The sequence below is a fragment of the Armigeres subalbatus genome, unplaced genomic scaffold (genome assembly GCF_024139115.2).
Source record: "Armigeres subalbatus isolate Guangzhou_Male unplaced genomic scaffold, GZ_Asu_2 Contig1836, whole genome shotgun sequence".
NCBI lineage: Eukaryota > Metazoa > Arthropoda > Insecta > Diptera > Culicidae > Armigeres > Armigeres subalbatus.
The window spans coordinates 239,054-311,142 of NW_026942657.1; the positions used below are offsets into that span (position 1 = coordinate 239,054).

Below are 72,089 nucleotides of genomic sequence, written 5' to 3' on the forward strand. Positions count from 1 at the left end.
TCGATGTACGGACTGTTACTACACGCGTCACTCCGTCTTCGCCAGGATGCAGTTCGACTATGCGAACCAACGGCCAACGCACGGGGGGTAAAAGATTATCTTGAAGAATCATCACTTGGCCCACCTTTAAATCCACTCGTCGTGGGTTCATCATGGATTGCCGTTGTAACTCCTTCAAATATTCCGTCCGCCAATGATACCAAAATAGCTGCATCTTCTGCTGGATCACTTGGTATCGGTTTTTGAGTCGATTCCTAGGAACATCCATTATCCGGGTAGTGAAGTGCTTGAAGCGAGGAGCCGATCAAGAAATGGCTTGGGGTGATAGCCTGCACGTCGTTTGGGTCCTCTGATAGAGGTGCTAACGGCCTCGAATTCATAGCACCAACATCGTCACTAGATCCTCTTGCAGCAACGATGTGCTACCCAACTGACGAAGTAGATGCTTTTTTGCGACCTTCACCCCGGCTTCCCAAAGGCCGCCGAAGTTAGGAGCACGCGGGGGGATCATATGCCAGTGTATACCCTCAGTAGCGAGAGCGGACGCGATACGAGCAGTTTCAGTGGTATTGGAAAGCATTTGGTAAAGAGCATGTAATTCGTTTTTTGCTCCTACAAAATTTGTGGCATTATCCGAGTATATATGGTCAGGTTTGCCTCGTCTAGCCACGAATCTTTGTAGTGCAGAGAGGAATGAAGCTGTGGATAAATCTCCAACCAACTCTAAGTGTACTGCTTTCGTGCTGAAGCATACAAACAGTGCAATATACGCTTTGGTAGGAGCAGATTTGCGATAGGCGGGTTTGACAAATACAGGACCACAATAGTCAATTCCAGTAGAAGCAAAGGGTCGACTTGGAGTGATTCGAGGCGCAGGCAATTGGCCTACGGGTTGTTGTAATGAGCGAGGGTTTGCACGAGTACAACGATAGCAGGTCCTTATAACACTTCGCACAGCCCTTCTCCCATTTATAGGCCAGTATTCGTTGCGAACTACTCCCAGAGTAAGCGATATTCCTCCATGCATCAGTTTATAGTGGTACGAGAGCAGCATTAGTCGAGTGAATCGGTGGAAACCAGGCAATAGGATTTGATGCTTGGTAGTGTATGATTCTGTTGACAGCTTTAGCCGGCCACCAACTCGTATTACACCCGATGGATCCACAAATGGATTGAGCAACTTGAGGCATGAATTTCTTGGTACCTGTTTTCCTCTTGTGAGAAGGCGAATTTCAGTGTGAAAACATTCATTTTGAACTATTTTACCAATCGTTCTTTAGCTCTTTCAAGCTCATTTGGAGAGAGGTTTATGGTAGCTTGTTTTGGTCCCTTCCGTGTATGGCAAATAAATCGCAAACAATATGCCGTTGTGCGCAGTAAACGGCTATACGAAGCAGCTCGCGCGAACAGAAGATTCAATGGTGGTGGGTTTTGGGTTAACAACGTAGTGGTTTTGCGCTCTTCTTCCACTTCAACGGGTGTTGCTCTCAGAGTGACGAACTTTGGCCAGTTTTCCAACCAGACTGGTCCATGTATCCATTTCTCACTGCTTAGGAATTGTGGAACGCTCATTCCACGGGAAACTAGATCGGCTGGGTTAGCTGCTCCAGGTACATGCAACCACGGGGCATTGTTCGACAGGTTTTGAATGTCTGCTACACGATTCGAAACGAAGGTTTTCCAAGTCTGTGGCGGCGAACGTATCCAGTGTATCACCACCGTTGAATCAGTCCAGTAGAAGAAAGGAACAGTTTTGATATCCAATGCAGCTACAACTCTCGACGACAACAGGGCACCTAATTGGGCTGCGCATAATTCCAGTCTAGGGATGCTACGTTTCTTCAAGGGGGCTACCCTTGATTTGGATACAAGCAGCATTGTCTTCACGTTTCCATCAGCTTTAGCAGTTCGTACGTAGATGCAGGTCCCATACGCCGTCTCCGATGCATCCGTGAAGCAATGCAATTGCACTTCCCCCACATCAAAGGCAAAACGGCTAATCCGGAAATTGGATAAAAGTGTTAGGTTTTCCACAAATCGTTCCCATATGGTTTGGATTTCTACTGGTACTTCTTCGTTCCAATCGATCGAGATCGTCCAGAGTTGTTGCATCATAATTTTGGCACTCACTATAATAGGTGCAATTAATCCCAAGGGGTCATACAGTTGGGAAATGACGGACAGAATTCTACTTTTAGTAATAGGTCTTTCTATTGGGAATGGGCGAATTATGAAGCGAAATTGGTCTGATGTGGGCTCCCAAGAAATTCCCAGAGCTTTAATAGGCTCCTCCGGATCGAATGATTCACTAGATGCGTTGACCAAATTTTCAGGTGGGATTCCTTCCAGTACCTCCGGGATATTCGAACACCACTTTCTCAAGGGGAATCTTCCGCGGCTCAGCAATTCATCCATCTGTTTTCGTAATTCGATTGCCGATGAGATTGTCTCTTCGCTCCGAATAAAGTCGTCCATATAAAAATCTCGTTTTAAAGCCGACGCAGCAAGGGGGAACGAATCGCCTTCATCATCGGCTAGTTGTTGTAGCGTTCGTGTCGCGAGGAAGGAGGATGAGGCTAATCCATAGGTCACTGTTGTCAGCTCATATTTAGCAATCGGGTCACTCTTGTTGAAACGCCACAACACGCGCTGTAGAGCAAATTCATCGGGATGGATTCCAATTTGCCGGTACATTTTTTCTATATCGGCAAGCAAAACAACTTTGTGCCTCCGAAGACGGATGATGATGTTTAACAACTCATCCTGGATGACAGGACCGACGAGTAAGGCATCATTCAGTGAAAACCCAGAACTGGTTTTCGCAGATGCGTCGAAAACGCTCCGAACTTTGGTTGTGGAGCTAGATTCCTTTAAGACCGCATGATGAGGTATATAACAAACCGTAGACGGTTCGATGTCGTCCGCCGGTTCCTTTTTCATATGACCCAAATCGATGAATTCCGAGATAAAGGCGTGATAATTCATCTTCAGCGATGAACTATTATCCAATTTTCGTTCTAAAGCCTCGAAACGCCTTTCAGCATTGTTAAATGAGTCACCGATTAAAGTTAAGAAGCCTTCCTTTTTTAAGTACCTTACTATATAACGTCCAGAGAAGTCTCTCGAAAATGTGTTTTTGTAATATTGCTCACAATATTGGTCGATTGGTGATGGTAGAATATCGTCCATCTCTTCAATCTTCCAAAATTTCTCTATGTTTTGATTAAGAGATTCTAGAGTTGTCATACAACATACCGGGGGTTGGGATATCGGGTCGTAGGAACCTTTACCGGAGACAAACCAACCAAATCGGCTCTCTACGAGTATCGGCGCTTGGGGTCCTAATTGAATCCGGCCACCCTGCAGTACTGCATAAAAATGCTCAGCGCCAATGATGAGATCCACCCGGCGAGATACATTAAATTCGGGATCGGCTAGGTTGATGTGCGTAGGGATATTCCAATTGCTCATAGGGATCGTCGCTGCTGGTAGATCGGATGTCAATCGTTTGAGTACCAAACAATTGAGCGGAATGGCAAAATCATCGGCTCTCGATCTGACTTCGGTAGTAACCGAACAAACTGCTCGAATTTGGGATTCACCAACACCGAAGATTGGTTGTTCAATACGGTGCCGAATCAATCTCAGCTGCTGACAAAGACGGTCGCTCATCAAATTACATTGCGAGCCACTATCTAATAGAGCTCGTACCGAATGTTGCTTTCCATAACCATCCAAGACGTTGACGACAACAGTAGAAAGAAACACGTTCACGCCCCGGGGTTCCACAACCGAATTGGATAATACTGTGTTCGTACCGCTAGATGGACTTTTTGCTGGATCGTTGTTCGCTGCATTAGGCTTCAAAGGGTTGGAGACTGTTCGATTGGATTGACTATTGCAGCTAGGATTACCAGTGTTCGTTGCAGCCCCTTCGAATCCGGGATGCAGTAATGTATGGTGACGCCTTTGACAATGACGACAGGAAAAACTGGATGAACAACTCCGAACGAAGTGATTGCTCCTGAAACAATTGCTACAAATTCGTTTGGCATTGACCAGACTGAGACGATCCTTCAACTGCATTTTCTCGAACACGGGGCATTTTACCAGAGGATGATAATCACTACAAGCAAGACAGCTGGGTTGAGAGTGCTCCACTGTAGTGTAGGAATTTATTTTGGAAGACGAAACAGGTTGCGATTTCTGCTGCCTGATGGGGGGACAGTGCTTTCCTGGGTATGAAATGTTGGGATGCTCCGCCGAAATGTGAAGGGAATCTAATGTGCGTATTTTCCGTGTCAAGAATTGGATGAGGTTCGTGTAGGTTGGTTCCTGATCTCCTGAAACGAATTCTTCCCATTCCTTAAGTGTCGAATCGTCGATCCGCGCACACAAAAGGTGAACAAGAAGACTGCACCACTGCCCCGTCGGTTCACCTAGTTGGTTCAAGATTTTTACATGCCGCTCGAAGTCTTCAACAACATTTCGGAGAGCCGCCGGCGATTTTCCAGATGCCTTCGTATGGACTGTTAAGCTCTGCAAATGCTTCTTTTTTAGCAGATAGGGATTAGAATAACGATCGAGAAGGGCTCCCCAAGCAACGGCATAATTATTCGCGGTGATCTTCAGGGATTCAATCAACTTTAAGGCATCGCCTCGTAGAGCCGATCGTAGGTACTGGAACTTCTGAATGCAAGGAATTTCTGGTGACGAATGAATCAACGAGGAGAAGGAGTCATGGAAGGTCAACCATTCATTCAAATCGCCGTCAAATCTTGGAAGTTCGATCGTGGGGAGCTTTACCCCTGGTTACATGAGCAATAGCTGGGGCTGCTTGCTGATTCGAAACGAGAACTGGGTTGGGAGGGGGAGTATCCTTCGACATGAGACCGCCTTTTACTCGGAAATACTGCTCTTCTACCTTCGCTCTTACCTTCGCATTTGCTGCGACAAATTCTGGTGAATCGTCGTAAGTATCGTATTCGTCCTGTATTAACTCGAAAGCTTCCATCAATTTATCAACTCTGCTCATACGTATCATTAACTCTTGCGCGTCTCGCTCTGCATCGTAATCATTCAGGAAATCTTCTATCCGCTGAATCGAGTCCATTACGTTCTTCCGTTTCTGCTCCTTCAATTTCATTTTTTTCTCCGACATGATGATAACTCAGTTGCAATGGCGTCACGTGGATCTAGAATGTACGGAAGACCAAGGAAGCACCTTTCTGGAGGATGGAAATACTTGGACTGACACTCACCTGTGCCCGTCCAAAGACAGGCCTTGCTTTAATTTATAATTCAGGAAACCGCTAGCTCGTCTGATGATGGTTTCAGGGTGTAGGAATATCCAAAGGTGAACAGGATACTGGATCGCATCGGTGTGTTTCGATGAGAAAGGGCGTGGGTATTGGTGATCGTCTTCGTCTACTCTACAGACCGGTGGGATGGGATGCTATATCCGAGCAATGATGAATGGGATGGGTATGTAGTACAAAGAGCAGCAGCAACCGCGTGCTTGATCACCAACAGTAGCGACACGTAGGAAATTCTAAATTGATCGTAGAAAACCAGGGAGTACCGCTCAAAGTTATATAAATTGATGGACAGATACTCACATGGAGCCTGTCTTCAACAGGCCTTGTACTTTTTGAGCAGGTACTGCCTTTCGGGAACTCCGTTGGATGGGAAAAGTGAGGTTATCTTCTTATGAGCTCTGTATTGATTCCAAGGATTTACAACACCCGTGATCCTGGTCACGGCACCAAAATGTTTCGTCTAGAATTTATTGGGATGGGTGTTGTCCAGACACAAATAATCAACGCACTCCGATTAGAAATTAACACTTTATTAACCCGAATAAACTATTTCAAAGTGACTTTATTCAGACTTCACTACATGTGCTTTTAATACTACCCTATAGATAAGAGAGCTAATATGGAAAGGTGACCGATCTATTGAACGTATTCAACAAAAGAGGAAGGTGCATAGAGGATGATGTAACTTCAGCAGTGATTAAACGACTACAAAATAGGGCTCACAATAGCCCGTTGCACTTTGTGGAATTAGGTTCCACATATTCAAATTTGAATTCACATTGGTGATTTAAAGTGATTAGATCTAACAGCAATGATTAATGTGTTTCCTTCTGAATGGTGGATGTGATTGCTTCTTTAAAAGTAGGCATTTGCCCGGAATAAGGCAATGGTGGGTGTGATCCCTTCTTTAAAAATATGCGTTGCCCGGAATATGGCATCGATGAATGTTTTTTCTTCTTTAGAAATAGACGTTGGCCTATCCGTGGGTTTGAAATCCCTTCTTCAAAATTAGTCAATGTTTCCAAAACCCTTCTTTCAATCAAATGATAAAGTATGAATAAGTAAACACAATTACCCTGTTGACCAATTGGTTTTATCATTTTCCGATTGTAAAAGAAAACTGCAAACCAAACTGGCAATTCCGGGTACATAAAGCTAGTACGAGCATAAATATGTTTGTCTACTGTAATCTCGAATGGTGTCATTTCCTCTTCTTCCATTAAACTTTCCTCTGTACTTATTTCTGTATGAAAACGATCTATCTCTACTGTTGCTGCGGCTTCTGTCTCTATATTTAGGTTTTGGCGGAGTCGGAAGCTTAGAACGTCGTCCTAAACGCACAACTACGCCCAATCTCTTATCGTCGTCCTTTTTAATATAATTTGCTCCTTCTGCAACCCACTCCTGATTTACTATAATTTTTTCCGCTTTGGTCGCAGTAAGATCATGAGGATGATTTTGCAATTACCTATCATTGATTTCAATTACTAGAACATCTCCAATTGCTCGATCCTTAAACGCGCCGAAATCACAATCCTCCGCTAAATGTTTCACATCTAAAACAAAATCGATAGACTTTTCGTATTGTCCTTGCTTGCGGGTCCAAAATTTATAACTGTGTATGACTTCGGATTCCTTCCTATCATAGCGCTTTTTTAACTCCTCAACCATATCTTTATATGCCAAATCTTTGAAATTTTGCCCTGGAAACAGAAGTTTTAATTGCGAGTACACTTCTGTCCCACAAACAGCCAGAAACGAAGCCTTGTACCTATCCTCCGTGTAATTATTATGCACAAACAACCATTCTAACTGTTCTACGTATGGGCGAAATGAATGGTACCAGGGATAAATGGATCGCAAGTCGTTGTTAAAGACATCCTTGTAAATGAACAAAATAAAATAGAAAACAAATAAAAATAAGTTTACACAAAACAAAATACAAAAAAAAATCGAATGAAAATAAAAAAAACCCACTCTTAAACAAAAAAAAGTGAAATCTAGACAAAAAAACAAAATCACATACCTGCACAAGCTTTAAAACTTAATGCAAATCCAGTTGGCAAGCTCGCGAAATCTTTCGACAGCGACGAACAGCAGCACAACCAAACCTGAAATCCTTCTCCAAAGTTTGATCTCGATCCTCTGTTACAATCGGTAATGCTGTACAAAGCTTATGAAACAAACGATGCACACTATCACCTCCAGCGCTGATAAAACCTTCCAGGTAATTCACTCACTACGATCATCCGTAGAAACGCTCTTTTTGAAATTCTCCGGCGTTGCCGAAAGTTAAAAGCTTGGTGATAATTGCTCACGTTTCAATTAAAGACAAAGTTCTTTTTGGCGTACTCACTGTAGTATAACAATGTGGCTGTCGATAATCTTGGTGAATAAAACGTAAGTACACAAAAGATGGCACGAACAAAAGGTGCATTCAATATGCCACCGGTAATAACGTGCTTCTACAGTTGCTTAGAAAACTTCACTGTTACTTAGTTCCACCTATAAAACGACCTGTCACCTTAAAATGTCTTACAAACTACTTTTAAAAATATAAAATTATGCTACACGGGTAACTGTCGAAATCGTTGCTTCCTTGAAAACGGAAATGCCAAGTTATCTGCACTCAATGTTCTAACAAATCTTAAAAAAAATGCGCTTTAGATAAATTTGACCCTCGTCGCCACTTATTATAACTGGGTTTTAACTGGTGATGGGGGTTTTCTCAAGACCACAAGACTGATATACGTCTGATTTAGATTCTAGTCACAGGACAACTGAAATGTATTTCACCTCTTCATGTACAACTCTACTCGGTACCTATATATCCTATCTACAATTCAGCTCTCTTCGCTCAGACTCTCTTCTTGATCGGGTTTGTCTCCAGTCGGATGACTAATAGCCATTACACGGACCTCTGAAGGACCTTACATCTATCTTCTTCTTCTTCTTCTTCTTATTAGTATTACATCCCCACACTGGGACAGAGCCGCCTCGCAGCTTAGTGTTCATTAAGCACTTCCACAGGTACTATCTGCGAGGTTTCTAAGCCAGGTTACCATTTTTGCATTCGTATATCATGAGGCTAGCACGATGATACTTTTATGCCCAGGGAAGTCGAGACAATTTCCAAACCGAAAATTCTCCAGACCGGCACCAAGAATCGAATCCAGCCACCCTCAGCATGGTCTTGCTTATATCTATAATATCCGAGAAATATCGTCCTTCGATCAGCACTTGGTCTATCTGTGAGCAAGTGTCTCCACTCTGATGTTGCCAGGTGTGTTTGCGGATATTCTTACGTGCGAAGTAGGTACTGCTTATTGCCATCCCTCTAGCATCAGCAAAGGTTACAAGTCGCCGACCATTATCGTTGGTAGCGGAATGAAGGCTTTCCATACCAATGACAGGGCGAAACAAACTTTCTCTTCCGATCTGCGCATTTGCATCCCCGATGACAATCTTCACATCGTGTTTTGGGCACTCTCCGTAGGCCTTATCAAGACTCTCATAGAACTCATCATTCACGTCATCAGGCTTATCTTTCGTTGGGGCATAGATGCTGATCAGGCTATAGTTGAAGAATTTGCCCTTCATTCTCAACACGCAAATGCAGTCGCTTGTCGGCTTCCACCGGATAACACGCTTCATCTGCTTCCCGATCACAGTGAAGCCAACTCCTCGTTCTGCTCTGTCACCGCCGCTATAGTAGATGTGGTACTTGAATGAAGTGTTCGCTATGGGATGCACCGCCCGGAATTCATGTTCTCCAGTTCTGGGCCACCGTATTTCCTGGACTGCTGCCACATTCACGCCGACCTTCTGCAGCTCACGAGCCAGGAGCCCAACAAGTTCTCACGTTCCAAGATCCGACTTTCCAATCGTTGTCCTTTATTCGTTGCTGGGTAAGTCGCCGTTGAATCAATTCGTTTGCTCTACTTTTTCCTTTCTGTAGAATCTTCGGTTGGAGTGCATGAGCGTGAATCAAGTGTTTAGGTGAGCATACAAGTCAGACTCACAAGGTATGATAGAGATAGAGGTGCTACAGAGCATGTAGGGTGTGTTAGAGGGTGCGATAGAGTGAGCACCCAAGTAAGACTCGCATGGGACGGGTGCCTGTGTGAGCGAGAATGAACGAGTACGTTAAGTACTGCCATCCCCCAGAAGTAATACTGGGAGGTAGTTCCTGGGGGAAACGATGGCGGAGCCCAAGGGAGTTTAGTCGGTATTACCGGTACGGTCGAGTCCGACACGTGTGCTGGGTTAGTGTGTAAATGCATTCTCCCTTGTAAAAAAAAACAAAGAAAAAAAAAGAATCTTCGGTAGGCTACTTTACTAGGGTTGCGCTACCTAAATCGCGTTGAAGGGGCTGCCTTCTCGATGCTGACACGATGCAACTTGGTGTGCACAGTTTAGTTTAGAGTCCATCGCTGGCACTCGGCGATGATCCGCCACCCCTAACATGGGGAGCAGACGCTGTTGTGAGCCGCTTCTAACATGGAGAACAGACGCTCGATCAGATTTGCACCTCCGGAGAGGAGCAAATTCCCCCTTCCATGTCAGCATACGACCATAGTTCCCGCCGGGGTTTGGTTACCCGATCTTCCCTAAGGTTGCTTTGCATCACGGCCAGCGTCACGAAGAGGTAAGGATAGGAGTTGCTGGATAGAGGCTAAGGACCGCGAAATGGGATCTATTTTATTCCTTCAGGTACGTGAAGTAACATTGCACTATGGGGAATTCTCATACAAATGGGCGGTCAAAAATATTTTTTTTAATGAAAACTGTTTCTATGCAACATATATTATGTGAAGGAATATTTAACATCCTTTTTCAACCCTTTAAGGGCCATTGTTAACCCTTAAAAAATATAACCCATGATTTTTTTATTTTTATTTTTTTTGGGTAATATTTTTTGGTTCAATCAAAGTTAATTGCTTATTTTCGGGGATTAAACCACCCGACATGGACGTTAATTTACAATGTTATGAAAACTCATATGTGGATATGTACGTTATGTGGAAAATATTGATTTGGAAAATTTATTGGAGGTAACCACTTTCCCTTCGATGGGACTCGAACCCGGACTGTAGGGTCGTGGGTTACCTCCAATACATTTTCCAAATCAATATCTTCCACAAAACGTACATATCCACATATGAGTTTTCATAACATTTTTTTTGTTTTTTTTTTCAACACAGCACGTATAAAATAGCAAACAATCATATTTCTAGTGATAATGTTGTTCATTTTCTAATCATTACGAGGTATAGAGAATAAAAACCACAATTTTCAAGAAAACTTTGATTGCAGCGTTCTCGTAAAAGCGCAAATATGCGCAAGCAAATCACTCACTAAAAGGTGGTACTAGAGTTATATTTCAATCCCCCATTTACAGGACATTTGGGGACATTAGGTTTGCGGGACCATTTTATAGCGAAGCATTATATATTATGTAGTATATATTATGATAATTAAAGTTTTTCTTCTACAACTTTTTGATATTTATCTTTGCGTGAAAAACAAGCCAAATTATCGAAAACCTAATGTTTTAAGCTTTGAAATGGTATATAAAACTTTATATTTGGAGAAAAATTGACTTCTTAGGCGGTGAACCATTCCACCGATTCGTTTAACTTTTAGTTAAAATTTGACAGTTCGATGGTTATTTTCCCATCGTGGTTAAAATTTTACTCCGAAGCCGACCCATTTGAGTTTTGACAGATTGGAAGTTATTTGGAGCGAAATGGATTTGGCGCCAATTTTCTCGCGAACAAAGTTTAACTATCGAACTGTCAAATCTAACCATGCTCCGGAGGAGGGTTATTTTTAACCACGGCGAAATAACCATCGAACTGTCAAATTTTAACTAAAAGTTAAACGAATCGGTGGAATGGTTCACAGCCTTAACATACAAATCAAAGTAAGTCATGATTTTTTTATTTTTATCAGCTTTTTTCACTTCACCAGCCCATATATTTTGACTGAATAAACACAGCGCTTCAATATTTTCCGATTCTCTTATCAAGGTTATATACTTTCATATAATATAAAAATTAGACAAACTGGAGATAGTAAATTTTTCGATTAATGGCCACCCTTTTCCCCATAGTGCAATGGTACGCTTTACCCAGCATTTGCCGTGCCTCACATCTCACTGAACATATATTAATCTCATCGCAAAACAGAGAAATACAGCATCAATCTTGTCGCTTCTTTTCGTGAACATGCGTGCGCACTGCTGAAAAAATCACAAAAGTAAAAAACAAAACAAATACCTTTTTCATTGCTTTGTTTTTGATGGGACGGAAATGGGAGCTATGAGATGAAATGCCGAACCGTTCCCCTATATGATAGAATTTGAGAAAATGATGAAAGAATACAGAAAACAGGTAAATAATAGTAGATTAAAATGAGTCGTAGATAACAATTGAAGCAGACAGCGAGAAAATATCAGGTAATGTTGTTGTAATCGAAGTGTAAAAGCAAAGGATTTTTTTAATTGGATTTTTTGTGCGCCACACTCCTGTGGCGATTCCATCTTGGGATCCTTCTCTGTGGGGCCCCGGTTAGGTTAGGGTGGTGTGGATTCGATCGGTCCCCTGATTACCCTTGTTGAACCTATCGTCTCGTGATTGTTTCTAAAAAAACCCTGAATAATCCACCTAGCGATGTTGGTGCCTTTCTCGTGCAAAAAAAAAACTAAAAAATATGAGTGCGTGTTTTGCGCATACAAAATAGTGGTCCCATAGTCCAATCTGGCCAATTTTCAATAGCAAACAATGGGACAGGGTTCTTAGTCGAATGAAATTTGTTGAAAGTTTTTCGGCCAATGCTAAGTTTCAAAAAGTGTGTCTACAAAATTTTGTACACATACACACATACACACACACATACATACACACAAACAGACATCGCCTCAATTCGTCGAGCTGAGTCGATTGGTATATAACACTATGGGTCTCCGAAAACTATGGGTTCACAAAAAAGGGTGAAGCACCATCTGGATCCGAGAGAGCGCGCCCAACAGTCCTCAAACCGCGCGCCTCAGAAAAACGTGTCTGGACAACAAAACCCACCCATGAGGAAAACAGCTGGTATCAGCTACAGTGATATGGCCAAAAGCGTGAAGGTCGGGATAATGCCCAAAGACTTTCCCACCGTTTAACTCACTACAGCCCAGCTAGACCTTCTACAAGAAGCACTCCTGCTCAGAGTAGTTCAACAGCGAAACGAGCCAATAAAACCCAAATTCAACAACCTCATCTACAAGTCCGGTTACATGGTTCTAATCTGTAAGGATCAAGAGACTGCTGAGTGGTTAAAGAGAATATCCCCATCCATGAAACCCTGGGAAGGTGCAGAGCTGATGGCAATGGACGAAGTGGCGATTCCACGTCCAGAGATGATCCGAGCATTCTTCCCACAAAGCTCCAGCTATGATGACGACCGAATAAAGGCTCTCATAGAAAGCCAAAATGACATCACAACAACTAATTGGCGTATTGTGAAACGATCCATTCTGAAAGATATTCATGTTGAATGGATCTTCACAGTAGAGGGTGCGTCGATGGAAAAGTTGAAGAAGTCCAAATACACCCTCAACTACCGATTTGGTGAAATCCAACTAAGGAAGATTACAGATCAACCGACTGCCGCTACCGCCAATCCGACTGGAAGGCCGACCCAAGAGCAATCTGAGAAGGCCTCCTGTTCGGGCGAGGTTCGGCTAACTGGAAGGCCGACCCAAGAGAAATCTGAGGAAGCCTCCGGTTCGGGCGAGGTTAGTAAATCTCACCCCAAAAGCACCATAAAAGCTAGTCTGTCCGCCTCTAAAGGAAAAGCTCGAAGCTTACATGCGACCCCCTGCTCTAGTGGTACCAAACCAAAGGTATCTAAACAGGGCAAAGGGGGTGCAAAAAGCGACAGTTTGACCACAGAGGCGAAACTGGCGGGCCAGGTTGCTACAGGGAAGAGAGAAAACCCAAACTGTAACATCAAACGACATCCTGATGATCCGCAACAACCAAAGTAGGACAGTCGTCGTCCGGAAAAACGCGGGAACTGCGGAAATGGCGACTAAAGTTCTGCAAGTGAACCTCCACCATGCTGAGAGCGCCACGGGTGTGCTCTGTCGGAGGTTCACCAAAGAGAATTCTAACCGTGGCCCTCATTCAAGAGCCATGGGTCAATAAATCCAGAATACAAGGTATTCCACAACACTCATGTAAGTTGGTATATGATGACAGCCAGCTTTCTCCTAGAGCGGCTATTTTATTACATAACAACTGTAAATATTTTCCAATTTCAGAATTCATAAAAAGGGACATCGTAGCGGTCAGGATGGAGGTACCTTCCGCCAGAGGGAGTAGAGAGATCTTGGTGGTCTCGGCATACTTCCCAGGTGACGTGGACGAAATCCCTCCTCCAGAAATAGCTGCGCTCGTAGCCTCCAGCCACCGACACAACATCCCCTTCGTCATAGGGTGCGACGCAAATGCACATCACACCGTATGGGGAAGTACCAATATAAACACCAGAGGTGAGTACCTGTTACAGTTTCTCTCTTCCAAGAACATTGACATTTGTAATGTTGGTGACAAGCCCACGTTTGAAAACTCCATTCGTCAGGAAGTTTTGGACTTGACTCTATGTAGTCGGTCTATCTCTGATGAAATAAAAAACTGGCATGTTTCTGAAGAAAAATCAATGTCAGACCATAAACACATCATCTTCGAATGGGAAGGGGGTCTAACGATGGAAAAAAACGTTTAAAGATCCTAAGAAAACTGATTGGGAATCCTACTCAGCTATCCTACGATCCGAAGAGTACATCATAGAAAGTCACATCAAGTCCATAACACAATTGGAAGATGCGTCCAAATCCATTAAAAACAAAATCCTTAACGCCTACCAAGAGAGCTGTCCAATTAAATCAACTAGTTCGAGTAGAGACGTTCCATGGTGGAATAAAACTCTTGAGAAGCTTAGGAAAACTGCGCGTAGGGAGTTCAACCGTGCTAAGCGAACCGGCGATTGGAGCCTATACAGAAAGGCCCTGACGAACTTCAACAAAGAAATAAGGTCAGCCAAACGGAAATCGTGGATTCTAATGTGTGAAAGCATAGAGAATACACCCGTAGTGGCCAGACTCCAAAAAACTCTTTCAAAAGACCACTCCAATGGTGTGGGTAGCCTCCGAAATACGGATGGTTCGCTCACTGTAGAGCCTAGCGATACACTGAGCGAATTGTTAAAGATCCACTTCCCTGATTCAATCCCTGAGTCGAGCATCGGCGACCAAGGCACTGGAATTGCTGTCTCAGATCCACAAGAGATCCAATCATGGGTTTCTGGATCTAAAAAAGACGCAATAAAGGTTGCAAAGGAAGCTTTCACTGGGGCCAGGGTTGAGAGCGCTGTGAGATCTTTCGAGCCATTTAAGTCTCCTGGCATGGATGGAATATTCCCAGCGTTGATCCAAAAAGAGGAGAAAACACTGGTTCCACCCTTGGTTGAGATTTTTAAGGCGAGTCTGATTTTGGGGCACATACCTAACGATTGGCGTCAAATCCGGGCTGTCTTCATTCCGAAGGCAGGCAAGAGAGATAAAACCAACCCCAAAGCATTCAGGCCGATAAGTTTATCCTCTGTAATGCTCAAAATTATGGAAAAGGTACTATGCGAGTACATAAATCACAAATTTATGAAAGCTATGTCTTTGTCAAAAAACCAATTCGCTTATCAAAGTGGAAAATCTACGATCTCGGCACTACATACGGTAGTTCAAAAAATCGCACTTAATGCAAAAGAAATTGCTCTTGTAGCACTTCTTGATATTGATAACGCTTCTTATTCGTCTATAGGGTCAGCAATGTTGAGGAGAAAATTCGACCCATGCATTGTTACCTGGGTACATGCTATGCTAGCTAATCGGAAAATCTCCTCTGAGCTTAGCGGTTCATACATCACTGTTAAAGCAACAAGGGGGTGTCCGCAAGGCGGAGTGCTTTCTCCTTTGTTGTGGTCACTGGTGATGGATGAGCTTCTAGACAGCTTAGAGAGAAGAGGCTTCGAAGTGGTTGGATATGCTGATGACGTTGTCATTATTGTACGAGGCAAATTCGAAAGTGTTATCGTGGAAAGAATGCAATCCGCCCTAAATCACACTTTTTCCTGGTGTCAAAAGAATCAACTAGGCATAAATCCTACAAAGACTTCCATTATCCCTTTCACCAAACGGAGAAAGGTACAACTGAAACCCCTTTTCTTGAATCAAACACAATTAGTTTATTCAAGTGAAGTAAAATATCTAGGTACCATACTCGACGCAAAGCTTAATTGGAACTCTCTTCTCCAATCAGTTGTGCAGAAAGGTCTCAATACACTTTGGGTTTGTTCAAAAACCCTTGGTAAAAGATGGGGCCTAAAATCAAGTATGATCATGTGGATATATAAAACCATTGTCCGTCCCAGGACAACTTACGCTTCCCTTGTCTGGTGGCCTAAAACTAATGAGGCTGCTGCAAGGGCTAAGCTCAACAAAATCCAACGCACCGCGTGCATAGCCATCACTGGTGCAGTTCGTAGTACACCCACTTTGGCTCTAGACGCAATGCTTCACCTGCCCCGGTTAGATCAATTCATAAAGCTGGAAGCGGAAAAAAGTGCTCTAAGGTTAAAGAGAACAAAACACTGCTGTCGGGAGACCTTACGGGTCACCTCAGCATATTAAATGAATTTGCCATAAATCCCGCAATAGGAATTTGTAGTGACTGGATGGAAACGGTAGTCAATTATGACTTACCTTACGATGTGTTCATTCCTTCCCGCCAGGAGTGGGAAAGAGGTGGACCCAGCGTTCCAACAGGCTCTATAAATTTCTTCACAGATGGTTCGAAAATGAATAATCTGACAGGATCCGGAATCTATGGCCCTACAACAAAAATTTCTGTCCACTTAGGACAGTGGCCCACAGTATTTCAGGCGGAACTATATGCAATATCAGAATGCGTGTTATTATGCCTGAGAAGAAAGTATAGATTTGCAAAAATATGTATTTTCTCTGACAGCCAAGCGGCACTTAAGTCGCTTAATAACTACACTTGTAACTCAAAGCTAGTGTGGGAATGCATTCTGGCTTTGAAAAACTTATCCATACGCAATCGAGTCTACCTATATTGGATCCCAGGACATACGGGTCTAGAGGGAAACGAGATTGCTGATGAGCTAGCCAGGAATGGATCTAATGAAAGGTTCATTGGCCCTGAGCCCTTCTGCGGGATCTCAGACTGCTCTGTAAAAATGGAACTGAACAAATATATGGTCAGTCACTCGTAACGATTAACCCCAAGAAAACCCAACAACTATTAGGTCTCAACAAAAGGGATCTCAACATCTACACCGGTCTAATAACTGGACACTGCCCCTGCAGATACCATCTACAAAAGATCGGAGCAATCCAAACCTCAAATTGCCGCTTCTGTGACGAGGAGAGAGAAACATCAGAACACATCCTCTGCTATTGCAGTGCACTCACCCAACGTAGGTTCAAAGTTCTCAGCAAGCCCTTTTTAGGGCCTGCTGACATATGGATCTTATCCCCCAAGGACGTGGTTGGCTTCATAAAGCTAGTCTCGCCAGAATGGGGGAGTCACATACTGTAACTCAGGATCTCTATTCATCAATAATAGATGGTCTTGAGTTCAGTCGATACCAAGGTATCTCAGTGACAAACATGTTACTGAGATAACTTGCGTATTTCACAGCAAAAGGGTATATCACAATAGTCCTAAAATCCGACCCGACAAACGAGAAAAAAAAATGGGTCTCCGAGCCTTCTATAAAAAGTTTGGTTTCAGAGCGATCATATAGCCTTTACGTATACTTAGTATACGAGAAAGGCAAAAATGTAAGTAGGGTAAAACGTCCTATCGTTGTGGTACGTCCTAATGTTGCGGTAGTATTTAAATAGTCCATTCTGGATTAAAAACAATTGTGGATCCGCTAAAACTCTTCAAATCGACCACTAGAACACTTTTTGTTTGACCAAATTTTGTTCAAAATGGAGAAAAATCAACATTTTTCATTAAAAAGTTGCTTCCTTTGGGCCGATTATTGCGGTATTGCTAAGGTCCTATTGTTGTGGTATCGCTCTCCATAAGAAATACAAGCAATAGGGACACGACAGGTATTTTCGTCTGTTCGTCATAGTCTCGAAAACCAATAAAAGAGACGCTTTAAATACAGTCATACCTCGATATAACGTAACTCAATTTTTATTTTCGTTACGTTATATCGAGATTACGTTATATCGAAGCAATTTTTTTCCCCACAAATTTTTTTAAATCTTTTTTTTATAAAAGAATCTTAACCTAAAATCAATGTTATTCATCCACCAGGGTGTTCCAACCTTTCTTACAATTTTTTTTTTTAATTTTTGATGTTTTTTTATTTTCTGTTTTTTATTTGATTATCTATATTTTTATTTTTTCATGCTCTTTTTTTCATTTCTGTTTTCATATTAACTTTTTATCTTAGAATATTACTTTAATCAGTATTCGTTTAATAATTTATAAATAAAAATAAACCTAAATTTAATATTATTCTAGATTACCATTCTTTATTCATGAAAAAAGAACTGCTACCTTCTCATCAATGCTTCTCAGCGTGTCTCTTAAGACTGACATTGATACGTCATTCTCATTCTCGACTTTATGGAGCATTGTAAAGAATATTGTAAGATTTGCGAATCAAGTCAGCTGGAACTACCTCCCACGCTTTGGCGAACAAAAGATCTTCTATGTTGATGGGCCATGGTAAGTTGGTCAGAGGAGGTGCCCGCGGACTCGAAAATAGACGAAGCTTCTCTGATTAATCTCTATAAACGTGCTACCAACCATGTAGAGGGGGGGAGCACCCAGAAATTGACGTGGTAAGTAAATTACGGACATAATCATGTCGTTTATGGAAGGCCTCCAGACCTTCAGCAAGAAAACTGAATTTCATCGGTAGGACAATCGTCCCTGGTGGAAAATTGCCGGCCATAGGATGCAGAAGGGCGAGATGATTTTCGGGATCCTGTCAGAAGAGCTCTGTGTACAAAAACTTGACTGTAGAGGGGCTGGTTGATAGGATTTATGTCGGAGCCCTATGCCCAGTTGAAGTCATTCAATGTAACGGTTTGGATAAAATGACTGAAGCCAGTGAGCTGGTCGATACACTGAAAGATCAGTGGAGAGTTGAGATCCAGACCATAGCTATTCGTTTGCGAAAGAGCAATGCGGGAACGCAGGTGATGAGCCTGTATGTGTGCCCGCCAGGTACGTCTGGCAGCAGCCAAGAAGTTGCTCAATAAGACCAAGTTGAAGGTAGGATTGATGGTATGTTGTGTGGTATGTGATCATACACCAACCACTTGTGGTCTGCTACAAGTGCTTCGGCTATGCTCATAAGTCATTTCAGAACTGAACTTCGGCAGAGAATTTCGTTTAGTACTGATTCTAAGCAAAATATTTACGGTATCTCAGCAACAGCAGCCCATACTCCGGAAGAACTGACAATGATAAGGACGCATTCTACGCCAGCTGGAACGAGAGTACGACATCTGCCCAAGCCACGACGTCAAAATAATTATAGGAGATTTGAACGCTCAGGTTGACCAAGAGGATAAGTTTAGACCGACTTTTGGAAAGTTCAGTACCCTCCAGCTGACGAACAAAAACGGCCAACACAGCCTTTCATATCGGTACACCTGGAGATCACCACTGCAGACAGAATCACAAATCGATCGTTCTGATTGATGGACGGCACGACATTATCGACGTCAGGACATATCGTGGCGCTAACATCGACTCTGATCACTATCTAGTGATGGTTAAACTGCGCCCAAAACTATCCGTCATCAACAATGTTCGGTACCGACGTCCGCCGCGGTACGACCTAGAGCGAATGAAACAACCTGATGTCGCCACTGCATACGCGCAGTATCTCGAGGCAGCGTTGCTAGAAGAGGGTAGGGCTCCTCTTGAGGACTGCTGGAATACAGTTAAAGCAGCCATTAACGACGCAGCGGAGAACATCGTCGGGTATGTGAAACGTAGTCGCTGGAACGATTGATTCGACGAAGAGTGCTGACAGATTCTGGAGGAGAAGGACGTAGCGCGGGCGTTCGCACTGCAGCAGGGACCCGGCAGAACGTGAGACGCTATAGACGGAAGCGGAGACAGCAGACCCGCGTTTTTCAGGAGAAGAAACGCCGCCAAGTGCGAGGAGATGGAACAGCTGTGCCGTTCTAAAAAAAATACGCAAGTTCTATCAGAAGCTCAACGTATTCCACAATGGTTTTGTGCCGCGAGCTGAGATGTGCAAGAATAAGGATGGGAGCATCTTGACGGATGGACGTGTGGTGATGAGAGTACAGGCACTGAAAGTCAAGGCAGCGGTGGAGATGCCTACGTCAGTTCCACGGACGATGGAAGCCAGCCAGCCTTGAGGGAAGTTAGGGATACCATCCAACACCTAAAGGCCAATAAAGCAGCTGCGACGGGTGGTGGGGAGTTATCACGCCAGCTTCGTTGACGGCCTAACGACAACGGATCAAATCTTTACTGTACGGCAAACCCTCCAGAAACGCCGTGAATACAAGATCCCAACGCATCATCTGTTTATCGTTTTCAAGGCGACATACGACAGTATAGCCCGTGTAGAGTTAAGGAATATTATGGACGAGAACAGCTTCCCTGGGAAGCTTACCAGACTAATCAAAACAATGGTTGATGGTGGGCAAAAGATTTCGGCGGAAACTCCAGTTCGTTCGAATCGCACCGGAAACTAAGACAAGGTGATGGACTTTCGTGCCTGTGGTTCAAAATTACATTAGAAGGTGAAATGCGGAGAGCCGGATGTAACAGCCGGGGTACGATTTTCAACAGATTCAGTCAATTTATTTGTTTCGCGGATGACATGGACACTATCGGCCGAAAAATTGCAAAGGTGGTAAAGGCAGGTGTACACGCCTGAAACGTGAAGTAACAAAAGTTGGTCTCGGGGTAAATGCATCGAAGACTAGCTACATGCCAGTGGGAGAAACCGAGCGCGACTGGTTCCGCTTGGGAAGCAATGTTACGATAGACGGGGATGCTTTCGAGGTAGTCGATGTATTCATCTACCTTGGATCCTTGCTAACGGCTGAAAAAAATGTTGGAAGTGAAATACAAAGGCGCATCATCTGTGGAAATCGGGCCCACTACGGGCTCCAGAAGAAACTGCGGTCAAAAAAGATTCACACCCGCACCAAATATATCATGTTCAAAACGCTCATAAGACCGGTAGTTCTCTAGGGACATGAAACTTGGACCATGCTCGAGGAGGAATTGCAAGCACTCGGAGTATTTAAGAGACGGCTGCTTAGGACCATCTCTGGCGTTGTGCAAGAAGACGGTGTGTGGCGGCGAAGGAGGAACCACGAGCATGCCCAGCTCTACGACGAACCCAGTATTCAGAAGGTAGCTAAAGCCGGAAGAGTGCGATGGGCAGGACATGTTGCAAGAATGCCGGATAGCAACCCTGCAAAGATGGTGTTCACCCCAGATCCAACTTTGTACAAGAAGTCGTGGAGCGTAGCAAGCGATGTGGGCTGACCAGGTACAGAACGACTTGGCGAGCGTGGGGTGCATTCGAGCTTAGAGAAATACGGCCTCGAACCGTGTATTGCAGCATCAAATTGCTGATTCAGTGTTTTCTGTTAAGATGTAAGCTAAATAAATGAAAATGAATGAACCCAGACAGCCACATAGAAAGGATATGTCGGAACGTGAACATTTGGAATGTGACGTCTAAAAATTCTTCCCTCCACCCTATGTCTGTTGAGGATGGTGCTATAGTGGCCTAGAATTGAAAAAATATTTTTATACTTAATAAATCACGTTTATAATGTAAACTGTTAAAAATGGGAGCAAAAAAAAAGTTACGTTATATCGAGGTAAAAATTACGTTATATCGAGTTACGTTATATCGAGGTTACGTTATATCGAGGTTACGTTATATCGAGGTATTACTGTACCTGCCGTGTCCCTACCGCAACAATAGGAATGACTTTCAAAAAATATCGCAACGATAGGTAACTGCGTCATATTATTGCGGTAGTTTGTTTTTATTGTGATAAAAACAAAACAAAATAAGTTCAGCACAATTGACGTAATATTTACGAAACTAGAGTTAACGAGCATCCTATTTAACTACTGCAATGTGAAAAAAGATAAACAGTTCATTTTTAAAGAGTTTTCGAAATCAATTTTGTTTTTACGCGACGCTTAACTCCTCCATAATAGGTCGTTTTACCCTATTGAATTTACGCAAATGTTTTCTCAAATACTATTTAATCGGATTACGTCAGAAAAGTCCTTGTGTATTTCTATATAATATTTAACTATATTTGCCCCAGAAATCCTTCCTTATCTATGAAATATTTTTTATTTCCCTCAGGGAAACTTTGGCGAGCGTAGAGCGCAATCATTGACTTAATGTTATATGTTTAGATGAGCTAAGTCAAGCTAAGTCAAATAAATAAATAAAACCCTATTTTGCTACAAATTCAGAGAATTTTCTCGCATCAATGCGGTTGGAAGACGTACTTCACAATTCAATCACGTTTTACGTGGTCATAATCTAAGTACTTCTCTTCCGCCCACGTTTAATTGAGATATATCGGTCAATAGAAATTCTACGCGTCGATAAAAGCTACTATCGCCGCCAGTTGAAGTGCGCATTACGCTATCTAATTGTATTGGCTGTGATGTGCATTGTATTGATTGGTAGTGACGGGTGGCGGGCGTGCGCGCCTCTTACATTCGAAGATTAAGTGGACTGACCTGTCACCCGCATCCGAGCCGGTTTACGTTTTTCGATTGAATGGTATACTGGTTGGCAGTAGAATGGTTGAAACTTCGGACCACTATCAACCGAGCACTATCTGAGTCTGAGCTAATAATTAGAATTCTACTAAGAATTCGAATTCCATCGTTCTGAATCATTAGTGATAAGTTTGTCTATGTATAAAACTATTATGAGACTTTTGTCGCCACAAACAACTTGAATTAGTGCACGTTTTGCGTCAGCCACGGCGAAATAATGACACAATTCATTGGGAGACTGGATTGCCTGCATAGTATAGTGTCTGCAGATATTCCGCAAATAGAACATCTAGGGTGAGATCACTAATTCCCTCCTGGTCATGGGTTAAGTTCTGTTGTTATCGCATAAGCAAATGACGGATGGTTTTAGAAATTCACTTCCAGTCACGTTTGCGGGCTGCGAAAGGGAAACCACGCTCAGATGGATGAAAGGAGTTTGTTTGAACGACGGTTTTGCATAATATGTAAAACGGAATATCGGTATCTCATTCTTAACAGCATTTCGCTGTTCGACATTTGATTCTGAGAGACTAATCTAATATTTTTCTGGGCAAATAAAGCTAATGGATATTGTACTTTGAAGCATTAAAGTACCTTGTGTGCGCTTTAATGCTTTAAATAAATTTCAACTACCGTCGTGTGGCGTGAAATTCAGCATTTGATATTGTTACCAGGACCGAAAGGCAAAACGTTAGGTTTCACTCACAATTAACACTACGACTACCGTGATAAAATGACTAACGCGGACTTCCTCGATCAGAAAATTATGGAAATGACATTTTAAAACACATAGTTCTAAGACGTCTTTGGACCTATTTTCACATGTTATTCACGGATGCCTTACCCATCTCCATACTGGTGAGTTTTGTTTCAAAGTATGTTTGATATGACTAATATAATAAGTCGGTACCAAAATTGTACAGTCTTATTTGCTTCACATGATGATTCTTGCCTATCATTTTTGACGCACTAACCCAAGTTAATTCAGCAAAATGAAGTCACGTATTATATCTTCTTCTTCTTCTTATTGGCATTACATCCCCACACTGGGACAGAGCCGCCTCACAGCTTAGTGTTCATTAAGCACTTCCACAGTTATTAACTGCGAGGTTTCTAAGCCAAGTTACCATTTTTGCATTTGTATATCATGAGGCTGCACGATGATACTTTTATGCCCAGGGAAGTCGAGACAATTTCCAATCCAAAAATTGCCTAGACTGGCACCGGGAATCGAACCCAGCCACCCTCAGCATGGTCTTGCTTTGTAGCCACGCATCTTACCGCACGGCTAAGGAGGGCCCCTCACGTATTATATGTGCGCACATAACTATCCACTATCCCAGGACGCACTTTAAACCAATTAGTGTAATATATTCTATCAGCAGCTGCACATACATTTCATTAGCGCAACACGATTTTTATTAGCCAAACAAATGAATCACAAATATGAAGTTAGCTGATCACAATCTATTAGTGTACTCATATGTATTACGTGCAGATTATTCTGAGTGTGGAGCCTATGCTTGTGTAAAATGTAACTCAATGATAGCCAAAACATGGTTTCATGGTTCTCTAGAAAAGGAGTTGAAATTTTTGGTCTACCACATCAGCTACGAAAGCCTGTTAAATATTTTTTATAAAGACTTGTAGGGGAAACTGGACACACGTGATCCCCGGGGACACATGATCCCCCTCCCTGTTTTCTCGAAACCTAATAAAATGTTTATACCACTGATATGTGTAAACAGATCCGTTAGACAGGTAATTGAATCTGAGTAACATTTGATGTTAGTTCCTTTATGTTTATAGGTTTTAGAAAGGTTTTATTATTTTAGTGTTCTCAATTCTTTTTTTCTGCAAAGGTAAAAAGTTCAATAGCTTTGAATATATCCAACCAAAAGGTGTCAAATTTTTACTGGACGTAGTTTTGTTCTTGCAGAATTGAAAAAGTTCATTAAATTGATTATTGCTCATTTCACATTGAATAGCATAGCATAGCATAGCATATCTGTCCGCACACTATCCAGGGTTGGCTGTCGATAGGGACGTTAGATACGCCATAAAAACAGCCTGCGGCTTGGCATGTTTTTCATTCAACGATTCCTTTATTAAACACCTGGCCAGGTCCTTACGATCAGTGGGGATTTGGGTGGGAAGTGTTGATTAGATACCTACTTAAGAAGATGCGGAGAACTCGCGCGACCTTCATAGGTATCTGGAGTTGGAGTTTGGATGGGTTATTAAGGGATGCTTTTCTTGGCAAAAAAGTGTAAATTTATATTTTTATTGGTATTGATATTGTACAAGGTGATGTTTTGTTCTCGAATGTAATATGAATAAATAGATTTTGACAAAACAATTGCATTGATTTTGCAATCTGCGACATATTTCTGAAATAATAAATTGTAATAATATTAGACTTTGTAGTGTGATGCTGCTTAAGAATCTTCGTCAGCACCCAATGTTTCTGAAAATGAAGATCAATAATTGTCATTTGGTTAGGTAAATCGTTGACAAGATGATTGTTTATAAATGTTTATGCGAGATTATTTAAAATATATGGAGCTCCGTGGTATGGAAATATGCAAATCTCTCACCTTCATCGGGAGCACACGCATACTCGCCGATGTGCTCAAGGACCGTGGATTCGGCATCGTAGCGCTGCAGGAAGTTTGTTGAAAGGGATCAATGGCGCGAACGTTTAGAGGTAATCATACCGATCAACGAGAGAATGTGCAGCTTGAGGATCAAAAGCCGGTTCTTCAACTTCAACATAATCAACGTCCATAACCCACACTCCGGAAGTACTGATGATGAGAAGGACGCATTCTACGCGCAGCTGGAACGAGTACGATAGCTGCCCAATCCACGAGGTCAAAATCATCATAGGAGATTTGAACGCTCAGGTTGGCCAAGAGGAGGAGTTTAGACCGACTATTGGGAAGTTCAGCGCACACCGGCTGACGAACGAAAACGGCCTACGACTATTTGATTTCGCTGCCTCCAAGAATATGGCCATTCGCAGCACCTACTTCCGTATCGGTACACCTGGAGATCACCACTGCAGACAGAATCACAAATCGACCACGTTCTGATTGATGGACGGCACTTCTCCGACATTATCGACGTCAGGACATATCGTGGCGCTAATATCGACTCTGACCACTATCTGGTGATGGTTAAACTGCGCCCAAAACTATCCGTCATCAACAATGTTCGGTACCGACGACCGCCGCGGTATGACCTAGAGCGACTGAAGCAACCTGATGTCGCCACTGCATACGCGCAGCATCTCGAAGCAGCGTTGCCGGAAGAGGGTGAGCTCAATGGGACCCCTCTTGAAGATTTCTGGGATACAGCTAAAGCAGCCATTAACGACACAGCGGAGAACAACGTCGGGTATATGGGACGAAGTCGACAGAACGATTGGTTCGACGAAGAGTGCAGACAGATTCTGGAGGAGAAGGACGCAGCGCGGGCGGTCGCGCTGCAGCAAGGCACCCGGCAGAACGTAGAACGTTATAGACGGAAGCGGAGACAGCAGACCCGCCTTTTTCAGGAGAAGAAACGCCGCCTGGAAGAAGCGGAGTGCGAGGAGATGGAACAGCTGTGCCGTTCTCAAGATACACGCAAGTTCTATCAGAAGCTCAACGCATCCCGCAAAGGCTTCGTGCCGCGAGCCGAAATGTGCCGGGATAAGGATGGTAGCATCTTGACGGACGAACGTGTGGTGATCGAAAGGTGGAAGCAGCACTACGAGGAACATCTGAATGGCGTTGAGAGTACTTTACTTACTTATGGATCCTCTACACCTCCGGTGGTGCAAAGGGCCGACTTGAAAGATCTCCATCCTGAGCGTTGCCCGGCTATCGCTTCAACCTGTTGCCAGGTTAGATTTCGGTCGACTTCTTTTATTTCTTTATTGAGGCTTCGCCGCCATGAGCATCTGGGTCTGCCTCTGCTGCGATGTCCCGCTGGGTTCCAGTCTAATGCTTGTTTACAGATTTCGTTTCCGCCCCTACGTAGAGTGTGGCCGACCCAGCCCCACTTCCGGCGGTGAGAGTACAGGCAGTGAAAGTCAAGGCAGCGGAGGAGATGACTACGTCAGCTCAGCGGACGATGGAAGCCAACCAGCCCCACCTTGAGGGAAGTTAAGGATGCCATTCAACAGCTAAAGACCAATAAAGCAGCTGGTAAGGATGGTATCGGAGCTGAGCTCATCAAGATGGGCCCGGAAAAGCTGGTCACTTGCCTGCACAAACTGATAGTCAGAATCTGGGAAACCGAACAGCTACCGGAGGAGTGGAAGGAAGGGGTTATATGCCCCATCTACAAGAAAGGCGACAAACTGGAGTGTGAGAACTTTCGAGCGATCACCATCCTTAATGCGAAGGCGCATCATCTGTGGAAGTCGGGCCTACTACGGGCTCCAGAAGAAACTGCGGTCGAAAAAGATTCGCCACCGCACCAAATGTTAAACATGGACAATGCTCGAGGAGGACTTGCAAGCACTCGGAGTATTCGAGAGACGGGTGCTTAGGACCATCTTTGGCGGTGTGCAAGAAGACGGTGTGTGGCGGCGAAGAATGAATCATGAGCTCGCCCAACTCTACGGCGAACCCAGTATCCAGAAGGTAGCTAAAGCCGGAAGGGTACGATGGGCAGGACATGTTGCAAGAATACCGGACAGCAACCCTGCAAAGATGGTGTTCGCTTTCGATCCGGCAGGTACGAGACGGCATGGAGCGCAGCGAGCGAGATGGGCAGACCAGGTGCAAAAAACGACTTGGCTTGGCGAGCGTGGGGCGTATCCGAGGATGGAGAGATGCGGCCTCGAACCGTGTATTGTGGCGTCAAATAGTTGATTCAGTGTTATCTGTTTAGATGTTAACTAAATAAATGAAAATGAAATGTGTTTCGATGAGAAAAACATTTATGAAATATGCAAAAATATCACCGCCTACCGGTGGAAATCAAAACCCACCCCTCCCAGTACGCTATGCAACCTGCTATGGCAATTATCAGATCAATCACAATCGTCTAAAATCCCTCTTCTCAAACACGTGCTGTCTGGTTTGGCCCACAGTATCGGAGTGTGTTTGTTTACCTTCCGGGGATTGTTATAACGGCTCATATTGATAGCGTATGGCTATTCGGTCTGAGTGCAGTGGCGCTCGGCTTTGTCCCACACACTCAGAAGAAAATATGCGACAGATAGTCGCCATGTACTTTTAGCAAGTTGAGGTTATCGACATTAGTTAGTTACTTTTTACTACGTGGAAAACGATACTGAGGACCGAAAACATTGTGTTTTGAGGAGGAGAATATTTAAAAAATATGCCAAAATATCCACTGCTTACCGGTGGGAATCAAACCCACAGCTCCCAGTACGCTAGCCGTAGGGGGTTTCATCGTATCTATCACATTACCGCTAAGGTCACTAAATGATGGTAGCATTAGGTCTACCGTAGCATATTGGTTCGGCCAAAACGGAGCACCGGCCACAGCCATCGAAGCAAGACGTAACTTTTCGAACCGGCTATGTACTATAGAAGGCATATTCTAGGTTATACAAACTATTCTTGAGCTCGAGACTTGAGATCTAGAACTGCTTAAAAGCTTTTTTCGATATGCATTCATTTATATCCACTACATCTCCTTAAAGGCCAACAGATCTTCTTCTTTTTCTTCTCCTTATTGCCCTTGCATCTCCCACTGAGAAATTGCCGCCTCGCTGCTTATTGTTCATTCAGTACTTCCACAGTTTCGCGGTTAAAAACTAGTTCCTAAGTCAAGTTACCATTTCTGCATTCGTATATCATAGGGCTAACACGATGATACTCTTATGCCCAAGAGAGTCGAGACAATTTTCAAACCGAAAATTGCCTAGACCGATACCGGGAATCGAACCCAGCCACCCTCAATATGGTCTTGCTGTATAGTCGCGCATCTTACCGCTAGGTCTAGATAATTTTGGGATTTTCTGGGTCATCTAAACTGTCAATGAGTTTATGACTTGAGATCTATTGTTACTTAAATTTTCGACATTCATTCAACCGTTAGAATTACATTTCCTGGGAGGTCAGCGTACATTGGAAGAATCTTTTGAAATTCTCGGTGATTCAAGGTGTATTTGAGCTTGGGATCTTTGGCACCCAATACAGCGGTTTTTCGATAGATATTAGGGTGGCTCAAATCAGTATAAAAAAACTTTTTTGAAATTTTTCGATAGGCCGCCCTCTTATTCGGTTCTATATGTTGCCCTGATGCTCTGGACTAAATTTTAGCCAAATCGGTCAACGTTTGGGCGGTGCTTAACTCGTTGGAAGTTTATATGCAAAAACGTTTGCAGAAACATCCAAAAACAGTGAATTGCAGTTGGACGGCACAACTTACGATGAAGAACTATGATACTCATTCAGATCAGACCATCAACAAATTTGAAAAAGTGTTTTTTTAGCCACCCTAGTATGTATCTTGTGTCGTAAGTACAAGGATACACTATGCCCAGGGTGTCGAGAAAGTTTCCAACCCGAAAACATCCTAGACCCAACTGAGAATCAAACTCGCCATCTCCGGATTGGCAATCCTACGCCTTTGCTCGCAAGACTACTGGAGGCCCCTACATTCCCGAGTCTTACGGACTAATTAAAAGATTTGAGAAAAAAAAAGCAGTTAAAATATTATTATAATTATTATCAAGTAATACCACACATACATATCAATGAACTCGGTAATCCTTTACAGTAGCCGTTCGATAACTGCAAAATGCCGTTCGATAACTGCAACGCATTCTAGACGTCAAACGGTTGTCAATCGACGTCAGATGCAATAAAAGTGCATCTAAATGTGCAGCACAATGCAGCTGTCATTGAGTTTGACATCAGTTTGAAGTTTAGCGGTCCGATAACTGCAAAACTGTTGCAACTATCGAATTGCAGTTAAAAACATTGCAGTTATCGAACGTCTACTGTATTTATGTTGATTGTCTTAAGCATAAATAAATCTAATAAAATTAATCTCATAATACTATTTTATACTGAACATTTTGGTAGCACTAAGCATTCGAGGCAATTTCTAGCAAAATTAAGACTTTCTTGTTATCCACAATACATCGACGGTTACATGCAATACAGGCACTACCAAGGGGTAATCAACTCTAAGCTTTCGACAGTATTAAAAATACTAACAAATACTGAAAATGAATGCATGCATATCTGTCTCCACAAATTCTTAAAAAATCACTGAACAACTATCTATTACTACCGTGGTGGACTGAAATCCATCCAGCTTAAGAGATATAAATAAATTGAAAAGGATTTAAAGTAATTAAATTACAAACAATTTATCTTATCCTGTTTAAATACTTGACAGTAAGCTTTTACGGCTTTTTTACCATTTAGATGGACAGTAGGCTTTGGAATTAAACCAACATAAATCGAAAAAACAAATCGCGACCCACCAAACAAGGAGTTTCTGACGCCATTTATATGCAATAAAAGTATGTTTTAATTGCAAATTGCGAATAATAAAATAATCTCAGTGGAATACAAATCAAAGCTTCTCAAGGTGCGTATTTAGTTTAGTCAATCAATCTGTTTAAAATTAAGTATTTAGTTAAAAAATAGCTGTTCAAATTTCGATACTTTGATTCGGTTCAGGAGGTTTTGATTTAATTCATTATTTTATTATATTTTTTGAAGTTTCTAATGTGTAAATGTGGAACAATTTAGAAGTAGGGACCTTCGTGCTCCTGTATAAACGATACACGTTTTATTTGCATTTGATTCCTATTGTCTAGAAACTTTTTCATATACCCCTCGGTAATGCTTGTTGAATAATCTTCGGTGAGTTTGATGACATTATAAATATAAAATGCAGTTTGAAAGTTTTCTAGAATGTGGATGAGGTAAAAATCAGGTGTTCCAAAACGGGGGAGCTCTGTGTTTCAGCAACTGACAAACGCCATAACAATCGAACTAGCAACCGCATCTTTGTTTGAGGTTAATCATGGATATACTAAAAATACCACGAAATACGATTGCGGGCCAAGTTTTAGGAACGATGTGTTAAATTTTTGACTCTAAAAATAAAACTTCTATACTTTTGAATTATTTTCGTATCTCGCGGATTTTTCCGCATGTGTTAATACAAATGGATTACTTATGTGTGTTTTATGCTACGTACACACCAGTCAAGCAGTTCGACGAACATTGACTCCACCCCCAAGAAAACGCTTCGGTTGCTGCTTTGTTGGAACGTGTGTGAAGTTGTTCGAACAACCATTTGACAGTTGGCGGCTCGGTTGGAAAAAATTAAAACGGTTTGATTTTGATTTGAGTTGTCGGGGGTGGAGTCAAGGTTCGCCGAACATGTTTGAGCATTTGTAGTGAAGTTGCACAAACCCCCATATATTTTTTGATGGTTGATGCTCAAGTTAGCGCTCCGGTCGTTCGTGTGTGATATTGTTGGTCGAATAAATTGATTGTTCGTGCCGCTGTTGGTAAAACTTGATGGATGTTGGAACAAACGAGAGGTGGAGTCAATGTTAGTCAAACTGCTTGACCGTGTGTACGTTCCATTAGCGATGAAAGTCTCAGGTAAAACTTTATACCATTTTCCCTGCTATGCCATCAAAATGTCAAATACGAAACATGTTTAGTCGTGCCAGTTTTGCACGAAACCGTCGATATTTTCCCAGCCTCATTCTACTGTCAATGAAAAACATTGTCTACCATTTTCCTTAACACACTCCTACCTATTGGCACCGTCTGATTGTACTTAAAAACTGTTTCGTGATATTTTGCATTCAAATCTGGATCTTCCGGTCCCCAGTGATGCAACGGTTTAAAACAATTCAATATTCGATCCTTCCAAGATGGTTCTTTTCGGTGCAGAACTGCGTGCAGCGCCCAGGCAGGCAATTGAAGAACTCCAACCGCAAAGACGCACCATCCGAACGCTACGAGAAAATTTGGATGATAATTAATTCTGATCGAACGACATTCTACCGATCGATATTGCTTACCATACATTCCGTTCGAAAATACATATCCGTTGTAGGTGAAAGGTCCATACGTTGCTATGTGATAGAGTAAAATGGCAATGAGCATAGCTGGGGTAAGCAAACCCCAACAAAGTCTCCAATACAGGCCAGTTTTGATTCCCAGCATGAATTCAATATCTCGACAAAGTCTGCCAACGCCGTAGATCCAAGCGAAGGTAATCATTTCGAATACAGCCAGCACCAGCGCCACAAATGATGCTCCGTAAAAATCCAGAAAATCCAACAAATATTGACCACCGGGTGTGGTATAAATGATTCCAACTCCGTAGCCAATGATCGCGATTACTAGCGCCACCGGCCATGCCTTCAAATGAGGAAATCGGTCCCGTACCACGGTCATAATGGTGGTGGCCATACCCACATTGCTACCGATTCCAAGCACAAACAACATGAAAAAGAAGGCAACCGCGAAGAACTGCGGCCAGAACTGAAACTTAGCGATTGCATCCGGGTAGGTGACGAATGCCAATCCGGGACCACCTCGAACAACGTTGGCTATCTCCGGGGTCTTCAGCACGTGAGCCAAGTGGCCGACGATTCCGAAAACGATCAACCCTGCCAGTATGGAGGTACACGTGTCCAGCACGGTGACGATGGTTACATCTCTGAAATAGTTTGACAATTGAATTTTTGAAGGTTCTTCGATATTAATGCTTTTGCAGTACTCAACCTATAAACGTTATTTCCAAATCGGTTGTAGGACGAGTACATGAGCACGTTTCCAAAGCACACAGTCAAGGAGAAGAAAACCTGCGTTACGGCTGAGTACCACACGTTAGCGTCCATAATTCGATCCCACTGAGGTTTGATGAAGTACAGCATCCCCTGGCTGGCGCCCTCCAGGGTGCATGCTCGGATCAACAGCACCAGCATCACTACGTACGGAAAGATTGCCAAGAAGTAGGATGCCTTTCCAGAACTTTTGATACCTGAAATTAAAGCAAATAGATAGAATTGTGAAACTAATCATACCAACAACATACCTTTTACCAATATGAGACAGATGCACGTCCATGGTGCAAGAAGACATATTACTAGTCTCCAACCAGGATTTCCAATACCGTCGTCCAAGTTTGGCACTTCATTCAAGACGTCTTTTCTGTGAAGAATGACAGTAAGGGGTTGTGAATTAGCAGACTAGTCATATGTCAAACTATATTGAATGTAGGAAATCATGGGTTTAAAAGCTATAGCCCAGATAATGGGTTGCTTTATCCAAGTGTGATGTTATATTAATCATGAACAAGAAATTTTTTGGAAAACCGTCAGCTGACAATATTTTTTAAAGAAAAGCACATACTTACATAAAATACAGCTCCGCCGACGACACCTTCTTATCGTTAGAATTATCCGCAAACTCCGATAAACTCGAATCGACGCAAGTAGCATTCCATTCTTCCCGGCATTCGCCCCACGGAAGCGGATCGCCGAACGACGCCACCAGATATCGCATCGTAACACCCATAATCGATGCGTAGTAAGTCATTACGATGAACGTCGAATAAATCTGCCCGTAGCCGATGCCACGCATGGCTGGCGCTGCGTCGTACACTTCGATGGCTCCCCGACTGGAGAACTGTCCGATCAGCATCTCCAGGTAGTAGATCGGTCGCCCCACCAGCAGCAGCACGATCAGGTACGGAATCACGAAAGCGCCTCCGCCGTTCTCCAGGGCAGTGAACGGGAACCGCCAAACATTGCCCAGTCCGACCGAGAGGGCAATGCACGACATCAGGAACTCGATATCTTTGCCCCATTTGTCTCGTTGGACTTTGTTGGGATTCGGCAGGCTCATCGTGATGGGCTGGGGGGTGCCGTTCTGGTTGGCAGGTTTCGAGAAGGATGCGGTACTGGCGATGGGCTGTTTCCCGTTGCGATTATATTCGGGACTTACATCACCATCACCGTCGTGGACGTAGGCTGGATTGGACATAGCCATTTGATTGGTTATTCGAAAAACTGTTGTTTAACTATACTGTACTACATTCTACGCTACCAAATCACTACGAATGCTTTATTTTTTGATTCACGATACTTTGAAGTGGGGCTAAATTTGCAAATAAAAGCAATTTAATATAACAATATAATTCCAGAATCAACATTCCGAGTCGAGGTACCGTGCGAGACAGTCGTGGCCATGTACCTCCGGTTCTTGTTTGGTTTTTTTCTCGTATTTACTAAGTTTTTTTTTTACCGTGTGATAGTGTCGTTGAAGGATCTTTAGCTTTACTGCCGTAATCTGGAAAAGTGACGTAACAGCCATTTTACAACATGCATGTTTTCCATTTTTCTGTTAAAGAGCTCGATGAGTAGTACTCGTTAACACCATTTTTTGAAAATGGCGTATGCGTCACTTTTTCAGATTACGGCAGTTTAGTCTTCTTTGAAAAAAAAAATACGCCTTCCTTTAAAATATGGCAGACTGACAATGGGCTGGCTATCTAGTACGAGTGTTGGAAGAAGAAGAAAAAAAATGCAAATACATCATTGAGCAGAGACTTCACAGCAACTTCATGAAGGCTGGAAATAGATGATAATTGCTGGAAAAAGATTGTGATTCATGCATAAATAAAAAAAAATACGCAAAAAAAATGCTTCTAAAACGCTTAAAATACAAAAATAAATGATTTTTCAACATTTTTGATCCGTTTAAAAAAATGAATAAATGTTACAAATGTTCATATTTCTAATTTTGTTTTTTTAGTATGATTTATCCATTGCTGAGTTATCAATTGACTTTTTATACCGATAATTGGCGAAGAAATCACTTTTTTAGAAAATTCGCCGTTGAAATATTTTAAAACACCTCGTGCCTTTTTTCAAATGGCCTTGCCTAACTTTCTGTGATAAAAAAATCAGAGCTACATGAAACTTCGATAATAATCCATTTTTTTTCACCGTGATATGTCTATTGTAACGAAACCCCTCCACAAGCTCTTGAAGCTTGCCCAACGTACGTACAGCAGCGAATCCACCAGAAGCGTTCTCGGCGAAGTTACGCCGGAATGTTGAGGAAGGCTGCATCTCCAGTTGTTTCTGACACCATGAGCCCCAATCCAACATGGTCAAATTTGAAGTGGAGGGAAATACTCAAAACTCAACTTTTATGGTTCCACATCAGGATGAACGAGAGTTCTCACCGCGTAGATCTTTCCCCATCCACATCGATTCGCAAGACCCTACTATTTCCGATTCGCCAGATGTGGCCAATGCACTCGAGGAGTATTTTGCATCACTCGCATCACCAATAGGGCTCTAAAGCTGCAGAACTTTCGAGTTCTGCCGGACTTGCTAAGTTCCCCAATAAACCAGCCCTTTTCATTTACCGAGCTTTCCTTCGGTCTTGCCAGAAGCAAAGGGAAGTCTTCCGGTCCGGATGGAATAGGGTATCCGGTGCTGAAAACTCTTCTCCTCACCGCCAACATAGTATTCCTCGATCTGGTACAGCAAACCTGGACCAATCAAACTCTTCCCGATGAGTGGCGCTTCACCCACAATATTCCGATACCTATAAACAGTATCTCCTCCCACGGTGCCGCTGATTACCGTCCTATCTCGCTGACTTCCTGTGTATCAAAGGTCGTCGAAAGGTTGGTCAACCGTAGGCTGCGTGAAAAGTTTGAGTCTGACGGACGACTTGGTTTTCGCCAACATGTCTTTCGCCTGGATATTTCGAAGGCGTTTAACCGCACTTGGACTCCACTAGTGCTTGTGGGCGGAGCCGTGCGCGACAGGGCCCGCCTGGGAAGCAGTGTTACGATAGACGGGGATACCTTCGAGGTGGTCGAGGAATTCGTCTACCTCGGATCCTTGCTAACGGCTGACAACAACGTTAGTCGTGAAATACTGAAACTGCGGTCGAAAAAGATTCGCCACCGCACCAAATGTGTCATTACAAGACGCTTATAAGACCGGTTGTCCTCTACGGACATGCAACATGGACAATGCTCGAGGAGGACTTGCAAGCACTCGGAGTATTCGAGAGACGAGTGCTTAGGACCATCTTTGGCGGTGTGCAAGAAGACGGTGTGTGGCGGCGAAGAATGAACCATGAGCTCGCCCAACTCTACGGTGAACCCAGTATCCAGAAGGTTGCTAAAGCCGGAAGGGTACGATGGGCAGGACATGTTGCAAGAATGCCGGACAGCAACTCTGCAAAGATGGTGTTCGCTTCCGATCCGGCAGGTACGAGACGGCGTGGAGCGCAGCGAGCGAGATGGGCAGACCAGGTGCAGAACGACTTGGCGAGCGTGGGGCGTATCCGAGGATAGAGAGATGCGGCCTCGAACCGTGCATTGTGGCGTCAAATTGTTGATTCAGTGCTATCTGTTTAGATGTTAACTAAATAAATGAAAAAAATGAAACCCACTAGTGCTGAAGCAGCTGGTGGATTGGGGTTTCACTGGTAACATCCTAGCATTTGTGCACAACCTTCTCACCGGCCGGTCCTTCCGGGTCTTTATCGACTCTTCCGCCTCCAGAACCTTTCCAGAGGAAACTGCGGTCTGTTCTGGCAGTAACCCTCTTTCTAGTTACCATGAATGTGGTCTTCAATGGCCTCTCCCAGAATATCTATACCTTCGTCTACGCGGACGACATCCTACTGGTGGAGGTACTCCGGCGCGAACGCGTATCCGAAGCCAAGCAGCGGTTAGTGCAGTTAATCGGTGTGCCTCGTCGTTTGGCTTCACCATGTCGACCGGGAAAAGCGTCTGCGGCCATGTGTGCAATGAACGGCATCGTCTCATCGGCCCTAGTCTCAAAATTAATGGGCAGCCGATCCCAAACCGGAAATTAGTCAAAGTCTTCGGAGTCGCCATCGACCGAGGACTGACCTTCGTCCCTCATTTCCAAGTGGCCAAAGTCGGCTGCAAATCAAGGATCAACCTTGTTACAACTTTATCAAGACCGCATAGGACAACATTAGGGCCAGTCGGTATCGTATCGGCCAAGCGCTAATTGACAGCAGACTGCACGGACTGGTACTGACTTGTGTACCACGATGTGAACTTGTCAACATACTCTCCCTAATCTTCAACCAATACCTCCGCATAGCTTCTTCCACACCCGATTAGGCTGCCTGCGCCGAAGCAGGTGTCCTCCCATTTCGCCATCGTGTGCAAGCGGCTATTCACCTAAAAGCTGCCGCATACGCTTCTGCAACATCAGTAAATCATAGGAATCCTCTCATTGTGCAAGGGGATCGAATCATTCATACGATCGCCGGCGTCAGTCTCCCCCCGGTAGCTAGAGTCCAATGACATGTAGCGACGAGCTAGCACTCCTCCACAGCCAACATAAACAGCTCCATTGCGAGGCGCTTCAAGAGAGGGGACACCACGGAAGCTCTTCGAAGATCGGTCGCCGAGTTGCTAAACACCAAGTTTAGGGACCATGAGCATCGATACACTGACGGTTCTTTTTCGAGAGAAGGGATCGGCTTAGGCGTTACTGGGAGCCTTACTGACACAATGCAGTGTCTTCTTGGCGAAAACCGCAGCTCTGTTGATTGCCGCTACTACCCCCTCCGACAAACCGGTTCTAGTTCTGACTGATTCCGCCAGTGCCATCGCTGCGCTACAAAGTGACCACCCGAAACACCCATGGATCCAGGCCATCCTCGCTAGCGAACAACAATCGACAACCTTCGCCTGGATTCCCGGGCACTGTGGGGTGTTAGGCAACGTCACTGCGGACATTCTGGCTGGAGTCAATCACTTTTTTGCCTTTCTCGTACAACAAAGTTGTACCGAAAAACTATCATTTCGCTCAGAAAAAAACCAATGGGCTGCTTCAAGAACTTCCTTAGGCCCTTTCGTACTGTTTGTGACATCTGCAAAGTACAAAACTCAGTTGAACAGTCAGTCGGCCGATGTCTATGTCTAGCCTATCTGTCCCCATCTGCTTCCTCAAAGATGGAGGACTGTATCTTCAGGTCTAGATCCAGCTCGGACTTTCCGGGCACCTTAACCAGGATATAAGTGTCACCCACAGAGGTATGCGAGCCTCCCTGGTCTTCCCATTGCTGTAAGTCTGCACACTCCCCACAGTCCCCATTGCTGCGTTTACTTCCCAACTTCGCTAACATAGTCTCCTTATCTTGATACCAACCGACCAAGTTCTGTGTAGCAGGAATACGAAAGCTGTCACTCTCAGAGTGAGCCACGCTTTCTGCGATTGTTTTTTCTTCTGTTTTTTATACGATCTGAATATTGTTACTGTTTAAGTGACGTTCTGATCAGTTTATTACGGAAACCCTCCGCTCCGAATATTTCCTGCGGAAGTCCTTCGCTCTGAAAAGTTTCCATTTTTTCGGTCGGTTTTAAAGATCGATGTTATGCGCTAAGGTTGGGTTTCCTACCTGGCTGCAGCGATTGCACTCCGGAGAACAGCGCGACTCGTCCATTGGATTCTTGGACATCCGTACAGCAACAGTTGGCCACCTGACCAAAGTTTATCGATGGAGACTTTCACCGCGGAGGACCATGATTGATGTTCTGCTTTGTCGACCAGCTTAATTTTATGAATGAACCAAACGTTTTTTAAAGTGTTTAGTTATAATTCTCTTTGTTAATTTTTATGTATTGTACTCTCTGCTGACTGAATCCAAGTTTCAAAGTGGTCGCGTTTTCGGGGGCACACCACTCGATACGGAGGCAGCGGATAAGCTTTGCTGCGTCGCAGCATGCGTGAAAAAATAAAAAATGACAGTTGTGCGTTGCTTCCGTATCGAGTGGTGTGCCCCCGAAAACGCGAGCACTTTGAAACTTGGATTCTGTCAGGAGTGACCTTAGGAAAGGTCCCTAGATTGGGACTGAGGGTCGCTGATTTCAGCGTCCACCCGAGCCAGTTGCTCCTTTAGCGCTGGCAATATCATGAAGTAATTTCAAAATTCACAGAAATAAAGAAGAAAAAATACCTTTTAATTTATTTAATTCATCCTCAACCGATTTTCCGGAAAAGAGAAGACTCATTGTTTGCTAATAAAAATTGGCTGGATCAAACTATGGGCTTAGAGGTTAAGGTAAAAATACATTTTTATGCAAAAAAAAAGCGTAAAAAAGTCCCGCTCGCCTATTTGCAATACTTATCCTCAACCGATTTTCTCGCAACAAGTTGCATTCAGCCGAGAAACCTTTCCCATTGTTTCCTTTCGAGAGTTGTCTGGTAAGACCTATGGGATGGAAATTCATGGCAAATATTTTATATTTGGAATCGTAGAAGGATTCCGTTCGGAATCGTTATATGATATCGACCGAAATCACGGTATGCTTCCATTTGGAACCACATAGAAGAGAATGCGCGGCATTGCAGCAAGATTCCATTCGAAATCGCAAAGGGATTCTTTTCGAAATTGCTGAAGAATTCCGATGGCTTAAGGACATAGTTGGAAGAGTACCATGATGGCAGTCAATATGGCACCGGACCTTCCACCGGTCAATACCACACCTCCCGCACTCCTCTCCCACCAACATTCGAATGCATCGAACAGCACCGAACAAAAGTTTGATATTCAAATTACTAACCTGCTCACAGCTTTTTCGTTTACTTCCCGTGATAATGAACATGTTTCTTCGAAGAGTCCTATGCATTTCAGCACGAATTATACCATAAATCAGCAGTTTCGTGCCAATTTATTAGCCGTTCGCGATTTGGTGGGGTTATCACTGCACTTCACTTCTTCTCAAAGGGCATTGAAAAAATCAAATTTTCACACACTTCTCCGCACATGAGCTGCCCGAAATGTTGATGGAATGCCAATTAAACATCACTTTTTGGAATCAGTCACTTGTTTGAAGCGAAAACTTTATAAAAACTGCTATTTTTGACCGAAAAAAACCACTAAATACGGATCGCGGAGCGAATGTAAACACCGGGACCGGCAGCAGCAAACTAATATTTAGGGTGGCTCAAAAGTATTTTGCTCCGCCACGCTCAGTCGAATATGTTTCATATTCTGGGTGTCTTCCGATGGTTTAGGCTGGTTTGAATAGGGGCTTTCCGTGCACAGGTCGTTTCACGGTTTGTATGAGAGTTGATATGGCGAGGTTGAATTGTAAATTATTCTGATTGTGGCGCTTCGTCATTGGGCCCTGCCAAGGGGGGAGACCATATAACTGGATGAAATATTCAAGAGCTTTGACTACATATACAATGCATATTAAATTGTCGTTCCGATAGTTGGAAGTCGATTCTAATCGTGGTTGCGAATCCTTAGCATGATAATTAGGCTTCTCAGAAAGCATCAGTGAAACGTGTTATTCAACAAAATAGCCAGAATTGTCTGTGTACTAATACAAAAAGTGTGACATGGGAGTGAGCGGGGTATAAAATGTTATTTTCGCGTTACGTAATCAATGGATTTTTCCCAAGGTGCGGTTTTCATTCAGCTATGTGGGTTCTCTTTTCGCCAGCGTTTGGAGGAGAGGTACTGTAGCCAGTGTAATTAATAAAAGGTTTAGTTTCCCATACTAGCTTTCATACAAACTTCAACCGGCTTATGCTCAATTAGTTTTTGTTCAAATCGACTTTTGGAGCACACTCGGAGCATGAGACGGAATCGATTGAGCGTGGTGGAGCTGGATCGTTTTTTGAACCACCCTACTAATATTCTTTGTTTTTTTATAAATAGGACACCAATACCACTACAGTATATGACAGTTTTGGTACTCAACCTTTGTTTTGGTACTCAACCCACCTTCACCTTAAAAAACTGATGTATTGTTATTAAAAACGATTTCATTGAATTCAAAAGTTTATATTAAAAAAAAAACAGATAACTCAGAGTTCAAATTGAATCTCTATTTAATTAAATATAATTTTGACTTCAAGAAGTAAATTATATTTACGTTTTTATCAAAAGGTCTTCTTCTTCTTCTTCGTTGGCATTGCATCCCCCACTGGGACATTGCCGCCTCGCAGCTTAGTGTTCATTAAGCACTTCCACAGTTATTAACCGCGAGGTTTCTAAGCCAAGTTACCATTTCTGCATTCGTAAATCATGAGGCTAGCACGATGATACTTTTATGCCCAGGGAAGTCGAGACAATTTCCAAGCCGAAAATTATCTAGACCGGCACCGGGAATCGAACCCAGCCACCCTCAGCATGGTCTTGCTTTGTAGCCGCGCATTTTACCGCACGGCTAAGGAAGGCCCCATCAAAAGGTATAGAGTGCGGTTTTTGAAACAGATGTTCGCCGAGCCAAAGAAAACCCAATACTAGAGTTTCCCTTACTCTGTGGGAGGCTGCTGAGTGCTGATACTTCTGCATGCAGCTTTGAGCTGTCCTTTATCTCCAGCAGATTTTTGACCCCGGAAGGGTTCCGGATCTACAACATAGTGTCGGAGGATGATCCACTAAGGCGTACTGAAGAGTCTCCAGTAGCCTTCCCAACAAACAACGACAAGCTACACATGAGCATCTAAGTTGAATTATTGTTTACTAGCAGACCCGACGAACTTCGTTTGGCCTAAAATTGATTTATTCTCTGATTAGTTCCCGAGTTATGAAGAAATTAGTGTTTCATTTGTATGGGAACCCCCTTTTCCAAAGGGGGAAGTGGTCTCGAACCATATTAAGAACCCCGGTTTCCCGGTTCCAAAAATCTCTGCATACAAATTCTCACGCCGATCGGTTCAGTAGTTTCCGAGTCTTTAAGGTTCAGACAGACAGAAATTCATTTTTATGTATATAGATTTGTGATCTTCATACAGTATACCCCCGCTGGTTCGTCAAATGTATAGCCGAACTTTCGAGGTTTCTCTCGTTAATCCAACTGTCAAATCCATACAAATAAACCAAAACAAAATCACAGCACAAGTTTAAAACCTGACAGCCTAATGTGTTTAAATGGGTGTTGATACTTTTTAATCCGGAAAATTCCGAATTAGCGAGATCCGGACTAACGAGTCGTCGGATTAGGGAGGTCCGGATAAGCGGGGGGATACTGTAGCCTGAATAAGATGAATCCTGAATAATTCGCTAGACAGATTCACAGATTTCATTTCAGCATTTGATCCAACTGATATTCGACTTGGCCTATTTATTTGTTCAACACCTCCATTTGAGGTCCGACTAGCGTTTTAGTTTTATCACATTTCAGCACAGTGACCACAGTGGTCACTGGTCAGCAATGGTCGAGAAGGAGCTTCGGATCAAAACACTCAGGAACTGGATCTTAGAGCATCGACATCGGGGTCGGTCCACTTGTACAAACGTATGTGCAACGTCGAATGGAAGGCCATTTGCAATGGCAATGGATTGAACCAGGAATTGTTTTGGAAGCGAGATGCTCAGAAAGAATGGCTCAGTATTGGGAGGAGCGAGGATATTAGCGACGCAAGAACACTAAGAAAGAGTGTTGAAATATCAGGCAGTGTGCGATAATTCACTGTAGACGGTAGATAGGTTGGAAGCAGGCGACAGGATGTTGCTTTTTTGTGTACATGTTAAGGAATATTGCAAACGATGTATTGAAGATTCTTGTTTAAATACATACAAATGAACTCCTGTCTGTCTGAACCTTAAAGACTCGGAAACTACTGAACCGATCGGTGTAAAAATTTGTATGCAGAGGTTTTTTGGACCGGGGAAGGTACTTAAGATGATTCGAGACCCCTCCCCGCTTTGGAACGGGGGGCTCCCATACAAATTAAACACAAATTTCTTCATAACTCGAGAATTAATCAAGCAAATGGAACCAAATCTGGCAAATCATGGCATAACTCGAGAACTAATAAGAGAATAAATTAATTTTAGGCGAAACGAAGTTCGTCGGGTCTGCTAGTTGTTTAAATAAAAAAAGCTGCAGCTGCTGTCAAAAGTATCAGTCAGTAGCTCGCCATAAAACAAAGGAGAAAAAAAAGGTTTTCTTTGTAAATATGTTCCATTATGTACTGTGACATTTACTCCTATTTAGACTCACCCTGAATAAATGATTACCGCAGTCGAATCTCGCACACGATTTAGCAGTGCGTCAAGGTTACTGCACGTAAAGGTTATCTTATTTTTTCATAGATTTTTTTTTTAAATCTTATTGACATGGGACTACGTCTGTCTTTTCTATATTGGGGTACACTTTACGATTGCGAAAATCAGGGACCGTCACGAAAATATGATAGACTTTAAACTTTAATATCTCAGCCGTTTTTCGATGGATTTTCAATTTTTTTGGACCATTCGATCAAGAATGAGTCAACGCTTCTTTGTATTTATATGAAAATACTGATATTTAACTATTTATTATGGAAAATTGATGAAAAGTTTAGAAATAGATAAACCAACCAATCATGTACATGCATCACTAGCACAGAAATCAAAAATCAATCACTTGCGAGTTTGGACCTAATCCCCAGTTTGAACAAGATTTCACGCAGAGCGGACGCATCAAAGCGATCGCAGTGAAGCGGACACAGCATCTTACTTACTTGATACTTGATGGGCTACAGCTCTTCGATGAACCTACGCCGAATGGAGTATCCTTCTCCACTGGACTCGATCCTGGGCCAATCGCTTCCAGTCGCCCTGAACATTGAACGCCTTCAGGTCCTCTTCAACTGCAAAAAGCCATCGTGTACGCGGCCTTCCACGAAGCCTGCGGCCTCTTCCGGGTTCTCTACTAAATATTATCTTCGCTTGACGTTTTCCGGCATACGAACAACGTGACCAGCCCACCGTAGTCTGCCGTGTTGTATAAGCTGCAAAATGGTGGGTTGACATCAAGGAAGGAGCGCCCAACAGAGCTCTGGTCCCCACAAGTCCCTATCTCACGCTTCCTCCTCGGGTCGTCCGATGACAAAAGACCGCCAGCTAAGGGTTGTGTACTTAGCTGGTAGTGCAGCCTGGGCACTGTTGTCCTTCTGACATCAGCTAGAGTGAGAAGGTACGCCTCGAGCATCTGTTCACCAGGAGGTGCGGCTCAAACAGCGTCTGCCTGGTACCCAGCGGCTGATTAACTAAATGCTGTATCGCGTCAGCTATACCTAAGGTGGCAGCCCCATCATCGCGATGTAGGTAACGCGACCCCGGTAAGGTGCTTACTGAAGCCTCTCAAATACCACGGAACAATGGAGATAGAAGAAAAAGAGAACGTTATTTTTGGACACAGCATCACGGAGGCGCTAATAACATTTTCGAAAGAAATCCATCGCATTGGTGGTGGTCCTCGGTGTGTTGCTGCAGATCATTCAACCTCAACAAACCAGAAGAAAGGGTTGACTATAAAAATAGAACTGTTGCGATCCCGTGCCGCCAGTGGCGATGCTTTTATTACATTATTGGGAAAGCGCATTGGGGAAAGAAAATTGATTCTTCTCAGGACTAACATTTTTTTAACAGAAAGCTTTGATTGCAAAAATGGACTGTTTCGGTGGCATTGAATTGAAATATCAATTTTAGAACAGTTTTTCACGAACAGATCGTAAGTTTCGATTAGAAGATGGATTTTCAGTTATAATTCGTTGAAAAATGACGACAAAAATAAACTTTTTCCCATTGGTAATAATTATTTTGAATCTCATGTGTTAGATTATGGCCTAATTAGCGTGAAAATACTTTGCCTTTCTTGTATATTTGGTTTTTGGATTTTTGACAGAATTGCTTGGGAAAAAAGTGAAAAACATTTTTTTTTTACTTGTGATGCGTTTTTCAACTAAGACCCAAGCAGCACAAATTGTTTCACTACTGAACATTTCGCTGTGTTGCAACTATTCGGAAAGAAACAATCTTTGCGTATGTGCCATCAAATATAACTCTCTTGCAATCTAAAAAGCGCAAGAGGTGGAGCCTACGGAAACATCCTACGATTGCAGTAACATTGCAATATTGTTGCAAAATACTACAGCGAAAAAATGAAATAAAATGAAAATATAAAACTGGATTCGATGTATGGATCTTGTGATTGATGGTCCTTCACTCTACCACAACACCATTCAACACTTCGAAGGGACTGCATGTTGAAGCACCATAAAAACCATACGATCATGAAGTTTTGTACTCTGGTTTTCTGTTACTTGATTGCACCATCACAGGAAAAAATTGTAAGTTGTCAAAACGTTGAACGATGCTAAATCAAACATGAAGACACATTCAACTTATCTGCAACTTAATTTAAACAAACAATTAAATTTTGAAAAACGCATTGGAGTTACATGGTAAGCAAAATGCAACTTAATGATTTTGTTTCGTGTTTGTAACATGAAGTGCAGTATTCTTTGTTTGTTTGTTTCCAAATGTCAAACACGTACTGCATTGCAATTTTAATGAAACATTGATCACAATTCGAACGTTTTTGACATCTTGATGCAACTTTTTCGTGCTTTGATGTATTTCCAATGCCTCTAATGAAACTGAATAGAAACAAGGTGCTTTTAGGAAGATGTTGCGTGTGCTACTTGGGGACTCTTCGCTAAAAAATGTAACGCGCCTTGTTTTGATTTGTTTTACGTAAAACCTATTTTTTAAAATATCTTATTTATTTTTGTTGCATTCTTTCCCGCTTGCATCGGCAAATAACATCATCCGACATTGTTTGCGGAGTCCCCATCAAAATGGCTCGCGCGCGCCGAAAACCAGCTTTCTTATATGTAATAAAGTAATTCCATTAGCCCCACCCCTTCATTAATCGTTATGAGTGCACATTATATTCACACCCATATCAGATCACGAAGGGGCGGGGCTAACGGGCTTAATTTATGGAATACAAGAAAGCTGCTTTCCGGCGCGCGCGAGCTATTTTGATCGGGATTCCGAGGAAAGAGCAGAATGAGCGGTTCGACAAAATTTGATGCAGCGGAGCGGACACAGCAGCACGAAGTGGGTGGCAGTGTGGCAATGCTGAAAATTTATTCCAAATTTTGGAGGCTTAGCGAAAAATCATCAAGTGGCGGTCGGACAATTTCAACGCAAGATGCTGACAAGCGTTTGGATACAGTTGGTTATTGGAGAGACGCATTGGGACAAGAAAATTGGTTTTTCTCAGGACCAGCATTTTATGGAAAGAAAGAGTTAATTGCAAAAATGGATTGTTTCGGCGGCATCCAGCTGTCAATATGCAATCTACGCTAGTTACTATTGAGTTTTGCATTTTGAAGAAAGTTCATATCGCATTGTCGGATCAACCTTCTTTTGTATAAAGACCTTTTTGGAGGACACCATCCTCAAAAATGGCTGGAATAAAGCAGAAATAAGCAGAATCAGAAGTGGCGTGAAACCAAACGCTCATATATTTATTGGCTACGTTTGGTTTTCGCCCGCGATGTAAGCGTACGTGGCAAACTAAGGATTGTGATGTCCCCGACTGAAAGCCAGTCGAGTGGCTTCAGCGGCCGATGAGTCATGTTAATTCCACGGTTAGAGACTCAAAGTCCATCCAACTGGGAACAACTATGGCAAATACCATCAATTTCGAATAGCTACGTAGTCCTACGTCACCTTTGCGTACAACCCGATTGGGCTGCACTTTTGAGTTTTTTAATTGGCCTTGCATCTGAAAGTCAGCAAATGCGATAGTCAACAATGGAAATCATTTGTTTTCATCATCGTCTCAAAGCGTTTGACAGTGCGAAGTCCGAAAACGAGGTGAGTACACTACTAGAAATCCACACATATTTATTGGCAAAAATCCATAGGTTTAACTTATGATGTATATCAGCGCACACATAACCATTCTCCGCGCGAACTACTAATAAAATATATATCCAGATATACTTTATGTGTGGTCTCGAATTAGCAATTATTTAATTTATGTGTGGTTCTATATCGATTATATTAGGGTGGAGCTATTGCAAAAATTTATAACGGCGACACATATATCTTATGCAGATATTTTTGGCAGTGTAGGATTATCACTGAAACCTAAACCTCTGTGTGCAGGTAGTTAGCTAGTTCTGCCGTATCATAGTTAGATAAAATCGTTGTGAATGAAATGGCACGGTCGTATCGCTTATCAGAGTGTATCCAGATCCAACGATGCCTGCCAACTAATTCATAATCCTTCCTGTGGTTTTTGTGGAGATGGTCTTCAAAACCATTTCCTATCTGACTACAAGGACGTGGCCGGCGCTGTTATTGATCACTTGAATGTTTGAGTCACTGGAACTTGCACACTGAGAATGCTTGAACAATCAATCAGCTAAGCTATTGAAGTCTTTAAACTTTTTAATGTCGCTACTTTGAGTTTATATTCTAAAATAATTCTCTAAAGATAAAATGTTGCTCATTTTATTCTCCTTAGCAAGGGAGCCAAATAAAGGTTTTGCCAATGGCGCTAAGTGTCCGCTTCGGCTCTGTCCGGATGGAAGGTATCGTTTGAAAAGATTACTAGCAATTTGAGCTGATAATAACCGAGTCGTAAAAAATAAATGAGGCATATTTGGTCAAAATTGTATTCTTATTAAATAGATGAACCTTTTTATCACCTTAAGGACGATTTTTATTGGCAATAGATGACTATGCGCTGCAAAAAGCGCGGAATCTAAAGAACTCTGGTTGAGAATACATAAACAATATTTCACATAAATTAATCATTGACAATCAAACTATGAAAAAAAGGTTGATCTTATACTATGCGAAATACAAACGAACACTACTCACATTTACTTTTATAAGAATATAAAAATGGAAGCAAACTATTTTACACAGCACTACTAGTCCGACACACCCCCATGTGAACTTGAAACACTGACCTCTGATCGCCAACGCATCCGCTACCAGACTAAAAGTCTACGAGCAACAACAGTTTACTTTCAAAATTTTGCATCGAATCAATCGTCTCAAATTTCAGGCCGGGATGAGGATAATGTTGCATTGTTGCAGTCACTGTACGATCTTTGCCTTCGGGTCTGCACTTGTCGACTAACGCCTGAAGGGGGAAATGTGATGGAATAAAATTACTCATAAGAAACCCTACAAGTTGGACCCAACTCCACGTGTACAAAGCAATGCCAAACAAACAAGTTGTTGCGATAAAGTTAAGTGTGTTTGTAAATTGTTGATGATAAACGGAAATGCCCTTTCGATTAGGATCACAATCAAAGATAATAATTCAGGGTTTCGACTTTTCTTTTCAATGAGACCAAAGCAAGCGTTTTTCGGGCCAAGGGAAAATCTTGTTTCGTTGTTTATGTTGAGGATCATCTTTCACCCATCAATCTTTTCTCTAGAATTAGCATTGGAAGATGAACGAAAATTTTGCTATTAGATGAAAATCCTTTTTCGTTTCATTACTTTCACCTCTCACTCACTTTTCGTGAGAATTATCGCAGAACAATTACAAAATTGTATGGCCGCGCCGGGATTCGAACCCAGAATAGTAACAATAATAGCTGTGGAGATGCGCTTACTTTAGCCACACCACCACGCTATCTGTATGAAAGCGTTAAGTTATTTGTTCCACATAAGCTACTACCATTTGCATTGATGATGCCACGAAAAGACTCGAATATGAAAGAAAAAGAGCAAACCAACGTTTAGCGGCAATCGAAGTGAGCGAAAAATTGTTATCACTCTCCAGGCTGTTTTTCTTTCCCGAAAAGCGATTTCTCCCCGAAAACTTTCGTGAGGGAAAATCATGTGCTCCTGAGATTGAGTGAGCATTATGAACCCTGAATAATTCTACGGACTTCCGATAAACCAAATGATGTCAGTGGCTGCGTAGAACAAACTTTATTCACAGAAAAATATTCATAAACCAGTAACAAAACAACGTACATTGCCCAATGGCTGGTATTGATGGCACCGACTGACAGGATACGGCATCTTTAAATACGTGTCCGTAATCATAATAAAACTACCGCAATAAAGGAGAGTCAAATCATAATATCGTTATGATGGTACGGTCTGATAACAACAATATGGGAATTCGCACAGATGAGTAGATAGGCTAGAGACTGACACGATAGATCTTATCTGCGTAGTAATTAAGTGAACAAGGCTATCATTTTTCGGTCTACCGCCTAAAAAATGCAGAAGCAGCTATTTTGGAGAAATATGAAGTATAGACATATTATTTACTATTTGAGTTTGTGATTGTTCTTCAAAGTATTGTGCTAGATCGAAAATAGTTTGACATATACTAATCAATTCAATTTGGTCTAGAATTTTGCATCGGACTTCTGGGAGCTGCTTTTCCCAAATTTTTAACATTTACAAAGAGAAAAATTTGTTCAATAGTAGAGTAGATCATACGGTAAATACATCGTTTTATCTTAATCGAAATGCAAGGACAGTTAATACGGCCTTCCAATAAATATTCGGAAACTATTTGACATTTTTTAAAGGTATACGCCATCCATTTATCAACTTTTAGTGGGCAAATACATGCATCTTCATTTATCTAGCATTTTGTTTAACGGAATACTGTCTTCTGCTTATAAGGGGAGTGCTGTGGGGTCAAAATCAAGACACCGAAGACGAGTATATTTTAAGGTAATCAATCAAGTTGGGGAATTATATAAATTAGTTTGAAATTTATGAAATTTCTCACTTAGTGCGTAATTGTATTGATCTATTTCCATTCAACGATTTTATTTTTTAGTTATAATAGCTACTCAACTGTTTCAAAAGTTACAACCGTGATTGCTACATCTGGTGCAAAATTTCTCTACATTGATAAAAAATAAAACATCACCAACAAGAAGTCTATCAATGCAGTTACGCCCTTGGATTCTAAGCACGAAAAATGTATTTTGAATGCTTACCCTTAATATTTAAACTATCACTAATATCTAACTATTTGATCTAAGTTCGATCGTGTGAATTTGACTTTCCGGAACTCGCATGATACTGAGCATTGTTTGGTGACCTGACGTGCACATCAAAAGTGCTTCTTCCGTTGATGTTAAGCTTTTCATAATGGTGCAATTAGTTTGGATTAAAATTTGTACGCTTGATTTGATTTTGTCTCTATTTTTTATTTCTCACTTTTTTTGCTGAGTTTTGGATAATGTCGTTGAAATCAAAAGAATGTATGGCATTTCCCGATTTGTTGGAAACATTTCAAAAATGTGCAAGACAATAAATAATTGAAAATTAAAATTAAAAGGCCAGATTAATCCACCAATCTTCGGTAGTGGCATTATAAAAATATGAAAAACATATAAAAGAAGTCGGGGGGAAGGGACGTTTGGCCGAATGCCACTAGGCCGAACAAATCATTAGGCCGAAACGCATCTGGCCGAAAGTCATTTGCCCGAAAAAGTCATCCGACCGAATAGGTCATTTGGCCGAATTAGTCATTTGGTCGAATAATAGTGGACATTTGGCCGAATAGGACATTTGGCCTAAAAAGACATCTGGCCGAATAGGACATTTGGCTGAAAGGGGCATTTGGCCGAATAGAACATTAGGCCAAGTAGGACATTTGTCCGAATAGGACATTTGTCCAAATAAGACATTTGTCCGAATAGGACATTTGGCCAAATAGGACAACTGGCTGATTAGAACAACTGGCCTAGGGCAATTAGCCGAATAGGTTATTTGACCGAATTGAATATTTGGCCGAATAGGACATTTGACCGAGTAGGACATATACTGCCGCTAACCGCAAGTCGAGCACATCTGTATATGGAGGCCCATATACAGATGTGCTCGACTTGCGGTTAGCGGCAGTATAGCCAAATAGGGCATTTGGCCGAATAGGACATTTGGAAGAATAGGACGTATGGCCAATTAGCAGATTTAGCAGGATAGATCATTAGGTCGAATAGGACATCTAGCCGAATAGGACATCTGGCCGAATAGGCATTCGGCCGAATAGAATATTTGGCCGAATAGAACATCTGGCCGAATAGGACATTTGGCCGAATAGGATATTTGGCCGATTAGAACATCTGGCCGAATAGGGCATTTAGCCGAATAGGACAATTGACCGAATGGGATATTTGGCCGAATAAGATATTTGCCGAATAGGACATTCAGCCAAATAGGACATTTGGCCGAATGGGACTTTTGGCCGAATAGGACATTTGGAAGAATAAGACGTATGGCCGAATAGGATATTTGGCAAATGTCCTATTCGGCCAAATCTCCTATTCGTCCAAATTACCCTTTCGACCAAATTACTCTTTCGGCCAAATTACCCTTTCGGCCTAATGGTCTGTTCGGTCAAATGGTATATTCGACTAAGCAACTTTCGGCCAAACGGTCCTTCCCTCACGCGCACACACACGCACACACACATACAGACCTCACCTAAATCTGTCGAGCTGAGTCGATTGGTATACAACACTATGGGTAGAGATGGGCAAAACGGTTCATTCAGGTGAGCTCTGAACCGAGCGTTCACTTAAATGAGCCAACACTTTTGAACGGCCAACACTTACAAGGCTGTTACAAACTGAGCAAATTTCAATCTGCGAAATCCGCGACTAACAAAATTAAATCTGTGACTGCAAAAACAAAACCGCGACCAACATGAATAATGGCCGAACTACATTTACTTCTAATCTATCGACATTACTACATATTGAACAATTGAAAAACCAAAATATTTTTTGCTGTACTATACACAATGGCATAGTTGACGTATCAATCATAGGTATCATGTTACAAAAAATCATTAATGCTGTCCAATGACCAGCTCGAAGTAGCTCGAAGATATTCCCATCCTTCTCATGTCTATTTGCTGACTAAAAAAAAGAACGGTACAGCCGAACGAATTTTCGAAGGAACTCCTGATGAACAGACATTTTTATTGAAATAATAATACAATAAGTTGCAAAGAAACCCGTCCGTCCTGTATTAAGTAATTTTTAACTTTGAGTCGCCACGAGTATTATGGTCTATGTCCGTTCCCAACTAACTGTTAAGATAAGATGATATACCATGTAAAAATATCATACATGAGAATTGCGGCTCCGCAAAGTGTCACACACGACTGAGCCTACCAAATAAATGAACTGGTGAAAAAAAAATGGCAAAGGCATTCCCGAAGCAGTTCTTAAAAGAATTTGGAAATGAATTTCTTATTGGAATCCTGAAGGAATTCCGAAAGAAATTTCTATAAACATCGTAAAGGATTGTTTTTTATGGAATGCCTGGAGGATTTGGCAAAATAATACCTGGAGGAATCTCCCTTAGGATTTTTTGAAATAATTCCCAAATGCATCCCCGAAGGAAAATCTGAAAAAAAGTTCAAAGGAATTTCCGAAGGAACTCTAAAAAAATCAATGTGATGGCACACATGGCATATGTTCCATCACAAATATTGCCCTCCGCTCGCTTTGAAATCCACTTCTATAAAAACATTCTTCATTCCTGCCGTATCCTAACGGAACTATCAATTCTATACTTTCGCCTCTAATTCTATCATGAACATGTACGTCTAAGTTTGGAAGATGATATTAGCATTTCCACATCATTGCATTCAATTGTTTTTTTCTTGCTAAGTTAGAAGAAAAGCAAAGAAATGAAAAATCAAAGATGACATTGATAACGGTGGGAATTTGGATGTAAGAAATTTATCTGGAGAGTCAAATGCACCGCGCTTGAAATGGACAAGTTGAAATGGACAAAACTTAACATTGAAACAAAATGTTATGGTTATGTAACCTAAGGATTATAAAATAGTGTTAAATCGGGTAACACATTTAAATCACATCTTAAATACATTATAGTTGATATTATATTGTATTTTTCACGAATGATTAGATTCGCTCGACGAAATTCAAGAGTTGTCAATTTTGTCTTAAGAGGCAATTTCGACAACCTTTTTATAGAATACCTTGGTTCATAAGCACGTGCTCGATTGAGAACAATGGGACTGAATGTAAACATCGAAGCACCAGCTGGTTTTGTTGTGTAAACATGATCAGCTGGAGAGCTGAGAACAATGAAAATTTTTTGTAAACATGAGAGGGCTGGCGGCAACTGTCACATCTTCAAGTGAAATGCGCACGGGAGCCAACAGCGAAATCGAAAGCGAAATCTGAGAACGACGAAATTTATATCATAAGAGTCTAAATGGTGAAAAAAATCGCAATATATGGTAGCAGGGGAATAGATATAATATGGTGGGTGGTTAAACGGGCAGTGGTCACGTTTAGCTAAATAGTAACAATTCGAGGGGAAGGGTCGTTTGGTCGAAATCCATTCGACCAAAAGCCATTTAGCCGAATGCCACTAGGCCGAATAAACCATTAGGCCGAAACCCATCTGGCCGAAAGTCATTTGGACGAAAGGGTCGTTTGGCCGAAACGATATTGTATCAGTTTATAACAATACTGTTTAATTTTGAACATATTAGAAAAGGTAATTTATCACTGATAGGTGAATTTGCATCTGCGGAAATGTTCCAAAATTGTTTGTAATTATGTTTTTTACATCATAGATCCAAAACCTACCAGAAAACGTTGAAATATAATTTTGGTCAAGATTTCTTAAGGCTCGTTACCCCATAAGCGCGACGAAAGCTGATCGGTAGCCTGGTCTAAAAATTGCAGCGGCGCTTCGGTCTAAAATGGTGGCGGCGGCGGCGCCTAAAAATGGTCGTTGGTGGTCGCGGCGAACAGCTCTACTAATTTGTTTTTAAACTAACCGACCAGTGGACGGTAACAGATTTATATCAGAACTTGTTATTCTGTAACAGCATTTTTTACAACTCAAGATGTTATAAAACTTTAGCCGTGCGGTATGATGCGTGGGTACAAAACAAGACCACACTGAATGTGGCTAAATACCAAATCGTTTGATTCAAAACGACCAACTCTTCCAACTTTACGGTGGCCGGGCAAGCGGTGGAGCAGGTTGAAAACTTTATATATGACTTTTCAGTATTCTTGCAACATGTCCTGCCCATCGTACCCTTCCGCCTTTAGCTACCTTCTGGATACTGGGTTCGCCGTAGAGTTGGGCGCGCTCGTGGTTTACACTGACAAGTCCTCCTTGAGCATGGGTCAAGTTTTATGTCCATTCAGGACTGCGGGGCTCTGGTTCAAGAAACATATTGCGATTAGAGTTTCCATTTCCCGGCCATTTTCGTTGTCCTGGGATTCGGGATGAACTTGTTCGTACATCCCGGGAAATCCCGAATTTAGAAAACTTATTTTTTGATTTAAAAGCGATTTTATTCAATGTTCAGGGGTAAAGTTCATATTCCTGAAAGGCCAGATAATACAGATTTCAAATTGAAACTCAATTCAATTCTAATTTTAATCGATCCTTTCGAAAAAAAAAACACTTCAAGAAGCAAATAATATTCACGTTTTTCTCGGAAGGTAGAGTCCCCTTTTGGAATATATGATCGCCGAGTCCGAGAAGAAGGGTTCGCTGGTGGTTGAAATCGGCTTGACTGTTTGCATTGTTTTGAATATGCACTGGTTTTAGACAGTTGCTGGGATTGCATTCAATACCCTAGTGACGAAAGATGGAAGATGCGCAGTAGAATCGTACTGGGCTCATAGCCTATTGAAGATATGTTAACCCCCTCACAAAGGAAACACAATCCTAGAGTATCCCCCTACCCATGGCAGGCTACTAATTGATACTTTTGCCAAGAGCTGCAGCTCTTCCTAATCTTGAACAGATCGCTTCCTGATCTTGATGTTAATTTTTAATTTATCGTTATCGCCGATAAAGTTAATTGTGTTCAACGTAATCGCTTGCTGCGATGAAGATGAATCAACTTAATTATTATCGGAGTTCGATAATTTGAAGAAAGTTAATGAGGTTAATAGATTACACGATAAAAGTTGGTATATAAGTTTGACAGAAGCCGAGAATTGGACAAATTGATTTCAGCCTGTTGACCAGAGTTGATCATACGAAGCGAGGCACCACAAAAATTAGGCAGAGCAGCGGAGTCGCATCACTTGTACTTGCGCATGTGCTGCAAAGTTTGTTGTACGAACCTCGCCTGGAAGAACATGAATTGGATCAATAATTGTTTCGGAGGCAAGAAACTCAGGAAGACTGACTCAATGTTGGGCGGCGCGAGAAGATTAGCAAGCCGAATATCAGCTAGTGTACACAAACACAACCTCGCTGTAGACGGGAGATGGGTAGGAAGCAGGCGTCAAATAGATGTAGCTGATCTTGTACTGTAGATACTTGTCGTTTAATTAATAGAGAGCTGTAGCTGCTGGAAAAAGTATCAGTCAGTAGCCCTCCATTGAGAGGGGAATCTAATTTTTTTTGTGAAGGTGTTCTATTAACTATCTCCGATATGTTCATGTCTGTTCTCCTCTTACTAATTTAATAATAAGATGATATCGATTGTGCATCCCAAAGAACCTTGGCTCCGTATACATGCCTGAGCCTACCAAATAAACGATATTAAAAAAAATCATTTCTGATGGGAGGTATAAAAATATAATATAATTGGGTTTCGCGTTCAAAACAAATAACTTTTGTTAGAAGAAAAATTACACTGTTTGCGAACCGGAAATGAAACAGTATTTTTTGTCCCGGGAATCCCGGGATTTTCGGGATTTCAAAAATAATATCCCGGGAATCGGGAAATCCCGAATTTTCCTAAATCCCGGGATTTTTCGTCCCGGGATGTCCCGGGATGGAAACTCTAATTGCGATCCAATCAGATCAGGCAACGCTTCGAACTTCGGAAATTCAATACTACATAATGTGAAACCTATGTCTATATTTTATAATTCGAACCTGGTGACTTCACAACTAGCTTTCGATTGCTATGCTCTAGCGTAAGGGAGGTGTGACGGCCATACATTAAGAAAGAACCGAGACGAAAACTGCATGCAAGCGCTGGACTGAGGTCCCAGGAGCTCGTGGCAACGAAACCTCAACAAAAAATGAAAGAAGTCAATAGGAATCTTACCTGGGCCCATGTTAAGGCTAAGCGAGCAGTCGTTCGAGATAGAGATCTTTTACATTAGTCTATGTACCCCTAGGAATCTACATGAATTCATAGAAACTGGATATAAATTTTTCGCAAAGGAAGAAAATGGAATCGAGCAGCATTCGTAACGAATTCTGGACAAGAATAAGTATTTGTCAAGGCTCATCCACGAGTTGAATGGCTCTAGGATCTAATCGGCGAATCTTAGAACAACGTTGGAGCTATTGCTTCTCAAATCATAAACTGATTTGGAAACTGTATTTTGTTGCATTTCACTATAACAACATGTAAGATCACACTACTACACATGTGGCTTCGCAATTCGTTCACAAAGACGATCACTATAACAAACATGCCCAAATTTCAAGCTTCCAACGGTAACCCCTGAAAGCGCATAGGAGCCCCTCGACGTTTATTGAATAAGTTTCCATGCCGTCATCTCCTTCCCAAACTTGTACTTGTACTCCCAAACTCAATTTGTCCAGAACCTTCACGTGATGAAGAGATGCTTTTCAACTGATTTAATTAATATTGCACTTAATGGTTGAAGGAAAACCCGCATTCTCTGTTAGCACAAGTAGTAGAATAGTATTAGCTCGTGTTACGAAAACATTCCACTTAACAAATTAAAAAAATATCTGTACATGTCAAGTTGTTGTTGAAGTTGAATTATCTTGGTAGTATCGGTCAAGGCCAATGCAAATTGTTCATCTATGCGATAGAAACTGGTTTCTCTTATGAAATTCTATACATCACTAATTATTATTTTTTATTCCACTCGTAAGCTGGAATGTCATCGATCCATTATTCTGCGTTTCTATGAAAACGATGTTTCTTTTAGGATAGATAACACTTCCATTTGCACTACATTGTTTTTCCTCCGTCATATAATAGGTGCACCTTTCATATTGCATCCCACCAAAATCATGCTGCCTACAGCATCACATCATCGGCTAACATTTGTTTTCCGTTAGTATAATACACAGAAGATTACTCAACGCACTATGACCTGACCCACGTCCACGGTAGCAATTTGCACTCGCAACAACAATGATTGGCCAAATTCGTTGGAACTGCGCCGAACGAAACCGCGGCGTCGAAGCAACTTGCCTGTGCAAGCGTTACCTGGGAACTAAGCCTTCCAGCGGTGATTATCCTTCGATTAGCGGCCCGGCCAAACCGTCCATCATCGCCGTCATCGCCGGCGATGAGCGGCAATTCACCAACTACTCGACGCGGGTGAATCAAATTGCTTCTCTGGACAAACGGAAACAACGCAACGTGACGGGTTCGGTGGTAATATGAGATGAGAGCGACCAGCAGCGCTGCGGCGGTGATTCCACGTGTGTCGAAGGGCAGGTGCGATGTGAAGTGTATGTCGATGTCGGTCTGGCTGTATCCATCACTACCAGGGTTTAGCTCGAATGGTAAAGCTTTCATAGAAAGCTTTCAGCTCATGTAGACTCCGCGTGATCGAGGTTGGTCAGTACCAAATGTAGTCAAGTGGTCAAGTGTTTTGGCATATGTTCCCGAAATTTACGCACCAGTATCCGAGCCCTTTACGTTTAGATTAGCAAAAAATAATATAAGCCAGTGTTATCCAGTCGATGCACAGCAGGTGTTTCCGTCAGCGGCTGGTCCTATTCAAGATTGATTTAACTATTATAATGGATAACTATCATGAACGTCTACAATAGTCACAAAACGAAAGTTTGAAACTTTCACTCGGCGAATATCTTGTATGATATCAATTAGGGAAAAAGACACAAATGTTTGGCATGACGGTTAGGTTGACGATTAGGTTTATGATTGGTTCATGAGTATTGGATGTCATTTGATCGAATCCGACCCTAACAAATATATCTCATTAATTTGGTCAGCGTTATAAGCTAGTTTATTGAGGAACATGTAAGCTAAAATTTTAATTAAAATCATATTTAAATGTTTAATAAAGAAATTCTTCTAAAAACTGAATTAAATACTTACTACCTAGGATAGGATGTGCCAATTACAGTCGACTCTCTACATCTCGATGTTCTATATCTCGATATCTCTCCCTATGTCGATGGTTTCCTCGGTCCCTCCAATCTACATAAATTTGGGCATTCTACATCTCGATAACCTCCCTATCTCGATATCTCTCTATCTCGATGTGTTCTGATCATATTTTGTTCTGGATTCACTCTCTTGTAGTCGATATGTTCAAATTTTTAAGGTACTAGACAATCTTTGGATAATAAAAAACACGTCAACAACAAGAAATTACATTTGTTTTGTTGTCGTTTTTCATAGCAACGAGCTTTTTTGGATCTAGTACCCATTTAAATTTTCCTTCCATCTCTCGATCTCTCCCTATCTCGATGGTCCCTTCAATATCGAAATGTGGAGAGGCGACTGTAGTAATTAAAAATCGTACCGGTTGCTGATTGGGTGATAATGACAATCGATTACTTCGATCGGCTGTATTACATTTTCAAAAGGGCAGCTTGTTGTTACCTTGGCCGTGTTGCTGTTGAAAAAAATCAAAAGTTTGAGTTTTGATTTTTTGGGTAAAATTAATTTATGCTAGACTGCAAATGATGTATGCATGATTCTCAAGTGTTATCTGCGTATATCGTAACAAAAGCATGCTTGCTTGATGTTTCTATGTTAACAACGATATAGTGATGAGGGTGCCTGCGATGCCAGATTTTTTCAACATCAATTCCGTAGATTCGTTTAAATATTTTGGTAGGGTCAATTCAAGCGCTCTGCCACAAATCTTCTTTCAACAAACAAAAATAATCGATGATAAAATTTAAAACCCCTGATTAATCCATCTAGCGATGTTGGTGCCTTTCTCGTGCAAAAAAATACAAAAAATATTAGTGAGTGTTTTTTAGCGTGTTTTGCGCATAGAAAATAGTATTTTGGCCATAACTTCTGATCCCATAGTTCAATCTGGCCGAATGGAACTTGTTGCGAGTAATTCGGTCAATGCTTAGTTCCAAAAAGTGTGTCTACAAAATTTTGTTTATTTGTTTATTTATAATTCATCTGACATTCAACAGTCTTAATGAATAACATGAATATAAGCTTAAATTAGGTTCTGTCTTTTTAATCTATTCACAAACTGGGATGTGGAAATTCCGAAATCGAATGCAGCTTCAATCGATGAAAACAAACGAATCATGGTACATATGGGCTGGTTATAACCAAATAGAGTGCGATGAAATCCAGTGTGCAGCAATGTCCGCTGTCTCAGCATTCTTCCAGGTACGCGGAATCCAATCAACGAAAGGAGATGGGAGCAATCGATTTCTCCGTTCAGCAACTTTACAATAAAAGTAGCCTGCTGAATTTTCCGTCGCCGATCCAAGGTATCAAGACCTAGCAATTGGCATCGTTCGGAAGATTCGCAGGAAGATTCGCGGGGTCCCGCCACGGAAGATGTCTCAATGCGAGCCTGATGAATCGTTTTTGGATACGCTCGATTCTCAGATTCCATGTTACGTCGTTTGGCGCCCATACAATAGATGAGCTTTCGAGAATTGGCCTTACAAGGGAGCAATACAGTGCCTTTAGACAATGTGGATCAGTGAATTCCTTTGCAATTTTAGTCACAAAGCCAAGTTGACGATTGGCTTTGGAAATGATCGACGCATAATGGGCGTGAAAACTGAGCTTTGAATCCAATGCAACGCCAAGATCTGTTATGTGGTCCACCCTCTCGAGGCAGCAGTTATCGATGTAGTAATCAAATATTATCGGATCCTTAGAGCGATGGAAAGTCATCACAGCACATTTTGGAACGCTGATCATAAGCTTATTTTCTTGACACCAGAGAGCAAACCTATTAATCAGCGTTTGTAGATGAGAGAAGTCTTCAATACAGCGCACTACCATGTATATTTTCAGATCCTCGGCATAAATCAGCTTGCATCTAAATCCAAGAGAAGTTGCTACGTCGTTGAAAAATATGACAAACAGTAAAGGCCCCAGATTGCTTCCTTGTGGGACACCTGAAGAACAGGTGAACGGTGAAGAAATACCAGCTCCGTACTTAACTCGCAGTATTCTGCCAGACAGGTATGATGTAAACCATGCAACGAGTCTATTCGAAACGCCTAATCGCGACAATTTCCGAAGGAGTATCTTGTGGTCAATTTTATCAAAAGCCGCTTTCAAATCCGTATATATAACGTCCACCTGCGCTTTTTCTTCCATTGCTGTCATACAAGTAGTCGTGAAATCAAGCAAGTTTGTACTAACGGATCTGCCGGGCATGAATCCATGTTGCTCGTTAGAGATATAAGCCTTCGTTGCGCGCAAAACGTAGTCACTAACCATAACTTCAAATAGCTTTGAAATAGCTTTGAAGCGGCACACAGACTAGCGATTCCACGGTAGTTTTTGACATCACGACGATCTCCACTTTTGTGTACCGGAAACATATAAGAATGTTTCCAGCACATGGGAAAAACCCCACTTTCGAATGATTTGTTAAAAACAAAGGCAAGCGGTTCTGCAACAGCAGTAGCACAGCGACGAAGTATAGCAGCAGGAATACCATCCGGCCCAGGAGAAAAGGAATTTTTCAGCTTTTTAGCGGCTTGGATGACCATAGCAGGAGATATTTCAAAAGTATTCAGATCCACAGCGTCCAATGGCGAATAGATCACACGCTTCAGATTCACTTGTCGACTCACTATCCTCATAAACCACATTAGGAGTGACAGACGTATTCTTCCTCTTACTATTCACGTAGCTCCAGAAAGATTTAGGTTCACGACGTAAATTATTCTGCACTCTTAGAACATGACTTTTATACAGTGCAGCATTCAACCGTCTGTAATTGTCACTAGCATGTTTGAAATTCAATCTTGCAAAGGTCGAATGATGAATTCTCAAGTAACGATGCCAACGTCTTCGACTGCGCTTTAGTTTTTTCAGTTGAGGCGTATTCCAGGGAGGGACCGCCGGTTTCCTTTTCATAGGAACATTTGCACTTAACCAATCACAGATTGCATCGCTGAATTTAGCAGCCATATCATTCACATCCTCACTGTCGTAAATAAAACTCCATTCCAGACCAAACAGGTGAGCAAGGAGCAGGTCAAAGTCAATTTTGCGATAATTTAGTTTTTGATCGAATCTATTTGCCTCTTGAAGAGTTGTTTGTTGTTTGTTGCCAGAAACATCACAGCGGACGCTAAGTGGTGGATGGTGGAAATCGACTGGTAGCAAGGGATCTTCTGCAGCATGTACCAAAATACGACTGTGTATAGGAGCGAAAATCAAGTCGAGTGTACGGCCTAAACTGTTGAGTTGAACATTTGCTTGGAATAGGTTCAGGAAATCCATTCCATCTAGCAAAGCGGTTCCTGCTGGGGTCACAGAAGATGAATTGTCAGGACGGATTCCGTTCTCATCAATACACCAAGCAATTCGAGGTTGATTGTAATCACCACACACGAACACGATGTCATCATCGGACGCATTTTCGCAAAGCTCACGAACGGTGGAAATGTGCTCATCCATCAAGTCAGCATTTCGGCTTTTGTCCGGAGGAACATAGATAGCGCAAAACCGGAAACGAGTACCTCCAATGTTGGCAGCAACACACACCTGTTCAAGCCTACTACCATGACACGCAACAATTCGTGAACTGCAGTGTCGTTCTGCTACAGCTATCAGTACACCACCAAAAGAACGCTTATCACTGTTCAGTGGGCTCCGATCACACCGATAGACGTTGAAAGAGGTACTAAACACCTGGAGCGAGTTGATGCTGTCGTCTAAACCAGTCTCCGTTAGAATAATAACGTCGTAATTACAGTCGATCGAAGCAAGGAAAATGTCGTCTAATTTAGTCCTCAATCCTCTGACATTTTGGTAATACATCTAAGCACGAGCAACATCCTTACGGTTAGTAGACGCACATCCCGGTGACGACCCCAATACCGTAGATGACGGACAACCACCCATGAGCGTAGACGTTGAAAATCTGCGATCGGTCGAAAGTTGAGGAAGCGAATTATTCGAAACGGATGAGTACTTGCCTGCGCTCGGAGAGCGGAAGCCCCATCATCCGATCTCAAACACAGGACCGGGATGACTGCTGGACGCTGGCTGGCAAGGCTCGACTGTGTTGAGGGGAATTGGGGCCTCCTTACGACTAGCAGGCGCGCATCCCAGTGACGATTCCAATGTTGGAGGCGGTTGACATGCTTCAGTATGCGTTGACGTAGAAATTCTGCGATCGGTTGAAGGTTGAGGAAGCGAATGATTCAAAACAGATGAGTACTTGCCTGCAATAGGAGAGCGGAAGCCCCTTCCTCCGATCTCAAACACAGGACCGGGATGACTGTTGGTCGCTGGCAGGAGGGGCTCGACTGTGTTGAGGGGATATGGGGCTTCCTTACGACTAGCAGGCACGCATCCCGGTGATAATCCATTGTCGTCAGAAAAAATACACGAAGTAGGTTGACTAGAAGTGATGATCTTGTCAGGTAGAGAAAGTTGCGAATTCAAAACGTATTTGCCTGAAATGGCAGGCTGGAAGCCTTTTTCTCCTGACCCATATACAGGACCGGGACGACTGATGAGCGCTGGCAGCATTGGCTCGACTGTAATGGGGGGATATGAGGCTTCCAACATGCAAATATCGGTGCGTCCCGGGATGAAGGTATTTAGTTTAGGTCCATCACAGGAGTCACGGAAAGCGAGGGCGATATGTCCTGTGGCTCCAGCCGTGGCGTTAACGGTTTTCTTGATTTTAGCGGAATCCGAAATTTTTGAGACCCGTAGTTCTCGAACTCACGAAAAACTACTCCTTCAGGCCAAGTTGCTGGATCTAGTGCCATTTCTTTCAGCGAAGGGTCAAGCCCGATCTTGAAGGAAACGAAGCTTAGAGTGCTGATATCCTTTTCTTTTGCAACAAGCTTCACTACATCCGGATCGGTGTCTAGTGCTAGATTAGACTTAACCATAGCACCGACCGCCTCATTGGTTACATCTGGTCTAATTTTAGATAAGTACAGCCAAAACTTCTTCTCATTAGCTTCGTTGAATATTGGAACGGAAACAACATTATCGGTTGGTTGTTTGCTTCCGATTCGACATTTTTCAGAAGCCATCACAGCAACATCAAGATCGCGTGGTCGCTTATTCGGTCTGCGCAGATCCAATGTTGGCCAACGGTGTGTAGCAGGAGTCAATGGCAGTGCTGATGGTTTTGAATTTAATTTCTTTATTTCGGCACGGAGCTCGCTTATTGCAGTAGTGAGCGTAGAAAGTGGAGAGTGTTCGTCAGCTCGAGATGAGATTGCTCGGAAATGCCCATTTTCGAACAAATCGGCGCATTTATCGCACATCCAAAACAGATTTTTCTTATGCGTAGTGAAATAGTTCATCATTGCGCGTGTAACACCACCAGAGCAAGTATTCATATGAAATGATTCTCCACAGTAGCCCCGACAGCGAACAACATCAATACCAGTAATGGGATCGACACATTTTGCGCATAATTTAGCCATGCCGTCGACCGCCTCTCGAAAACCTTAATGGTTTTGTATAACATCCATGGTAGAGTAGACTTAGGGTAGTATTATTCTACTGGAAAGCGAAGCCTAGAATTATCAATTACTCGCCATGTTTGATTGAAGTTATCATTTCGAAAAAAAAATCTGTTAACTTTATCATCGTTGCACTATGGTCCAGGATACAGTTTTACGCGGAAAGATGCATTTTACGCCAAAACTTTATTTTTCAGAAAAAAAAACTGTTGTTCTCCTAAATTGTTCGAAATAATTAGGCCATCATTATTGTGCTTTCAAAAAATAGGGTGGCCCATTATATATAAAAAATAGAAATTTTTTTTTTATTTCTGGGAATTCTGACATGTTAGGTTCTACAAAGTTGTAGCGCAGCTTATTTCTATAAATTTGTACACAAAACCTAAGACAAAAAACGAACAAATTTCTTTTTCCCTGAAGAAGACACTAATCCCGTGTCGAAATGTCGGACGATAAATAAAACTCGTTTCAATTAGATGAGACTGCGTAGCTGTGTTACTCATAATTTATGATTGAACGTTACAGTCGACTCTACCACATTAAAATAAATTTAGCTTGAAAAGCTTTTTTTGTAGCTTTTAAGCTGGCTGATTTAGAGCAATTCAACCTAATTGGATAAGGGTGTACCTCAATAAAACAGTATTTTTGATCCACTTTTTTTGTTATAGATTTCTCGAAAAAGTCTTCTTCGGGTGACTTTTAGAGCTCAAAAAAGGCAACTTTTGATGGGTAAATATGCTCAATATCTGTTTCAGATAAAAAATTAAAATCGTTTTTCTGTCAAAATTCCATTTTTTTCATAAGTTGAAACTCTCTGTTGCGGCCAACTCACTTGATTGACTTGGGTAATGGACTGTAGTTCTGATCTTGTAATAACTAACACATGATTTGATTTGGAATGCGATTTAATAAAAAACTTCAAAAATTACATGTGGTTTGTTTTACTGCACACGACTGAATGAATAAAAAATAAAAAAAAGGATGGTGCAACGTTTTTCTTCTCTGTTTTACAAAACGCTTCCGTTGTTTTTGCTCATCGCAGTTGGCAGCGGATCGACGAATAAAAAACGAAATCATCGCAGCAACCGTGCTGCTGGTTTGCAGCAAATTTTCATTTAGGGCATCTTTAGTAATGTTACAGTTATAGTTATATTTATTTCCCGAGTTTTACATTTTATAACTGTCAAAGATATAGAACAAGAAATGCATCTTCAGATGCAGTTATAAGCTGCACTTGTTTTATACTGGAAAACGAAAAAATTATCTTCCGAGGCCAATTCAAATGTCAAACTGTTATGCTGTCGATGAAATAGTATTTTTTGTAGCCGATGACGTCATCTTCTATTGTTTTGAACGAAATAAAACTCGAGTAAATTCTGTTGCAAACTCGTGCAAAAATACAACTGAGCAGTATTCCAGTTATAAATTTCCCGACGAAACTGTTCGAATTTTTAAAACTATAACGTCTGTTGAAGATGGCATTGTTACAGTTTCAATTTCATTCCCTAACTCCCATACGATTTATAACTCTACTAAAGATGCCCTTACGTCAAATCTTCAAACGTTTCGGATGGGTTTTCCACGAACATCCTGCCCCGCGGCTGCGAAGCTGAAGAACTCAAGAGTAGATCATCTTTGTCCTCGATTGGTAATGGAGCCAGTTTCGAAATTGAACGCCTGAAGTTTCCGGAAGAAGTCCTGATGTCCACTACTCGAACAAGAGAATCCTTTCCTGGGTAAGCCTTCGTAATAATCCCCAATTTCTAGGTTTGCGGGGGCAGATTGTCCTCAATCAAAAGCACAACAATTCCCGGCAGCACGTTACCACTTTTCACGGATCTGAAGCGTTGTCAAGTACTCCCGTGACCAACGGCCCCAAAAATGTTCCTTCAGTTGGTCCAGGTATCGCCAGCGGGACAACCGATTCTTTGGTACATCCAGGCAAGATGGCTTCGGAATACTCTGCAAGGGTCTGCCAATCTGCAAGTGGGCTGGCGTTATTGGCATTGGATCGGTAGGACTGTCTGTCAAATTGAAGAGTGGACGCGAATTCAATATAGCCTCTACGTGTGTCAAGGCAGTTGCAAACTCCTCAAAATTCAGAACAGCGTTTTGGAGAGTTCTCTTCAGGTGAGTTTTTACGCTTTTCACCCCAGCCTCCCACAAGCCGCCAAAATTAGGTGCTCGAGGAGGGATGAAATGCCATTCAATCTCCTTCGGCACCAACAAATTGTTAATGGCTCGACCATGTAGGTCCTCTTGGAGTTGTAGGTACAATTCATGTAGCTCGTGTGATGCCCCGAAATTTGTTCCATTATCAGAGAACATTTTTCGTACAAGTCCACGCCGGTTCATGAAGCGTTCCAACGCAGCAAGAAACGCTTCTGTAGAAAGCTCAGATACCAGTTCCAGGTGTTTTTTTTTGTTGCCATACAAACGAAATCTGCTATATAACCTTTAACCAGTTTTGATCTGTATTTCCCTTGCTTCACTGTTACAGGGCCGGCGTAGTCGACACCGGTGTACTTGAACGGCGCAGCAACGTTGACTCGCTCCTCCGGTAGATTGCCCATTAATTGTTGGATCTTCGACGGCTTGACTCGGAAGTAGTTTAAGAACCGTCGAGTAACCTTTCGAACAGCAGATCGGCCACGGAGTAACCAAAATTGACGTCGAACTGTTGCAAGTAGCCCGGTTGGACCAACATGCATATTTTCGACATGCAGCATTCGGATAAGGGCATCTGTCACTGGATGTGGAGGCAATATCAGCTGGTGCTTGGTTTCTAACGGGAGATTGCGTTTTCCAAACGACCCCCAACCCTCAACAAGTTGTCACGGTCAAGGAAAGGGTTCAGGGCTGCAATATGCTTGAATGGATCTCCACTTTTAGCTGCACGAAGTTCATCTGGAAGCTCCATCATTTGAAGCACCATAACGATGGTTTTCAACGATTTTCTCATTTCAGGAACCGTAGCATAATTCGACACGATTTTGGGTTGACCTGTTATGGGGCTTCTGCAGTTCCGAACAAATCTGTGCACGTATGCAATTACGCGCTGCAGTTTTCGAAAATCGCTGAATCTGCCAAACACCGGTTACATCTGCTTAATGCAAATGGTATCTGCTACAACAATTTTCTTCACCTCTGGAATTTCACTTTCTGCTATCGGTGGGGGCTCCTCTTCGACGTACTCCGATTGCTTCAAGAACGCAGGACCGTGCCACCACAAAGCATTCTTACTCAACGGTAATGGCTGTTGCCTACTGCCAACGGTAATGGCTGTTACTACGACTCAGAAATAATATGAACATTGTAGATTCCTTTAATTAGTTTAGTTCGACAGTATAAAACAGAATAGGTCCCACTTGCCCCGTTTGAAGGGGTAAGTGGGTCCTACAGGTGAATTTCTTTCTTTCACTACCAATATTTTTTGTAATTGAATAAATGGCTTACAACACGTCTACACTTCAACAACGGAAGCATATAATGATGTATCCGTGGTTAATGTTCTGAAATATCGTGTTTGATAAGTATGCGTTAAGGTGGTTATACAACAAAGCCACAAATCGGCCATCTTGGAAACGGGATATCCACATAAGGCTGAATCACGAAAGGCTGAAAACTCATAAGGCTGAACTCGAAAGGCGAAAAAATTAAATTTGAACATAAGGCTGAAAAAACGAATGGCTGAAAACTCGAAGGCTGAAAAGAAATTGAAACAGCGTTTAAAAAATCTTTATATATATACAGTGCTTTTCAAAATGATGAGACCACCCATAAATTTTGAGTTTTACGAGAAAAGATTATTTTCTTATTTATTTTCCGATTTTTTCTTCAAATGGCATATTGAAATACAAGAAAAAATAATTGTTTAAGGTAACAAGTTCATTTATTTTGTTCTTAAAACTAGTAATTATAGCATATTTTAAGAAAATATGCTTTTCAAAATGATACGACCACCTACACTCCTTGGTGTATTATTGGTAACAAACAGTAACAAGAGTAATTTAATAATCCGTGGCACCTCCAGAACGGCTTATTGTCTGGAACAAACGGTTCGGCATACTTTGGACCAGCTTTTGCAGTGTTCCCAGCTCGATTTCTTCCCATGATTGAAGAATGGCGGTTTTGAGCTCCTGGATTGATGAAAATTGCCGATTTTCAGCATAAATCTTCCGCACCATAATACCCCAAAGGTTTTCAATCGGGTTCAAGTCGGGGGAACAAGCTGGCCAGTCCAAAGTATCTATTTTTTCTGACCTTAACCACCCCATTGTCTCAGCACTGGTATGGATCCTGGCATTATCCTGCTGAAAAATCAATTTTGCCTTGCGTCTCCTTCGAATAACGGGTAGCAAACTGGCTTTGAGGACATCTATGTAATCGGAACTTTTCATTTTGTGCGAAACAAACTGAATTTTCAATTTTCCGGTCGTACTAAATGCACCCCAAACCATCACAGATCCGCCCCCAAAGTTTCGCTTCGAGAAAAATCGTGGTTCCTTCCTTAAGTCCCGCCAATAGCCATTAAACCCATCCGGACCGTCTAGGTTGATTTTTTTCTCATCCAAGAATATCACCTGTGAAGATTAAGAATATTAAAAGTAAATAATTAAACTTCTAAAGATTTTCATTTTTGAATAACACCTAGAAGTTCCTTATTCTACCTTTTTCCAGTCCTGTGATATGTTCCAGCGCGCAAATTTCAGTCGAGCTTCCTTGTGTCGAGGTAACAAACGAGGAGCACTATTCAATTTCGACCGCGAAATGTTTGGAGATTGTTTCAAAGTCCTCCAAACAGTCGAAATAAATGCATCCAAGTTGAGTTCGGCTCGAATTTGAGAACAGCTCTTCGTGGAATTAGATGCTTTGCTCACGACATGACGCTCTTCGCTAGCAGACAATTTCTTTTTTCGTCCTGGACTCTTTTTTTGACCATACGACGCGGGGTTTTTCAGGAAATTCAGGATCACACAGTGACTTCGTCCAATTTCTTTGGCAATTTTTCTGATTCCCCATCCAGTCTTTCTAAAAGCCAGTATTTGTCCCTGTTCTTTCTCACTCAATCCCTTCTGCCTTCCCATTTTGAACAGAACTATTCGACAGTTTAAAAAATAATGGTTAATTAACACAAAACGCAATCACGGTTTTACCTTACAAAGTGGTTTTATCTTTTTGAAAAGATATATTTACTGTTTTTCCCTATTTCTACGACGCGAATAAACAAACACATCCCTTTTCAGTGGTTTGTGTGTGTTTGTGTTAATATTCATCAGTTGTCACCAACAGATTAGGGTAGTTCCATTCAAGTCGCAAAAAAACATGAAAATCGAGGGTGGTCTTATCATTCTGAAAAGCACTGTATATATATGTTCCTATCTCCATAGCTTAACACAGACTGGATGGATTTTGTTAATTGTTTCAGTAATTTTGTTCATGTTAAAATCAAGAGCAAAAAGTAAAAATAGTGAACACTTGTATTGAGAGTTGTTCACTTTATGCATGTTAAAATGCCATTATTATGCAAGACAATGTCTGAAGGGTAAATTGATTGGTAAAATCGTTTAGTAATTTAAACTGTTCTAATAACAATAATAATGTAAAGATGTTATAAATTATTGAACACAACATCGGTTTATTAACTCAATGGAAAACATATTAAACAGAAAAAAAAGTATTTCAAGATCGTCGAGCTTTTGATGCCAACAGCAACGCCATTCCTTCAATGAAGTCCAAATTGGAAAGCTTGCTTGCAGACACACATTTTTGAAGAATTCTGGCTTCTTGTACGATGGTTTCACTGAGCTTTGAGGCGACAGCTCTCCTTGCCGTATACAAACAATTTTGCCTTCGGTCTCTTGCTGCTCCTTCCTGAGCTCGCGAATAAAGTTGGTCATTGACAAGTGGCTTGTTCCAACAACCACCGTCCACCGTCGATGCCATGCTTCATGAAGGTTCGTTGAACGCCGGATCTTGATAATGACCGGCTTGTAGTTTGACCAAAATCTCGGGTGGAACAATGGTCTTCCGTTGTTCTTTTTTCCCGTGATGTAGGTTTGCTCAAAGTATTGCAAAAAGTTTTCAAGTATACCTGGAAGTGATCCTTTGATGTCGTAAAAAAAGAGAGCGACTGCAATCTTTTGATTGCCATGTACACATCAGGCTGAGTTGAATAGGCAACTTTGTGTCCTAGTGACGATAACTGGCGAATTAAATTCTGGGTGAAATGGAAAAAGCATCCAAAACATTCCGCTTCCGGAAATACGTCCCGGGATGCATTTACAACAGCTTTCTCAAAATCTGATAGAATGTATTTTGGTTCCAGACGGATGTTGTTATCACTACATAGGTCCAAACGTGTCTCGAAAGCAAGAGTGTACATTTCTTGTGTTTTTCTATTTAGTAAGAAAAACACGAGAGGAACTATTCTTCCACTATCTCCATGACCAACGGGTGCGTGTATTGAATACAGCTGTGCAGAATGTGACGGTGCGGTTGAAAACGTTCCGTCCATTAACCAATAGCTAGCCTTTTGAAGACGCTGTAGGTTTGGCATTGTTGAAAAAAGAAGTAGTTTCAAATCTCCCATTCTAACATCTTTTTGTAAGAAAAGCTGGCCATCAATGGTGTTTTCCAATTCCTGGGGAATAATGAATTCACCGTCAATCTCTGCCACTCTTGAAACAACTGAATTTGCCCGTGCATTTTTTGCGCTTTTTTAATAGCACGGGGTTGGACCAGCGGTGTGGATTCACTAGTTGCCTCGCGAATTATTTTTGACGAATGTCGTTGGTGTTTTTAGCGCGCCTTTTCAAGTCGGCTCGATAGCGTTTCTCCAAGTTGTCCACTGGATTTGGATGATAGTGTGGCTTCCAGCGGACAGCACTTTATGTTGATAATTTTTTATTACTGAAACGGCTCGTGCTTTACAGCTGGTTGTTTGTTCTCCAGAATGCTTACGATTGGCACATCCCCAACAATGACGGTCATTATACTGTCAAAAAATATATATGAACTGAAATTCGACTGATTTAATAAATATAGTCTCACCTTTTTTCGAAATTATACAAGTAACCTTCAAAGCTTAACATTTGCCGATTTTTCTGGGACAGTACTATCTCAGCAACTGAAACTTCACACTGATTAGCCTCTTGATCTGATTCGGAACTGGATTCCGGAAACCCGTAAAATTCTGGTTCGCTGTCGCTCATTCTTGAGAAGCCGTCCTTATGGCGTGAAAGTTGGACGAAGATGAAAATTTTCATGTGATCAAGTCGGTACGATAAAAATCAAAGGTAACTAGATTTTGCGAATGATTGCCCTTCAAATTTGTTACAAAGTTTCAAGCGACCAAGAGTACACACTATTTTAAAAGGAAACCCATGTACCTATATATTGTTCCTTCTTCTCTTTCCTTTCTTCTTTCTTTATTTTTCTTACATCTTCTACCTTTCCTGTTTCTTGTTCCTTCTTCCTTTTTACTTCTCTTTCTCCTTTTTTCTTTCTTCCTTCTTCCTTTCTCCATCTTCCTTCTTTTTTTACCTCTTTTGTTCTTCCTTCCTCATCCAGCTTCCTTCTTCCTTTTTTCCTTCTCTCTTCTACATTCTTGCTCCTTCCTTCATTCTTGTTACTTTCTTTTTTCTTGTTTTTCTTCCTTTTCGTTCTTCATTCCCTTCTCTTTTCTTTCTTATTTTTCCTGTTTTCCGTCTTCTTCCTTCTTTATTCTTTATTCTTTATTCTTTATTCTTTATTCTTTATTCTCTTTATTCTTTATTCTTTATTCTCTTTATTCTCTTTATTCTCTTTATTCTCTTTATTCTCTTTATTCTCTTTATTCTCTTTATTCTTTATTCTTTATTCTTTATTCTTTATTCCCTTTGATCTTTATTCTCTTTACTTTCTTTATTCTTTATTCTTTATTCTTCATTTTTTATTCTTTATTCTTTATTCTTTATTCTTCATTCTTTATTCTTTATCCTTTATTCTTTATTGTTTATTCTTTATTATTTATCCTTTATTCTTTATTCTTTATTCTTTATTCTTTATTCTTTATTCTTTATTCTTTATTCTTTATTCTTTATTCTTTATTCTTTATTCTTTATTCTTTATTCTTTATTCTTTATTCTTTATTCTTTATTCTTTTATTCTTTATTCTTTATTCTTTATTCTGTATTCTTTATTCTTTATTCTTTATTCTTTATTCTTTATTTTTATTCTTTATTCTTTATTCTTCATTCTTTTATTCTTTATTCTTTATTCTTTATTCTTTATTCTTTATTCTTTATTCTTTATTCTTTATTCTTTATTCTTTATTCTTTATTCTTTATTCTTTATTCTTTTATTCTTTATTCTTTTATTCTTTATTCTTTTTATTCTTTATTCTTTATTCTTTATTCTTTATTCTTTATTCTTTATTCTTTATTCTTTATTCTTTATTCTTTATTCTTTATTCTTTATTCTTTATTCTTTATTCTTTATTCTTTATTCTTTATTCTTTATTCTTTATTCTTTATTCCTTATTCTATATTCTTTATTTTTAATTCTTTTTTATTCTTTATTCTTTATTCTTTATTCTTTATTCTTTATTCTTTATTCTTTATTCTTTATTCTTTATTCTTTATTCTTTATTCTTTATTCTTTATTCTTTATTCTTTATTCTTTATTCTTTATTCTTTATTCTTTATTCTTTATTCTTTATTCTTTATTCTTTTATTCTTTATTCTTTATTCTTTTATTCTTTATTCTTTATTCTTCATTCTTTTATTCTTTTATTCTTTATTCTTTATTCTTTATTCTTTATTCTTTATTCTTTATTCTTTATTCTTTATTCTTTATTCTTTATTCTTTATTCTTTATTCTTTATTCTTTATTCTTTATTCTTTATTCTTTATTCTTTATTCTTTATTCTTTTATTCTTTATTCTTTATTCTTTATTCTTTATTCTTTATTCTTTATTCTTTATTCTTTATTCTTTATTCTTTATTCTTTATTCTTTATTCTTTATTCTTTATTCTTTATTCTTTATTCTTTATTCTTTATTCTTTATTCTTTATTCTTTATTCTTTATTCATTATTCTTTATTCTTTATTTTTTATTCTTTATACCAATTTATACCAATATCAGTATTTCGAAACATTTCGGTACATTTTAGCCTTTCGATACATTTCAGCCTTTCGATACATTTCAGCCTTCTGATATTTTCAGCCTTCCAAGACTTCAGCCTTTTGAGTTCAGCCTTATGAGTATTCAGCCTTATGTGTTTCAGCCTTTCGTAGGACACCCCTTGGAAGCCACGTGCTTTTTCAAGAGCACGAATTGAGAGAACCACAACGTCCATGGGGATGAAACATCCATAGATCGTTTGCTTACTCATGCTACACAATCGACTTTATTTTCAGCATTGTATGAGCATTGTTACGCTAGAT

At 41.5% G+C, this 72,089-nt stretch overlaps 2 protein-coding genes across 5 annotated transcripts; both read right to left on the bottom strand.

Annotated features, from left to right (window-relative positions):
* Positions 1-29,017: 29,017 nt before the first annotated feature.
* Positions 29,018-47,230, bottom strand: LOC134203397 (sodium-dependent nutrient amino acid transporter 1-like). 4 transcript variants are annotated; one of them, XM_062678268.1, is made up of 6 exons: positions 46,894-47,230; positions 32,606-33,348; positions 32,285-32,400; positions 31,972-32,230; positions 31,263-31,906; positions 29,018-31,196 (listed from the first exon to the last, which is right to left on the bottom strand). In XM_062678268.1, exons 2-6 carry the CDS (start codon positions 33,238-33,240, stop codon positions 30,949-30,951), a joined length of 1,902 nt encoding a protein of 633 aa, XP_062534252.1. In that variant the 5' UTR covers positions 33,241-33,348; positions 46,894-47,230; the 3' UTR covers positions 29,018-30,948. The 4 variants fall into 4 exon arrangements, with proteins under 4 accessions (XP_062534252.1, XP_062534254.1, XP_062534255.1 ...); XM_062678270.1 differs by having other exon boundaries at positions 32,606-33,221; positions 46,986-47,228; XM_062678271.1 differs by lacking the exon at positions 46,894-47,230 and adding an exon at positions 42,729-42,747 and having other exon boundaries at positions 32,606-33,221.
* Positions 47,231-59,722: 12,492 nt separating this feature from the next.
* LOC134203396 (uncharacterized) lies at positions 59,723-60,988 on the bottom strand. Its single transcript, XM_062678266.1, has one exon. The coding sequence runs from the start codon at positions 60,986-60,988 to the stop codon at positions 59,723-59,725; it is 1,266 nt and encodes a 421-aa protein (XP_062534250.1).
* Between the last annotated feature and the right edge of the window lie 11,101 nt (positions 60,989-72,089).

Excerpts from the sequence above, each read along its gene's own strand:
- LOC134203397 (XM_062678268.1), bottom strand. The coding sequence starts at position 33,240 with ATGGCTATGTCCAATCCAGCCTACGTCCACGACGGTGATGGTGATGTA. Across the intron at positions 32,401-32,605 it reads TCGGCGGAGCTGTATTTTAT|AAAAGACGTCTTGAATGAAG; the intron begins GTAAGTATGTGC and ends CATTCTTCACAG. Across the intron at positions 31,907-31,971 it reads TTTGGAAATAACGTTTATAG|AGATGTAACCATCGTCACCG; the intron begins GTTGAGTACTGC and ends AAACTATTTCAG.
- LOC134203396 (XM_062678266.1), bottom strand. The coding sequence starts at position 60,988 with ATGTATTACCAAAATGTCAGAGGATTGAGGACTAAATTAGACGACATT.